Source organism: Eptatretus burgeri, chromosome 15 (genome assembly GCF_056783735.1).
Source record: "Eptatretus burgeri isolate ZD-2024b chromosome 15, Ebu_testis_v1, whole genome shotgun sequence".
NCBI lineage: Eukaryota > Metazoa > Chordata > Myxini > Myxiniformes > Myxinidae > Eptatretus > Eptatretus burgeri.
In genome coordinates, this window is record NC_140975.1 from 11,458,210 (window position 1) to 11,519,919 (window position 61,710).

At 43.4% G+C, this 61,710-nt stretch overlaps 1 protein-coding gene, 1 long non-coding RNA gene and 1 pseudogene across 2 annotated transcripts in view; all 3 read left to right on the forward strand.

Moving 5' to 3' along the window:
- Positions 1-23,491, forward strand: part of LOC147011505 (uncharacterized) — a 25,501-nt gene extending 2,010 nt beyond the window's left edge. Inside the window, exons 2-3 of the long non-coding RNA XR_015052037.1 lie at positions 12,079-12,215; positions 22,813-23,491. This is a non-coding gene — a long non-coding RNA (uncharacterized LOC147011505). The remainder of the gene's footprint in view (positions 1-12,078; positions 12,216-22,812) is intronic.
- On the forward strand, positions 12,226-13,172 carry LOC147011506 (uncharacterized; annotated as a pseudogene).
- A 3,651-nt stretch (positions 23,492-27,142) lies between the features above and the next one.
- LOC147011507 (troponin C, skeletal muscle-like) lies at positions 27,143-60,303 on the forward strand. The gene is made up of 7 exons (XM_085858386.1): positions 27,143-27,273; positions 32,578-32,604; positions 37,814-37,871; positions 39,653-39,796; positions 44,275-44,389; positions 59,296-59,432; positions 59,646-60,303. Exons 1-7 carry the CDS (start codon positions 27,271-27,273, stop codon positions 59,678-59,680), a joined length of 519 nt encoding a protein of 172 aa, XP_085714512.1. The 5' UTR covers positions 27,143-27,270; the 3' UTR covers positions 59,681-60,303.
- The last annotated feature ends 1,407 nt before the right edge of the window (positions 60,304-61,710 follow it).

Genomic DNA, 61,710 nt, shown 5'->3' on the forward strand with positions numbered 1-61,710 from the left:
AAGATGTTCTTCAAAGAATACAAACAATCAACTGGGATATCCTTATTGACTTGGAGGTGAAACAAAGCAAACCTTGCTGAGTTATTATCAGAACAGCTATTGATAAAGGCAGACTCACTTGATGGTGTTGGAGTAATGGTAGGAGGAGGGTTTGACGACGGGGAAGATGTACAGGTGGTATCGTCAGGACGACATGATCACTTTCTCCCATGAACTCATGAAGAAGGAGATACGAGATTAATTATTCATAGTTCCTCATGGAATCCTCATGGAATAATTGAATAGTTTCTTATGGAATTGATGTTTGTCTGTCGGGATTTGAGAGGCTGGTTGTGGTTTGCAGAAACACAAATGTCCAGGTGATACTTGTTCACTTTTTCAGCCAGCTCAACAAGGAAGTTTAGTTCGATCTGGGACATGGAAAAAGCGACATTTTGTCAAGGTTCGTAAGATTTATCTACCAATTACTATCCGCAGAAACCTCTCTGATTTTCATATCATGACAAGCTGCTGTGATACCGTTAGCATCATGCAAGGCATTGGAAACATACGAGCATGGAAAACATTTCTTTCCAATCCTAAACTCCTGAACAATTGTGGAATTGGTGATCTTACTGTGGACACAGCAGCTGAAATTGAAGCCTTCGTCTGTGACCTGTACTTGTCCAATTTTCAAGTAACAGATGTGAATGAGGCAAGGAGCAGGTTATTCCAGAAATGTATGACAGAACTGGACATGCTGCCACCTCCACATGATTCCCTTCAGAAACACATTATGAGAGCACACCACCAAGCACTGTTCTGGAGAACAACAAGTAATCCCATCTCCGCAGCTACCACTTGTTACAAACAGCGGATGGTGCATGAAGGACAATGAGTTGAAGCCAGTCTTTACAACCACACACCCTGTTTCAGCAGAGTATCCTCCCTTTCTCTTTTGCAAATGTAATAACTGTTCAACCTCATGGTGTAAGTGTCACTCACAGGGACTGAAATGTACAGGTGCTTGTTCTTGGTCAGACAAGGCTTATTATAACCCTTATAGCCCACGTGTACAAGATGATGAATGGAGAGATCGAGTAACGATTTGTTTTCAAACACGCTCGAATGAGCTAAGATCCTCGTCCTCTTAATGACGTCATAAAAACGTATATGACGTCATTGTGATGTATCAGGTTTGCGATAAATTATCTGTGCTAATTCCCGGCTTGATTCTCGCAAACAAATTCAAACAGCTTGCCTAGTTTCGGAGATAATGGTATAGGCGATTTCCATTAGCGGCTATATTATGACGTCAACTTTTTTTCTTGAAAGAATTTCCAAAATCGGAGATGGTTACTGCCTGCGCATGGGCTTTCTGCATATACACGGCAAGTTTCACGAAGACCGATGAAAACTCTGGGTTGTGAAACAAAAAATGTCAAAAAATAGGAATGACGTCATAAAAATTGATATGACATCATAGTGATGTATCATATGTGTGGTAATTCATCCCTGCTAATGCCCTGTTCAATTCCCACAAACAGAATTCAAAAACTTGCCTAGTTTTGGAGATAATTTTTTAGGCGATTTCCATTAGTGGAGATATTTTGAAGTCATAACTTTTTTTCTTGGAGGAATTTTCAAAATCGGAGATCGTTACTATCTGCACAGGGTATTTTTACATATATACGCCAAGTTTCAGGAAGTTTCGATGAAAACTGTAGGCTGTGAAACAAAAAAAGTCCACAAGAACAACAACGTGAGTAAGACTTGGAGATCCTCCACGAGGATCTAAAAACTATTTTTCACTAAATAATGACTGACATGTAAACACGAGCATTGTTGGGGTTAAAGTAAGATCCATAATGAACCACACTTTAGATATGGATGAGTGATGAGACTTCAGAAAGATTAATATTTTATTCAGGGGAATTCATATATATATATATATATGAATATATCTTCTTCTTCCTCTTTCGGCTGCTCCCGTTTGGAGTCACCACAGCGGATCATCCGTATGATCCGCATAGTGATTTGGCACATGTTTTACGCCGGATGCCCTTCCTGACGCAACCCTGGTCGCCTCTTATGACACAGGGATATGGTACACCTATTTTAACCGGGGTATACACCGGCCCAGTACACTGGTACTCATTTCGCCGACCTCGGAAGGATGACAGGCTGAGTCAACCCCCTGGTGTATTAATTCAGTGGCCCAACGGGGCTTGAACTCAGGACCTTTTGGATCCCAAGCCGCTGCCCTAACCACTGCACCAACACCAGGCTTTATATATATATATATATATATATATATATATATATATATATATATATATATATATATACATATACATATATATATATACATATATATATATATATATATATATATATATATATATATATATACATATATACATATATATATATATATATATATATATATACATATATATATATATATATATATATACATATATATATATATATATATATACATATATATATATATATACATATATATATATATATATACATATATATATATATATATATATATATATATACATATATATATATATATACATATATATATATATATATATATGTATCTATATATATATATATATATATATATATATATATATATATATATATATATATATATATATATCTACCTAGTTTGCTCACAGTTCTGTTACAATTTCTTCCAACAATGAAAACTATTTGATGAAAGGGTAAGAGAGATATTGTTATGGCTGCAGAAATTCGCAGAGCACCATAAAGGTCCATAGTTCAGTTAGATCGATAAGTCTGTGTTCAGTTTGATTTCCCCACCGTTGTTTAATGGGAATTATTCGTGTCACAGCGCTGTGATCCTTTGAGATAGCCGTTTTTCTTGACTATCGTTATTTTGGACCAACCACATTTCAACGACCACAACCACCTTCACAACGCCACCATCACAACAACCACGATTGCCTCAACCACCAACCACAACCACACCTGCCTCTCAACAAACCATGCCATCCTCACACCTCAACCACAATTACGCCAATCACCTAACCACCTTCCCTGCTACGCCAACTGCCGATCCCCTTTTCCACAAACCAAACCACAACCCTCTCTGCTCATAAAAAAACATCTCTACAAAGCGAAAAGGAACCAGGGATTTCGAGTATATCGGTGGCGCGTGGATTTTCCCGCCTGTTTTTCCCGTGCACCGCAAAGGGGAGATCGTTTGTCATTGGTCGGTTCATATGAGTGAGGCGCTGGAAATAAGGAACGCCCCCTTTCTCGAAGCTTCCGGGAGGAGCTCGAAGGAGGGCGGAGCAAGAAGCCAGGAGGCATATAAGGGCGTGCAGGACGCCAAGTGTAGCGTGTTGGTGGTTTCTTCTGGTGGTCTTCTTCGTCGGGATCTTCGGCTCGTGGTGGTCTGTCTGTGGAGAAGCGGTCCGTGGGACAACCCATTCGTCGGAGCTTACAGTCGGTGGGGAGTCTGGGCGTGGCACCAGGGATGCGGACGGGAGGCGCCACTTTGCCAGCTCTGTTGCGCAAGCCTGCGCATCCGTGTGGAGAGCGCCGCAGAGAGCTCACCGGCCCCGTGAAGGGCCGAGCTCAGCCGCGGCTGTCCTAGCTGCCATGGGGGACAGACGTCGCGACTCGCCCACCATCGCACCACGAGGGTGCAGGTAACCTGCAACGGTGTCGTGGGGCCCGTTCGGTCATCCAGGTTCCACGCCATAAAGGTCTACGGACCCTGTCTGGCGCCCTCGTCTTTGAGGGTGGCCTTTTCCTTTCTTTTGAATGAATGTTGGTCGCGCCGTGTCTTATAAGTAAAACTGGTTAAGTGCTTGTACATTAATAAATAATAGTCGGTCGTAGTGTTTTTGCCTTGCTCGTGTCTTTGTCCCCATCCCGTGCATGATTGCTTTGGCTGTACAAACGTGCATACGTGTTAATTGAAATAAATGTGCTTGGTTAAATGTACCCCATTTGTTGCGTCCTCCTTTCTCCCCATTGAAATGCCATCTTGCATTGTGGAATAATAGTTGGGTTGTTAAATACCGGTTAAATAGAATCGGATCCGGCGAGGTCGGGCGATAATACCCGCTCGGTTATCACTGCAGAACGGAACGGACCGCTTGAGCGGTTCGTGTCCAAGCCGACCTGCGCCGAGGTACGGTCTCCCGGTAGGCTACCCATGCAGGTACTTAGGTATATCGATATTCGGCGATTGACCCTATTTTGCGCGGATAGAAAATTGGCTAGGCCGTAGTGGGGTTGAAGACCCACCCGTGACAGGGTTCCGGCGTTGTTCCGGAAGGTCACGAATGAATTGTCCGTCCGGTGGGCGACGCGGCTGCTATAGGGAAACGCGGTCGATCGCACGCCGGTGGGCGCAAATTCGTAACAATATCAATCCTGGTTTGTTGGCTTCAGAACTGAACTTGTTGGTTCAGGTCAGGTATGGGAGCATGTGCCAGAACAGCGCGTCGCTGCGTCCACTTTCCGCCGGTACTCCAGGGGCCTCCGTCTGGCCATCCCCCAGGCAGATGCCAGGCCCATCCCCATCTCCTTGAGATGATGGTCAACCTGTTGCAACCATGAGGCACGTGGTCGGCCCACTGGCCTCCTCCACTCATGAGACTCCCTCGCTGAGAGAATCTGGTGAGCAGGATCAGCGTCAGGAAAACGAGCCACATGTCCATGCAGCCGCAACTGACGCTCACGGACTATGCAGGTAACAAATCTCATCCGAGTCTCTCTCAGCAACCGCTCGTTGGACACAAAATCCGACCAGCGATAGCCAAGGATTCTCCGAAGAGACCTGGTACCAAAGGAATTAAGTCTCCATCTCAGATCCTTGGTCAGAGTCCAAGTCTCGCACCCATAGAGCAAGACTGGAAGTACCAAGGACCTGAAGACTCGGACTTTCGTCCTCCCGCACAGGTACCGGCAGCGCCACACCCCATGATCCAGTGAATCCATGACTCCCCAGGCCCGACCCAGACGTCTATTGACCTCTGACTCGCAGCCAGCAGAGACATGAATATCACTGCCAAGGTAAGTGAATCTCTCCACGACCTCAACATCCTCACCACAAACACACAGACAGGACAGCAGCATCCAAGATGTCACCGAAAGCCTGGATCTTAGTTTTGACCCAAGAAACCCATAATCTCAACGGCTCCGACTCCTCATTCAGCACCTCGAGGGCCCCCAAGAGGATGTCTAAAGTCTCCGCAAAGATGACTGCATCATCTGCAAAATCAAGGTCCGAGATCTTGACATTCCCAAATGATGCACCACAACTTGATCTCTCCGACATCCTCCCTAAAATCCACTCCATACAAGTGCTGAAAAGTGTGGGGGCAAGTACACATCCCTGACGAACTCCAGTAACAACTGGAAATAAGTCAGAGATGGTACCACCACACTTCACAGCACTCTCAGTACCAGAGTAGAGTTCAGACATCAGATCGATCAGTTTTGGTGGCACCCCACGAAGACCAAGAATCCTCCAGAGGACATCCTGATTCACTGAATTGAATGCTTTACAGAGATCAACATAGGCTGCAAGCAGCCCCTGCCAAAACTCTCATCTGCGTTCCGTGAGGACACGAAGTGCAAGGATACGGTCAATCGTTGACCTCTTTGGTGTAAAGCCTGACTGCTCTGGACGCTGGTGCTCAAGCAGATGGTGGCGAACCCTATCAAGAATTATCCGAGCAAAGACCTTGCCCGGCACTGAGAGCAGCGTCACCCCTCGGTAGTTGTTGCAGTCTTGGCGATCACCCTTCCCTTTCCAGAGAGGGACAACAAGGCCCCTCTTCCAGTCAGTTGGGATGATGCCTGTGTTCCAGGCAGAGAACAAAACTGCATGCAACAACACGAGTGCAGCATTTCCACCAGCCTTGAGAAGTTCGGCATGGATGCCAAAGATCCCTGGAGCTTTCCCCCGTTTCAACTGGTTCACCGCAGCCCGTGTTTCCACAAGCGAAGGTGGACCACAGTTGATTCGAGGGTCAGCAACAGGGATTGTAACACCCTTGACATCCAACTCGACAGCTGGGGGATCAGCCTGGTACAACCGCTCAAAGTAACCGGCCCAGCGGGCCTTCACTTCAGACGCCTCAGTCAAGAGCCTACCACTCTCTGCTCGAACTGCAGTGCTCCGAGGGATGGGCTTGGATGAACGTAATGCGTGAATTCCCCTGTAAGCGGGACGAGAATCACCTGTCCACAGGTGATGCTCTACCCCCTCACAGATTCCTCGCACATAGGCCTCCTTGTCCACCCTCAGTGCACATACAGTTTTACGCCTCAGCTCCCTGAACAGCTCAGCTCTGCCATTCAGCCTGGCCCTGCGACTCTGGTCAATGGTATCCAGTGTCCCTTGAGAGACAAAATTCTTCTTTGCCCTGTGGTGAGTTCCAAGGCATCCACCGGCAACATCAAGGATGGTGGTCTTGAAGGCGCTCCACAACTCTTCAGGACCCCCCAAAGCACCCAGACCCCCCAAGTGTCCACTCAGCCTGTTCACAAACTCCTCAGCTACTCTCTCATCCCTGAGCTTGGCAACATCCAGCCTAGGCTGGGATGGTACCATTCTCCAGGATTTAAGGTGCAGCTTTAGAGTTGCTACAACAAGCCTGTGGTCAGTATTGAGGAACTGAGCACTCCGGTAGACCCTGCAGTTCTGGATCATCCTCCAATGACCGTCAATGAGGACATGGTCAATCTCCTTTGCCACACTGCCAGCATTGGAATACCAAGTCCAGCGATGAGCTTGTGGGCGCTGAAACCATGAACCAGCCACCCTAAGTCCATGACTTCTTGCAAAGTCAAGGAACTTAGTGCTATTCTGGTTCATAGTTCCTGACCCATGGGGACCAACACACACCTCATAACCATCCCTATCAGTTCCAGTCGATGCATTGAAATCCCCCAAGACTAGAAGTGTATCTCGTCTGGGGTACTGATCAACCAGACTCGAGTGTGGCGTAGAATGCATCCTTCACGGTGAGATCACTCGCCTCAGTTGGAGCATAAACAGAGACCAGGGAAATGACACCTAAGGAGTGACGAATCCTTAATCTCATAATACGCTCGTTGACCGGTGTTACCTCAATTATCATTGGGGTCAGCTTATTGGACACAGCTACAGCAACTCCTTGGGTATGGTAACCATCAGAGCGACCAGACCAATAGTAGGTGTAACCACCCACCATTATCTCGCCGCAATCCGGTCTCCGAACCTCAGAGAGAGCTGCAATCCCGATGTCCAAACGCTTGAGCTCAGATGATAACAGAGACAGGTGATCATCCTCTCTTAGGGATAGGACATTCCAGGCACCCACCCGAAGGGACCGCCTCAGGTTAACCCAAGGAGACCGCCGTCTGGTGGACGATTTGTGGCCGTCTAACCCTCACAAATCGTTTGTTGGTTAACTGTCTTCAATTGGCAGAGATTTACATCACTGAAGTTTCTGTAAAGACTGAATTTACATGTAAATACATATTAATTTACATGTAAATACATAATCCTCCTTCAGGGGTAATCAATCCTCCTTCAGGGTAATCAGGGGATTATGTCAAGAGGGTATTGGAGGTGAGGAGAGTGCCAGACCGAGTGATGAGTGTGAAGTTGGAAATTGAAGGGGTGATGATGAATGTCATCAGTGCATATGCCCCACATATGGGGTGTGAGATGGAGTATAAAGAAGATTTCTGGAGTGAGTTAGATGAAGTGGTGGAGAGTGTAGCCAAGGATGAAAGAGTGGTGATTGGAGCAGATTTCAATGGGCATGTTGGGGAAGGGAATAAAGAGGATGAGGAGGTGATGGGTAGGTACGGTCTCAACAAGAGAAATGTGGAAGGGCAAATGGTGGTCGAGTTTGCAAAAAGAATGGAAATGGCAGTGGTAAACACGTATTTCAAGAAGAAGGAGGAACACAGGGTGACATACAAGAGTGGAGGAAAGTGCACACAGGTGGATTACATCTTAAGCAGGAGATGCAATCTGAAAGAGATTAGAGACTGTGAGGTGGTGGCAGGGGAGGGTGTAGCTCGACAGCATCGATTGGTGGTCTGTAGGATGATTTTGGAGGTGAGGTTGAGGAAGAGAGTGAGGGCTGAACCAAGGACCAGATGGTGGAAGCTGAAGGAGGAAGACTATTGCGTGGAATTTAGGGGAGGCGAGGCAGGTGTTGGATGGTGGTAAAGATGGGTGGGATGATTGGGCAACTACAGCAGAAGTGGTGAGGGAGATAGCTAGGAAGGTACTTGGTGTGACATTTGGACAGAGGAAGGAAGATAAGGAGACTTAGTGGTGGAACGAGGAAGTACAGGAAAGTATAAGGAAGAAGGGGTTGGCGAAAAAGAAGTGGGATAGTCAGAGAGATGAAGAAAGTAGGCAGGAGTACAAGGAGTGGCGGCGAAAGGCAAAGAGAGAGGTGGCAAAGGCTAAGGAAAAGGCATATGGCGAGCTGTATGAGAAGTTGGATACAAAAGAAGGGGAAAAGGATTTATGCAGGTTTGTAAGACAGAGGGACCGAGCTGGGAGGGATGGGCTGCAGGTTAGGGTGATAAAGGATGCAAATGGGAATGTGCTGACAAGCGAGGAGAGTGTGTTGAGAAGGTGGATGGAGTACTTTGAGGAGCCGATGAATGAAGAAAATGAGAGAGAGAAGGTTGGAAGAGGTGGAGATATTGAATGAGGAAGTGGGGTGGATCAGTGAGGATGAAGTGAGGACTGCTATGAAGAAGATGAAGAGTGGAAAGGCGGTTGGCCCAGATGATATACCAGTGGAGGCATGGAAGTGTTTAGGAGAAAAGGCAGTAGGCTTTTTAACCAGATTGTTTAATAAAATCTTGGAAAGTGAGAGGATGCCGGAGGAGTGGAGATTAAGTGTACTGGTTCCGATTTTCAAGAACAAGGGTGATGTGCAGAGCTGTGGTAATTACAGAGGGATAAAGTTGTTAAGCCACACCATGAAGTTGTGGGAAAGAGTAGTGGAAGCTCGGTTGAGAGGAGAGGTGATGATTTGTGAGCAGCAATATGGGTTTATGCCAGGAAAGAGCACCACTGATGCAATGTTTGCTTTGAGAATGTTGATGGAGAAGTATAGGGAAGGCCAGAAAGAGTTACATTGTGTGTTTGTGGATTTAGAGAAAGCTTACGATAGGGTGCCAAGAGAGGAGTTGTGGTATTGTCTGAGGAAGTCGGGAGTAGTGGAGAAGTATGTGAGGATCGTGCAGGATATGTATGAGGACAGTGTGACAGCGGTGAGGTGTGCGGTAGGAATGACGGACTGGTTTAAGGTAAAAGTGGGATTGCACCAAGGATCGACTCTGAGCCCTTTCCTGTTTGCAATGGTGATGGTCTGTAGGGAGAGTAGGGAGCAGGCTGAGGTGAGCCTCGAGAGGTGGAGGTACGCACTGGAGAGAAGGGGAATGATAGTCAGTACGAGTAAGACGGAGTACGTGTGCGTAAACGAGAGGGAGGGTGGTGGTATGGTGCGTTTGCAAGGACTTGAAGCGGGGAAGGTGGATGGGTTTAAATACTTGGGATCAACTGTCCAAAGTAACGGAGAGTGTGGGAGAGAAGTGAAAAAGAGAGTGCAGGCAGGATGGAGTGGGTGGAGAAGAGTTGCAGGAGTGATTTCTGACAGAAAGGTAGCTGCAAGAGTGAAGGGGAAAGTATATAAGATGGTCGTGAGACCAGCTATGTTGTATGGTTTGGAGGCGATGGCGCTGACAAAAAGACAGGAAGCGGAGCTGGAGATGGCAGAGTTAAAGATGCTGCGATTCTCGTTGGGAGTGACGAGGATGGACAGGATAAGGAATGAGTATATTAGAGGGACAGCGGAGGTAGGACGGTTTGCAGACAAAGTGAGAGAGGCGAGATTGAGATGGTTTGGAAATGTGCACAGGAGGGAAGCGGAGTATATCGGGAGAAGGATGCTGAGGATGGAGCTGCCAGGTAGGAGGAGAAGAGGAAGGCCAAAGAAGAGGTTCATGGATGTGGTGAGGGTGGACATGCGGGTGGTTGGAGTGTCAATGGAAGATGTGGAGGATAGAGCGAAATGGAGATGGATGATCCGCTGTGGCGACCTCTTACGGGAGCAGCCGAAAGAAGAAGAAGAAGAAGAAGACATATTAAATTGAAGTGAAAACAACTACATATGCATGGTCAATGCATTTTCCACAGCAACCATTTGTACAAGGTGCATTGCTCTGCAAACGTTTCCATAACAATACCAAGTAAAGATTGTTTTATCATAAGAAGTATCATAACAATACTTAGTAAAGATTGTTTTATCATAAGATGTATCATAACAATACCAAGTAAAGATTGTTTTATCATAAGATGCATCATAACAATACCAAGTAAAGATTGTTTTATCATAAGATGTATCATAACAATATGAAGTAAAGATTGTTTGATCATAATGTCGTAGAAAATAACTCAATTTCCACATGTTGGATCAACACACCAAAGGGGAATCTTTAATTTCGTATATACGGAGGAAGAACATTGAATGCTTTACTGAAGCATTCAAATGGACTTCACTGAAACAAAAGCCCGAAGCAATTCTTCTTATACACAACCTGACATTCCAAAGAATGGGAGGGAGACATTTGGCAACTCAACTACAGGGTTAGCTGATTAGCATTAGGCAAAAGGACTCAAACTGCAATATGTGTCCACTGCGTGAAAGAGAGAATGATGGCAAAAGTTGCAGTGTTATCAACCAGGTCACCCTGTTTCATAGTCAGACATTCCTTTTATCAATATTTAGGTCAAAAGACTCTTGGGTAAAGGGAAACATAACTGAGAGTCAATTCAACTATAGCATAAAAATTGAATTTATAAAGCACCAGCAACAATTATAATTCAAAGTACATGAATATAATTATTTTTCTTCCACATTCCCCCCTTTTCTCTACATCAGGAAAATTTGAACAATTATATTACACATTATCACCATACCCCGTTCCTAGAGGAGAAAAGATATCTGTTACACAAGTTCAATCAACAATGGCAGCGAGTGCTCATAGGAGAAGAATTAGGCCATGGGTTAGATAGGGGCATAGGGCCACCGTGCACCCCCCCAACATCCCAACAAAACTATGTTTTTTTGAAGTGTGTGGATATGCTGAATACGAATTTGAATGTAAACATTGAAAATATTGGGATGCACTACCTGTTTTAACCTCATGAAAAGGGGTACCCTCAAAAATGAATTTTCGTCATACGTGCCAAAAGCGATTTCCGCACCCAATCAGAATGACTTCCAGACGACCCATTACACTGTCAGACTACACATATTATGGCTTATATGAAACATAATCTCATGCTGGTTCCATGTATGTGTCTAAAATTAATATATCCAAGAGCTTATATAATATGTTGAGTACATGTACTGTATCGTCTTATTAACTGCCCATTACTGTGTTGTAGAGTTTTCAATAAAGCTTATTTTATCCTGTTTCTTGTTATATATCCTGCTAATTAACCATGAGGTGACATGCCAATGCCAACTGCATTCGACTTGATGCCAAAATGGGTCCAATATCTTGGATAGCCGCAATGTTATCACATCCTAAATTGCATATGGTTAATCTCATTGTGTTTATTAACTATGACCAGAGCCTCCATCGAGGTCAATACCTAACACAGAAATGACGGTGCTGAAGAGAAAGCTTGATTTCTCATGAACAAAGATATCCATATTGAAATTGGTATTGTGTGAATTTTTTTCCTCCACATAATTATATTTTTAATGTGCAGAATATGGCCATTAGAGCAGACGTACAGACACCTCCCCCTCAAGGAACTTCAACAACAAATATTCATTTGCAGATTACTTAAGAATTATTCCCATCATTTACATTGAAGCCAACAGGTTAGTTAAGATACAATTCATTTATTTTGTTATTAACACCAAATATGTAGTTGTTTTCTCTTTTAGGTCAAAGACAATCACTTAAGTCAATTATGAATAGCAAAATAACTCTCAATTTTAAATTTAATCACAGATATGACATTTTAAATTTTTTTATGTTGGCTTTCTTATTTATTTGCAGGTTCACAGAGGCTGAGTGCAACCATGCAAAGTGATCTGACCCAATGCACTCATCAGAACGTCAAGAGAAAGAAGGCCCCCAACCAAACGCCCGAAGGATGGTGGCAGTGGAAGCCAAGGGACAAGACCAAAGTTCAGGTGCATCATACACATCCCTGGGTTTCAGTATGGACCTCTCGTGGCATTATCAATAAGTGTAGAATTCGATGAAAGACTTGCCAGGTTGAAGGACATACGTGACAGGAGACTGTCTCAGCCATTAGAATCTGTTCACCGAATGACTGCTACCTGTGACCTCATACCAGACACCATTACTGAAGGTGATGGATATCACAGAGAATGTTACCAAAGATTCACTATGAATCTCAATCGAATTTCCAGTGATTATGACCAATCTGAACCATCATGTTCCAAGTTAAGTCGGAGGGGCTCAGCTGGTGACAAGGTACTATTCTCACCCGATTGTATATTTTGCCACTCGATGGAACGGAAGAAAGTGAAAGTCAAAGGGACATGGACTACTGAAGGTTCAAGTCAGTTTGAGTTTGATGGATGGAGAACGGTGCTCAAAACTGCTGAGGACAAATTAGATGAGAAGTTGCTGATCAGAATTAGAGGCCATGATTTGTTTGCTACAGAAGCTAAATACCACAAATCCTGCAGAGTCCAATACAAACAAATGGAGAAGTACAAGCATAGAAGACAAGGAGCAACAAATCAAACTAGCAGAGGCACACAGTGAGGCATTTGGTGCTGTATGCCAAGTAATCGACAGGGATATCATCATCAGCAAGAATATGATGAAACTGTCAGAGCTAAGTGAAATTTATATCTCTCACCTGAAATGCACCAACTTCCCCAATCCCAAATTTCGTGGAGAAAACCTCAAAGCTAAGCTGGAGAAACATGACAACTACAAGGACAGACTGGCCTTCTGCACACTAAACAGAAGAGGCAACTTCCAGTCTTACAATGTCTACAGCTCTCACCGTGACATTAGTGACAGTTTGATGTGCATGTGAACTTGGTTCTTGGGACATGATCCAGGATGTTGGAAATTACCTACGTCAAGTGATTCTGGAGAGCTTCGCAAAAGCTGACGACTTGAAATGGCCTCCATCTGCCCAGGACCTTGGAAACATGACAGCTGTAATTCCATCACAATTGGAAAAAAAATTGAATGACCTGATATCAGGCAAACCAACTCCTCACACGTCAAAAGTGCACAGGCTCGTGAATTCAATTGGGCAAGATATTTGTCGTGCAGCATCGAATGGGGAATGGAAACTCCCGAAGCATATGCTCATATATATGACACTTCGTCACCTTTTCAGGAGCGAAAAATTGATAACCTTGCTGAACTGAATGGGACACTCAGAAAACTACTCATTCTCACTAGAGTTGGAAACTGCCCTTGCACAGGCTGTTGCTGAAACATCAAGTCTGCTGTCAATGCAAATCATTCGATCACCAGGGGCCCCTTCCATTTTCCACTCTGAATTTGATAATTTTGACCAGTTACTGAACAACCTCAATGGAATGGTCTCAATCCACACTGGTGACAGCTCAGAGTCTGACCAAGATTGTAGAACATAGCTGAACCATTAGCTGTTGACATTGATTGAAATGATGACAGTAAAATCTCATGATATTGGTACTTACCTGATGAATACAATGAAACTGTATTGATCATGATAATATATCAACAGAAATATCTTGAAATATGTATATGAAAGATATACTGTGTTATCGCTTGGTAAAAGGAACAATGTTACAGACTGTTATTACCTACTATATGTAAATATAATGTTGGTTTCAATCATTGTTTGTAATCAGAATTTGGGAAATAAGTATGAATGTAGCACATTTATATGTATTGTAAAATACATTACTATATTATTTAGAGTGGGAAAGAATATATCAGTGATATTAACATGAATAATGTTCTCAGCAATTTTATTTTTAAAACCCAACCCTACTTTTGATTTTGTGAATACCGTTCTGTTGTTTTTAGTGTGATAACATCATGTGTGTTCATGTTATCTGGATTAAATTGTATTTGGATACTATATATATGGATAACAAATTAAGTCAGATTCTTATTCTGGACTATTTAGCAGAAGAAAAAAAAATGTCTTAAAAATAAGATTTATTGAAACTTCCACAACACAGTAATGAACGGTTAATAAGACGATACAGTACATGCACTCAACATGTTATATAAGCTCTTGGATATATTAATTTTAGACACATACATGGAACCAGCATGAGATTATGTTTCATATAAGCCATATTATGTGTAGTCTGACAGTGTAATGGGTCATCTCGAAGCCATTCTGATTGGGTACGGAAATCGCTTTTGGCACAAATGATGAAAATTCATTTTTGAGGGTAACCCTTTTCATGAAGCTAAAACAGGTAGTGCATCCCAATATTTTAAATGTTAACATTCAAATTTGTATTCAGCATATCCAGACACTTCAAAAAAAACATAGTTTTGTTGGGAGGTGGGGGGTGGGGGGGTGCACGGTGGCCCTATCTCGCCAATGGCCTAAATGCTGGATGATGACCATTTCAATAGTGTCCCAGCCAGGTTAGTGAGTGCGTTTCCATTTAATTCATGGCCTGTTCATCAGCAGGTGTCACAAATTGAAAAGACATGCTACCTGAGGCCAGCAGATAAGCAGGTCAGGGTGTAGATAGAGCAGCACCCAACAGGAAATACAGTCGAGTCACTCCTTGAGCTGCAGAGAAGGTAGATCTTGGCAGGTACAAACTTGGGTTCGAAACTGGGTTGAAGGAGATGAAAAGGACTCGAGAGGTGACCCAGAGATCCAGCCCCAGCAGAGTTTGGGGCCTTGTAGCAGCAGTTTGTGCAATCAGGTTTGATTCACCAAGCGAGCTGTGCACGTTGGAGGTAGCCGCTATGGCTGCACGAGTCCCACCCGCACCATTGAACACATGTTGCAGAAGACTCGCCGTGTGGACCTTCAGGGCCTTCGTTGTGCATAGTGCAACCACGGCAATTTCACGATGTATCTGCAGAGCAACAATTTGCGAGAGTGGTTGAGGACATTCCTCCAGGCAGACACCATGCAACGGCAACGTCAAGTCTTTGCCTTGCTGTGGTTTGACTTGTCCCACCGTCTCTTCAGTGAGTTTTTCTTTTTTTTTGTTTCTTCTTTATTTAACATGCTCATCTTATCTCCTCAGGAAGGGGGTAGTGTCATGATCACGTGTTGAATGCCCAATCACCCAAATCTTGGTTCTCCCCATTGTTCAATCTTTCATTGGAAGTTCTTCCAAAGCTTCATTCAACTGCTCTTAACACTCCAAAACAAACAAAATCAAGGTTAAGCATCGATTAAACATGCCAATAAATAAATGTCATGGGCTCATGTATTTCAATAACACTGACAAACGTTCTTATAGAAGCATTTAACTTGAATTACATGTGATATCAACATTTTATCCCTTTCCTTTCCTTGTTTTTCGCACCTAAACGACATGCTATAATATACAGAAATCTCAGTTGTATGTACACTCAAAAACATTCATCTCATTTGCTATTTCCATGTAGAAAGGGCAGCGGTATTTATCAGGGTTCCAATTTGCAATCAATAATTATTTTCACCAATCCTTCAAAAATCCCTTCGAGTCAAGAAAAAGATTCCATCATCTGTACAATAATTATGAAAGTCAGCTACTTCTTTCTTCTAGAATGTATTTTGATTTGGCTGAGCGATAAGTACAACACTTAAACCCAACAAGAGGACAGGTTCCCGTTTTTTTTTTTGGAGCAAGTACCGAATCCAAAGCGATTAGGGCAGCAATTTGGAAATATTTAATGATGCTGGTGATAGCTCACCGACTTTTCATGAAGGACACCATCGGATATTTAACGTCCACCAGCTAATGCCGTCAGATGGGCCGACCACGTTGACTTCCATCCGAGGGACATCACACATAGTGATGGATCACCCGACTTGTTGTTTCGAATGCAGCATGTGGCTGCTGGTTGCATCATTTTTTGGGTAACAGTGCCTCTGTTACCAGTAAGCTGGTACTCACTTTTCCGACCTCGGAATGGTGGCAGGCTGTGTAAACCCACCTGCTGTTTTTTTCATCGGCAGGAGAGTGCTCACACTTAACAGTTAAAGCCCGAAGATCTTAACCTAGCCACCTTAACCATTAAGTCACTACCATGCTTATCCCACCTGTGAAAAACCGGGATGACAGCCGAAAGCTGGGTTGGGATTCACACCCAGGGTAGTCTGGTTCGATGCGAATGTGCATACCTCTCAGTCATCCTGCCAGCCCCCAACTTTCTCGAACAGTATATGTGGAAACATCCTCTAACAGTATATATATATATATATATATATATATATATATATATATATATATATATATGAGTAAATACCACCTGATGCTTCGCTGACAGGAATACGAAGAGGGGTGGGGGAGGGGGGGCATGAATGGGGAGGGAGACAGGGGTGGGAGAGAGAGAGAGAGGGGAAGGGGGAAACAGAAAGGAGGATGGGAGAGCGAGGAGAGGTGGGGTAATGAGGAAGGAGAGGGGAATAAGGAGGTATGGGGGAAGGGAAGGCAACGTGAGGGGAGGGGAGGGGAAAGGAAGGCAATGCCAGGGGAGGTGAAGTGAAAACAACATGGGGGGAGCGGAAAGGGAAGGCATCATGAAGGGAGGGGAAGGGAAGGCAATGTGAGGGGAGGGAGAGGCAGCACGAGGCAAAGGGAAGGCAACATATGAAGGGAGCGGGAGGGCAGCGTGAATGGAGGAGAGGGAAGGGAGTGTGAGAGGAAGGTAAGGCAGTGTAATGGGGCATTACTGGGGCGAAAATGCTTTCATTCGTCAATTGGGAAAGTAAACTTGTTGCTGTTGCAGGCCTTGGTTTCTTTGAATGCGCATTCTCAACCGTCACGAATAGATCCTCTCTCTGTTGTTTCTTTTTCAAATGTTTTCATATGTTGGATGTATTGTTACGAATTTGGAAGCCTTGTGCACACAGACATTCCGGTCCCCATAGCTCAGTTATTTCGATAAGTAAATGTGGATAGATAGCTCCCTTTCCCTTGTTTAATGGGTAATTAAATGTACATGCACTGTGAGTTATTTTTATAGATAGGATTTTTACACTTATAACAACAACAACACCATCTTCACTTTCACACGACAACGCTATGCTCGCGGGTATCCTTCATGTGCTCACCAGCAAGCACGCGTGTGGGCGGCGCCTAACATAGGCATGGCGTCCCTCCTTAGCCAATCGGCAAGGAGCAGGCATGTCACCCTCCCCGTTTCCGACTCAACACGATTGCCATTAAGCACGCGGCCAGAGGTGAGGAGGTGGGCAGAGCCACAAATGCTTCCGCTCGGGACTCTGCCCAGAAGGGTGGGAGTTGCCCCGCCTACCGTGCGTCTGTCCAATGGAGGGTGGCCAGGGAATCGCGTGATGGTTCTGGCCAATCTAGAGGCGAGTGGTCAGGAGAAGAGGCCCCTCCCTCCGAGAGGAAAAGGTTGGTGATTTTGGATGAACGGGGGAGATTAATCTCGTCCTGTCACCGGCGTCTGCTGTAATCTCATCCTGTCACTGGCGTCTGCTCTAATCTCGTCCTGTCGTTGGAGTCTGGTTCTCCGTCAGCTCGAGCGCGTGGTCTGCTTCAGCACGGAACGCATTGCTCGACGCTTCTGATCTCATCGCTGGTGTGCTCTGCTTCTCGGCTCATCTCATCACCGGCATGGTCTGCGTCTGGCTGCCCTGTTCTGTATTCTGGCGACCGGAGCTCCGGGAGAGGATGGACGCCTAGCCGAGCGCTCGCGGCCAGGTAGGCTGCCACATTCTCGTCCCTCAACTCGACTTCCCTCCGAGCCGAAGGGATAATAAAGACCATTTGAGTCCGTTTCTTTTGGGTGTGCGTCTATCTGTGGGCCCATCTTTAAGTAGGAATTGGATAAGTGCTTTCGCTGTACATTATTTACCTTGCTTTATAGTCCGTTCAACTCTGCTCTTATGTGTTCCTTCCCCACCTATTGTAAATACATATCCATGTGTTAAATGTATCAGCTCGTTTTTGTGTTTATTTCATTGGTTTAACATGTTGTGTTAGCGTGTTGGGTGATTAGAAAGGCCGTTGCTGCTGTAAATGTACGTTTGGACCGACGGGACATCGGTAACCATCCGCTCGGGTTACGCATGGAAACGACTCGTCCCGTTCGAGTCCCGTTGAGGGTGTGAATACTCGGTAGCTCGCCACGTGGGTCTCTAGGTATTTTGAAGTTTGGCAAATAACCCTGTCCCACGTGGTGGAATTATTGACGATTCACGGTCCTGTAAGGGACCCGTACCTGTCGGAGTTTTCCGAAAGGTACGATCTAGATTCCGGGTGTTCGGTAGAGTCGACCCTACTGCTCCACCTAGCGGTCGTGCTCGCAGCCGATATCCGGCCCGCAACAGTATTACAGTGATGAGCAATCAGCAATGTCTGTTGAACAAAGTGAGCATGCAACTTTCGGACTGTCCTCTTTCACCTTCCTGAAATAGTTCCAAACTATACTTCTGGACCTTTTTGAATGGCATGTTGTCAAAACTTTATCAATCAATGTATTGCCTGCCCGTCCATCAGCAAAACAAACACACTTTACCGGCCAACTCCAAATGCCTTGCGATTCATTTAAAAGGAACATGTCCTTGGGGCATGTTTAGTTTTCAAGTGACTTGCTTTTTCTGCTACATTGCAAATGACATTTCCCAGGGGCATGTTTATTTTCAATGAGAGATTACCAGGCCATGTGTAACTGGAACATGCCCAACAGGGATGAGAAAAAAATTCCCAGAAAAAAAGGCTTATTTTTACGAAGTAGGAATTACTCGGAATCATCGATTCTGGTTCACTACCTGATTCTTTTCGATTTCATGGTTGTAATGAGAACTTTGGAATCGATTCCCCCCACCACGATTAAGCACTCAATCAGGCACTCCAAAAAAACTGTTGATAAGGAACTGTTGGCTTGGTCATACCAAACACCATCCGGGGACGTCCTGAGACAACCGGCGTATCAAATTTGTCTGAATTGGACAAATGAAGACTATTTTTCAGCAGTCAGACATGTCCAGGCAGTGGCTGTCTCCCAATCTATTCCGGTTAACATCAAATGTCCCACATGTCAGCATGTTCTTTGGTACAACTCTCATGTGCATGAAAATGTATTTAATGCTGCTAAGGTCAATTCCACAGTTTAAATTTTGAAATTCGGTTCACGTTAAGAGATTCTAGAGATTATTAGATTTCAGCTGTAATGCTGACAAACATCCAGAGAATTGTATTGGAATGGAGGGCAGAGGGGGTTTGTGAAGTGAGTGGAATCGTGAGGTGAGTGGAAGCGGGAGGTGAGTGGAAGGGAAGGCAAGCTTGCAGTGGAGCATTAATTACGATTCATACTCTCATCAAAATTATTCTCCATTGAATAACGGTGAAGATGTGACGTGGATTTCTACCCTCGAACCGCGTCGTGATCGAAAGGATTCTTTAGATTGTTGAGGGATCTTGACCTCCTCGAGGATTCAACGTCTAGCCGACACAGTGTTGCATGTATCGGGATAAAATAAACCACAGAAGTCCAGTAATAATCAATGTCCACAAGGAGTTCTTTCTTCTGTACCATTTATTTGCTGTCCCTCAGATCATCCTCCCCCTCCCCATATATCCATTCCATTTTATAAGCAGAGAGGGCTTTTGATCGCAAGAACAGAATGCACAGCTTATCAGCCCGGTCACCTTGTACTTTCAGAAAACCCAAGCAATGTCCAAAGTGTCAAAGAAAGACAAGATTATAAGTAGGTGGTAGGCCTTAACAACTAAATAGTAGAACAGTAGAGGAAAAACACAAACACTTTGACCTACTCAGACTGAGGCAAAGGTTTCTTGTCTCGAGAGTAATAATTTCCCCAACAGATGGAAACAAAATAATATCTGAAATCCATTTTCTACCAGTCATACTATAAACACTGTCCAGACACATCTGGAGATAACCACCACCCAAACACATCCGGAGATAACCACCACCCAGATATGTCCAGAAACAACCACAGCCCGGACACGTACAGAGACAACCACCGCTCGGACATTTCCGGATACAAAAACCACCCGAACAAGTCCGGATACAAACACTGCCCGACACGTCCAGAGACAAACACCATCCGGACATGTCTGGATTCAAACACTGCCAAGACAAGTCCGGAGACAAACACTGCCCGACACGTCCAGAGACAAACACCATCCAGACACATCCGGAGACAACCACCATCCGGACATGTCTGGATTCAAACACTGCCAAGACAAGTCCGGAGACAAACATTGCCTGGACACGTACAGAGACAAACACCGTCCAGATATGTCCGGAGACAATCACCGTCTGGAGACAACCACCATCCACACACAACCACCTTCCAGACACCTGTGATAATGTGTGAATACAACTCTCTGGATGTTTATAAGCATGACAGCGGCAATGCGATAAGCTGCAGAATATCTTCACCGAAGGCAAATTTAAAATTTCAAACTGTAGAATCGAACTTAGCAGCATTTCTGTCTGCTAAAAAAAATGGTCATTTGTCCAAATCACACATTGTTTGACATTCCAGAGACAAGGTTTTAATATGACCGCGCTGGCTTGGCAAGCGATTTGTGATCGGTTATAACAAACATGACCCGGAGATGCCCTGAATGTCAAACAATGTCTGAATTAGACAAATGAACACTTTTTTGTAGCAGTTGGAACTGCTGTGAAGGTCAATTTCTCAGTTCAAATTTTGAAATTTGGTTCAGGTAATGAAATTTTGGAGCTTACGTCATGTGCAGAAATGAAATAAAGCCACGGACACTGGGAGATTCCCGGAATGTCAAATAATGCCCGAATTGGACAAATGAACACTTTGTTTTAGCAGTCAGAACTGCTGCTGAGGTCAATTCCACAGTTTAGATTTTGAAATTAGTTTCAGGATAAGATATTCTAGAGGTTAATGCATATGCAGAAATTAAATAAAACCACAAACACTGGCGTCTCTGGCCGTTCATAAGCATTGTGATGGACACAGTGGTTCATAGGTATGAGGATCAGGCATTCGATGATATGAGTGAGGAAAGTGAAAGAAAAAAAATTTTTGAGCACGTTATCATTAAGAAACCATTGTGGCCTGTTCCAAGTCAAGGCATTATTGAGCAGGCCCCCAAAACTGGCGAATTAAGACCCGATCGATGGAGAGCAGGGTGACAAAGGGGCTGACCAAAGGTGATGCCTTGATGAAGGATATAATTAAATAAGGCTGTAATTTATCTTCAAAAGGGGTGTTTTAATTAACCCAAACATCCAATTTTCACTCTTGCACTTCCTTGGAGTTCCATAAGTATGCATGCAAAGTTTCAGGCTGCTTGGTTTCATGGTTTTGGAGTTATTGAGGAGACACACACTGACACACACACACACTGATACACACACACACACACACACACACACACACACACACACACACACACACACACACACACACTTATTATTATGGATGGATCATCATAACGAATTGTAATTTCATAAATATTGAATACAACCAACATTCTACTTTGTGGAGATTGTCATGTGACTGCATGGTGATTTCATTTCGTCACCTGTACAGTAACCATTGATTACCTTCGCATTCTGCGAAAGGTTATGTTTTGGTCGCTGTGTATTTATTTATTTGTGAATATGTGTGTTTGTTTGTTATTCGCATAACTCAGTAAGTATTAAACTGAATTGTATGAAAATTGGTGGGATGATTCGTGATTATCCAAGGACGATTTGATTAGATTTTGGGAGCGATCGGGTCAAAGGTCAAGGTCATGAAAAGGTCAAAAACAAACTTTTGAGCATAACTTCCGACAGCTATCGACATGCAACCAACGCCATATTGTTCCATGACGAAATACCTTTCGGGTTCGTGGTGTCAGATTTGACGTGACGTCATTGGAAGTGCGTCAAAATGACGTCACAAGATGACGTAAATTTTCAATTTTCGAGCTCATCAGTTTTGATCATACCGTTTTGTAGGACTTACCTTAAGGACGTCACACACCAAATTTGACGTCGTTCGGACTGACCGTTATGACGTCATTGACGTTTGAACATCACGCTTTTCAATTGTGGCTAAAATGTCCTAATATTTTATATTCAAATATCTATGTAATTTGTAAATGAAATTGTCCCAAATCCAGGCATTATGATCAGTACCAAAATATCTGCTTACTTATGAACAGGTTTTGCAAATTAACTCTATGGTCAAGGTCAAGGTCACACTCAAGGTCAAAATATACTTGTAGGCATAACTTCAGATCAAATAGAGCTATTGACATGAAACCAACGTTAAAATGTTCCGTGAAATAAGCGCTTTCAGGATGGTAGTCCGCGATTGGTAGTGACGTCATTGGAAGTGCGTCAAAATGACGTCACAAGATGACGTCATTTTTAAACTTTCGATTTTTTTCAGTGTTTATCATTCCATTTTGTTGGACTGCCCTCAATGACATCTAACACCAAATTTGACGTCAATCGGACTGATGGTTGTGATGTCATGGACGTTTTTAAATGACGTTTTTCAAATGTGCCTGGAAAAAAGTAGCGGCGGCGAAGGTATGCGCTCTACCGAGTGCCCGTTCTAGTTATTTATGTTTTCTCCAACAGGGACAGAGAGAGGAGTCCTCGTACATGGATTTGAAGAAGAAGCATCGTGATGAGTCCCCATCTCAGTTGTACGAGACCTTGTGATGTTGATGGAACAGAAACACCTGTTCCCTTTCAATGAATACGTTTGTGTATTGATGACGTGATGATTTTTATATTTTGTTTCTCAATCAGTTAACATTTCTTTAAGAATAATTGGTTTGAATTTCTATCATTATTTGGAGACTAACAGTGGCCTGCAGAACATCCACATAATCTAAAATGTGACATCAAGTCGTCAACTCGTTTCCCCCTCACAAACACCAAGTCATCAACCCCACTCTGAAACCCCGAGTCCTCAACCACCGCCTCCCAACCCCAAGTCTTCAACCTCCCCATCAACCCTAAGGCTTCAATCCCCTTCCCACGAGAAGCCTTTAAACCCCCTCCAAACACCCACCCACCACAACTCAACCCCCTTTCCACAACCTAAATGTCTCAAACCCCCGTCCCCAAAGCCTCAACCTCCCCATCCAACTCTGTCTGATCTTTGATCTCCCCCCTCCCCCCCACAACCCCAACTTTCTGTCCTCCCCACCCTCCTCTTCCCTTCTCCTTACCCCTCCCTCTCGCTCATAAAAGCAAAAGGGCATTCCCACATGTAAGCACGTTCTTTGGTACACCTCACATGTGCATGAAAATAAAGTGGAAATATTAGTAAGGAGTCTCAGGTTCTATTTGTTCGGGAATTCGTTCCCAAAGAGTGTGGAATATTCTGGACTTTGCTGGAAACATCCTTTGACAGCATCATAGTAACCCTCCCTCCCCCCACACCTCCAACAACAAAAACAGCATCCTTTAAAAGCCGTTTACAACAACTCGCCGTTTATACAAAACGAATGTTGGTGCTCGACACACTCACCCATATCCCAGATCACTGGATTCAAGATTGCTGAGATTTTGTTGTTTTTTTTCTTTGTCCTCCAAACAGATATTTCAATTCATGGTAAGTGCTCACCATGACACACACTGCCTATTTGCTTTCAAAACACCACATAGTCCAGAAAAGAAGCGTTTAAGCCTGTTATCCTGTATGCAGTCAAGAACGTTCACCATTTTTCATCACCTTTGAGACAGGTGTAACATTTTATAAAGGAGAACAACCCGTGTGTGCTGGGCTGTCATTGCTCGGGTACATTCCAATTGCTCGCTTTGTACAGCAAGTTTATCACCAAGAATGATGTCTCAAGTATCGTATAAAACCGTTGTTGTTGAATTTAGTTCAAATTATATCCCTTATAGTGCACACAGTAACGACGAAAGATAACTAACAATGATTACGTGGTGTGATGTCCTCTAATTAATGAGGTTTATGGTGCCGGCATCTTGTCCACCTGCTTCTTATCACGTCACTGTCAGTATGTAAAGGAAACATTCAGGGAACTCCAACATGAGGCTCAACGTATCTATAAGAGGACAAATGTCACTCATACCACTCCCCTCTACCCACTACATCCCCTGACACTCTCTCCCTCCCTTCCCTCATTCCTTCACTTCCATTCCGAGCTGCAGTGTTAGAGCCAGAGGATGCAATCCCATGAAAGCTTTCATCCAATGGAATCGCAAGATCCAAGATATATAATTGGAGGAAAACCTTCTCCATTGCTGGGAAACACCGTGATATGTCTTCGGAATACTACAGGGAATACTACACCAGCTTCGTTACACTACAGGAACGGATCTATATGATACGTTCCACAACGTCTTGTCACACCTCGTAAAAATTGTCGCATTGCCTTTGTGTGCAGAGTGTTAATCGGTTTCCTTTTCCTTTTTTTTCAGATTGAGTGAATATCACTGATGACCTTAAACAAGCAGTGAGACTTCCTTTTAATCTGATCACTCCATAAATAAATTAACAGGAAAATGTCCCCCAGAACAAGACGCAAAATGATTCTCTGTAAGGACAATGATGGAGCAAAACGGATCCACTGGACACTTGAGGCTTGCGTCATCTGATGTAAATTGTGTAACAAAGTAAAAGAGTACTGTAAATGTATCTGGTATAACTTGTAGAACCCTTCAGTGTTGTCTGCTATTATGATAAAGGGCAATGTCACCATTTTTACAAGGGGTGACAAGACTTTGTGTCCGCCCTGCACATAGCAGAGACAGTGTGCTAGCTGCCAGGCTTGCTGTAATATTTCACATCATATAGCACTGACAAATGCTGAACGACTCCATCACAATACCAGGCGAAGAGGGAAAACCCACGTTTTCGAGTACATCATATATTTTTGGATATGACCTTGGACCAGGATGGTGCAGCAAGGGCCCAGGAACCATTCACATATCATTGGTGCAGCAAGGAAGAGGAGCACGGGGTTCGCAGAAGCACCTGGGTGAGATATCCAAGAAAATAATTATCACTCTGAACTCAGTTTAGAGCACATCGAGCCCGTATTATAATATCAATAAATCACAACAGTTACATCGTTTCACCATAAGTTGTTGTCGTTGGTGGTGCTCCCTACATCCAGCACCGCACACCATGTTCTGCCACATATCTGCAGATTTAAAGGCCTCCCCACACTCAAAAAGAGGGAACAAAATTCATCTTCTCAAATGATCGGGTCCATAACTAGAAGGGCACTCGGTAGAGCGCATACCTCCGCCACGTAATGCCTGATCCACCAGAACATATCGGGACCAATACATTTTTGAAATATCATATTATACATCATTTTGGCCCTATCTCTCAATGGTGAAGAATCACTTAAAAAATAAAATAATTCTCGTATCCATATGTAGATTTTCACCAAAATCGAATCAATGCGTCCCTGCGACACATCCAACCTGTCCACCAAGTTTCGTCCGAATCCATCCACAACTTTTTTAGATATCGTGTTATGTATCGCTTTTGGCCCGATCTCTCAATTGTGAAGAATCACTGAGAGAATTATCCGATCCGGATCCAGATCTTCAGAAAAATTGAATCAATTTTTCCTTATCAAACACCCAACGTCTCCACCAAGTTTCGTCGGAATCCATCCACAACTTTTTTCGATATCGTGCTATATATCATTTTTGGCCCTATCTCTCAATGGTGAAGAATCACTTTAACAATTCTTGTCGTCGGATCCGGATCCGGATCTTCACCAAAATCTACTCAGTTCGTCCTTGTCACACACCAAACCTGTCCACAACTTTTTGAGATATCTTGTGCACAAACAGATAGCCAGAAAGGGGTGAAAACGCAACCGCCTTCACCTTTGTTGGGAGAGGTAACTAAAGGGTGAGCATTCAAAGGATGACCCAAATGGTGGCACCACAGGGCACTCAACCCCCTCCCCCCCTCTCCCCACATCTCCTTGTTTCCACATCTCCTGAAATCAGTTTAGCAAACCATAAACTTTTACAATGCACAAAGCGGGTAAACTGAGATAAAGAGATTGGGAGAAGGTAGAAAAGACGGGGTTCGAAGGGAGAAAAGGGAGGGTGGAGGAACTGGGGAGGACTGAGGAAGGGCGAGAAAAGGGAAAGGAATTTGTGATGAGAAGAGAGGAATAATAAAGTTCCCCCATCCAAAACCATGACCTTTTCTACCCCCAATAACGCACTCCCCAAGTTTCCAGTTTTTTTCCTTCCTGAGATTTCGCGGCTGTATCCATCTTGTCCACTCCGTGTGTCCTCCCCTACCCCTCATTGTTCCCCACATCCCTTATATCTCCAAGTGTCCCCCTATTTTGTCCCTCATCCTTACTGTTGGTCGTTTTCCGCACTCTCTTTCTCCTGTTCCTTTTGTCCTGTTAAGTCCTGATCCGTTCTGTGCTCCAGCTCCTCCATGAACCTCGACATTGTATCCAAAATAATAATAATAAGTATTTACATGAGCCACGCACTTTGGGTGGGGGAGGAAGGTGAAAAATGTCATCATTTTTGCATATGCAATATGTATACACCTGGTCGATTACAGTGCAATCCATGAAACATTCGTACAAAACAGAGGATTTCAACTTTAAATGATCCAAGAAGAGATTTTAGATTTTTAATGCTTGGAAGATCCCTCGATGCCAACAGTGGTGATCACTACTTTGGACAGCTGGCTGTCGACCTCTTTTCATCACTACATGGGTCAGTGATTTATTTCGAGGGAGCTTCACTTCTCACGTACGAACACCAAGAACCCTCTGCCACAGTCAATCATTTCGTTGCCAACTTCCTTGGCATGGAGACGACATTACAGAGATACTCGAAACCTCACCCGCTCTCGGCACACAATCTTCCAGGAGGTGCTGTTATACATAGCCGACTTCGGCGCGTCTGAGGATGGCCTGGGCCAAGGGATGAGGGACATAAAAGGACTAAGGTTCCTGGGCGACATGATAAAAGGAGCAGGACAGAGGAATCTTCGCTCTTGTCGAGGTGACATCGTTAACGTAATACCAAAAGTATTCCGACCCCACAACAGCCATCAGCATGGTAAGGATGAAGTGACCTGCATGGTGGTTGCACTCATTTGTTTTCCATGGAATCTACATACTGTATATTGTGTGTGTGTGTGTGTGTGTGTGTGTGTGTGTGTGTGTGTGTGTGTGTGTGTGTGTGTGTGTGTGTGTGTCATAATGCAATTATTCATTAGTTTTGATATTATCCCCTTTAAATCCCCCTTATTTACCCACTGAGAGCAAAGTGATGGTCTGGCCCAACTAACTGATGGAGTTTTGATTGAACTTGCCCAGGGTTTCATCATTCATTTATTTATTTTAAGTCGGTGGCTACAGCTTAATCTCTGAGATCTGGAGGACTACTGAAGGGGCCACCTGAAGGCCCCAGGTCTATCTGATGGTATCTAGAAGCTTGGTCAGGCAATGTCACCATATTATTTCTCTCACCAGTCCAGTTTTTAAGTGGTCCATCAAGTTGATATGTTTATTGTTAATTTAATGTGAAATGATTCCTGTCGGCTAATTCCTGACGATGGGTACTTTTTCAAGATGATTGCTCGATCCAAATTGTGGAATCTAAACAATGATTAAAAGAAGTACAAAGCAATGTGTATTCTGGATGTTCATGAGCAGGTAAGTCGAACGAGTAAAACAAAATATATATTTAATTACTTCCCGAATAGAGTGAAAGATGTGCATTGCTTGTCTGTACAATGATTCCAGAGTACGATGTGATCAACAAAGAGAACGTGGATGAAAATATTGATCTTAATACATCACGAGTGTATCCACAAGGTGCTAGTTGTAACTCTGAACTGTTTTTGTATCAACCATATATCGTTGTTTGTGCACAACAAGGTGCAGGTATCCATCCTTTCTCACTGTCGTCAGTGTCTGTGAACGTTGAATGCGATCAGGTGTTTCAAGGTAATGAGGCTTCATCCATAACGAGGTGATGTCGTTTCTTGCTCATTCTGTTTCACCGGAGTCTGAACCTGCACATTCGAGCTCCACAGGTGCAAGACATCCATTGTCTGTCTGACGTAGCCTTCTCACCTGTCCAAATATTGACTTTTATCACAGATTTTGACTCATCAACATCAACCTGACTGCTTCCTGGCATGACTGCACGATTTTCAGCATTTTCCAAATCGTGTTGAAAGACTTGTTTAAGCCAACTTACGTGTGGATTTCTCGCAGACGCTCTTTACACTCACGAGAGCGGATCTTCGGACCATTTGGTGTGATTTGCAGCAAAGACTGGAGGAGATAATTTTTCATTCGGCGAGAGATGTCACGGTACAGGGTTCTCAAGGTACAGGGTTCAGTTCCAACAATCGGATGCAGCTAGTTATGGTGAAAGGGTTTTCACATATATATCTTCATCGAAATTCTAATCATTTGCAAGAGTAAACAAGATGGCGTCGAGGCGGCTTTCATCCCGGTGGTATCGGTGGGCCATTGCCGAACACCAAGCACCAAATAATGTTTTCAGTGTAGGTACAAGTCCCGTCAGTATGGTTTGTAATCCGGGAAATTAGTTGAACCGCTTGATGGTTTGTGGAACTGTAAGTTCGTCCCTGGAATTGTGTTTGTGGTTCGTTTTTGAAATCGATCTAGTTTTGTGAGGATCAGTAAAGCGAAGAGATACCCATGAAGAACCCAGGCCAGAGTACAAATAGATTTTTTTTCCATCTGTTGACCTGTGATTATTCACCCAGCTGTAAGCTGCCGTTTGGTGCTGGCAGTAAAATTAAAAAGTGACATTGAACTAGACCCAGTTTTGGCAATATTCGACATCACGTGGTATGTCTACGCAGGGCGAACGTGTAACTCAAATAAATCAGACTAATTGTTTTAGTCTGTGGCTCGTGGAGGAGCTGCAGACACGAATCACACAGACATGCAAACAACACCGGACTTAACTTCAGACAAACAAAACCACTTATGTTGGGGGAAGTGACGTCATTATAACAGTGACACCATCTTTTATGACGACGTTGCTCTCGCAGCAACAGTTCTTCATTGTGCTCCTTACCTCGGATGTGGGTCTTCTTCACGACCTGAGACAGTGATACATCGCAAGAAGGCAGACAATTTAAAAGAGCGCTGTACCATATCATACCTGCAGTGTGGCATCTCTGTCAAAATTAACATTAAAATTTTTAATTGTTCAGAGCAGGTAGCTGTTAGAGCATAAGTAAATGCCGAAAATCCCCGCATGCTGCCTTCTACTGAACCCACCAACAAAAGCTTGTTGAAGTGCTGTTTTAATCTGCTTTGCTAATGGCTGTTTGTTCTAAGGTGTTCACGGTTGAATTCTGTATAATCAAATCTGAAACGACAGGAACTTGTGTTCTCAGGCTGCACGTCCTCTTCCATAGTGTGTGCCAAATGTCACTGGGACTCAAATTTGAACCCCATCGGTTGGAGGGTCGAGGCTCTCGGATTGAGCTCAATGTGCTTCTGTCGTGTTCCACAGTGTGTGCCAAATGCCACTGGGAAAATAGGTGTCGAGGTTAGAAGAGGAATCTTGGAAGAAGATTAATGTAAAGATATTAGATGGAGAAAATAAGATGAAGTTTATATATATTTTTTGTATACCTTGTCGAGGCTCGTATGAGAGCTAACACGCAACGCACAGCAAGGGGGTGGGGGGGCATGAAACAAGAGGGGCAGGAGTGGGAAAGACAAAACAGTGGGGAACAGAGACATTAGGAGATCTGTGGAAGTGAGAGGGATGGGGTGGGGAACATGGGGAATACAAGATGGACTTAACAGGGACTTTCAGGAAGGAAAGTAGGGAATTTGAAGGAGGTGGGTTTCGGGTGGATTAACGGGGGTAGAAAAGATCAAGGATTTGGATGGAAGGAGATAAGAGTTGGTGGTGAACAGCTGTTTTGAAGGCCTGGAGGGAAGAATGGGATTGAAGAGAGTAAGGGGGTTTACCCCAAAGGCGGAAAAGAGGAATGAAAGAGTGAAGGGTGAGCAGTGATTCGTGATTTTGGTAGTTTTACGAGAAGGGGGTTGCTGGCGGACGTTGAGCACCCTGCGGAAATATGGTGGGGACATATCACAGACAAAGCAGGGGGGCAGCGGGGGTGAGACCGGAGAGGAGACGGTAGAAGACAGAAAGACCAACGACCTGCCTGAGGTGAGAGAGTGAGGCCCAAAAACTCAGCCTCATTGTGGGAGATGCCAATGATCCTATTGGTCGGCCCATTGGCACGTGGTCGGCCCATTGGCCTCCTCCACTCACGAGACTCCCAAAAAATCAATGAAAATTTATTAAAAGCAGTACAAATTGGAATCGGTGAATAATTCAGATAGAATTTTGAAGTCTACCTCCTAAAGACTCTGAAAGACTCCCACAGACAAAATTATTGGCAGTCAAAGGATATAATCCATCCTGCACTCTGTTAGTTCAGCAATGTCATCAGACCTCAAGTCTTAAGTCTCAAATCTCAAGCAATGTTGTCAAGTACAAGCAAAAGATGGCCGGTTGACGATTGTCACAATGCAATCCCATCTCCGCTTACCTTGCCTTGCCTGATGTCAAACATGGAGGAACACTTACATCAGATCTTTAACCTAAATTTGCTGTTACAATTCACAATACCATCTCACAGCGGCACACAAAAACAGGACAATGTATACCTGTACATTTAAATCATAATAAAGGGATACAAGTCCTATATTCAACACAAACACAAATGGGAGTCTATACCTCAAATCTAATAACTCTCCCCAAAAAAGAAAAAAAAATCAAGAGCAAAGGTTTTGGACCATTTCCCCTTTTCATGGGGTTGATCGAATGATGGCATTACTGCATGAGGATCTATCCAAAGCATCAGTATCGTGGCAATCCCAAACTTCCATATTTTTCTTGACAGTTTCAATTCCTCTCTTTTTTGGATGTCTGCTCGGCTTTCTTCCTTCTACCACGAGCTTTATTCCATTATTTTTGGGCTTCATCTTCTGACCTTCATTGGACATGACCATACCATACTGACCAAGTCTTCTCTTCCCAAGTTCTTCTTCACTCACTAATATTCATTTTAATCTCGTCCTGATCTCGAAGCTTGCAATTCTTTCTTTCAGAGACAATCCATTCATTCATTGCATCATTCCCATCTGTGTTCTTTCCATTCTTTCTACGTATTCGATCCACATTGCCCATGCAAGTTTCACTTCTATACATCAATGCCGGTCCGATACAGGTTTCTTCGACTCGAATTTTTACAGGTAATGGAATGTTTCTGTGCTTTATGATTACCATCTCGTTGTCTCCACGTATTCGAGGTTCACTTTATTCTTGATCTAATGGATAATTCTGTTCCTTTCGATGCCTCCAACATGCCTCCAAGGTAACAGAAACCTTTGACCTCTTCTAAATTAAATTCTGAGCTCAGAAGAATATATTTTTGTTCTTCATTTTCTTCATGAAATGATTGATTGTGAAGAGAAAGTTGAAGAACATAAAGAAATGCTCAACCGAGTACATTTTCATAATTTATGGAAGAGGGTGTCTATGCTCGCTCTACTCTGTATGGGATTTTTGTGGGATAACGAGTGGGTATAAACCAGTATGCCTCATGTTGGCTTAATGGTTCAGGTGGCAGGCTTGGTATCTGAGGGTCCTGAGTTCAAATCCCGCTCGTCTATTGAATTAATACCATGGTGGGGTTGACTCAGCCTGTCATCCTTCTGAGGTCGGCAAAATGAGTACCAGCTTGCTGGGATGATTGAGCCATTTGAGTATCCAGTGTCGGAGTGTCGACCCCTTCAGCATTGTGCCCAATAGCCCATTAGACTGCTTCGGCAGCACCAATGCTCTGTACAGAGTATGGTCCTGATGGATGGATGGATGGATGGATGGAATGATTAATATGAAATGAACAATAATAAATGTATTGAGTAAAGGTCAATTGTAAAAAAAACTTTGTAATAACTGAATAGCTGAAATCTGTGTAAACAAGGTATTCTTGATACATAATTAGTATTAAATATGTACTTGTGGGATGAATAATTAAACTGAAAATACTAAATAAAATTTCGCAAAGTATACAAAATATCGATTGTTTATTTCCTCTCCACTTCTTCATTGTCTTTCCTTTTCCTAAACCCTTCCCCTTTCTTCATTCCCCATTATCCTCATCATCACTCCCTGTAACTCCTTCCTAAGCTCACATCATTTTCTCACCTCATCTTGTGTTTCAGTTCTAAAGTATTATGATATTAACAATGTATTCATTCACAAAGTGCTGTGTTGTGTGTGCTCTGAAAGATGATGTAACACCATTTGAAGTAAAACTTTCATGCTAATATGTAATTGCAGACTACGGCAGATGAAGCCGCTGCAGAGGTAAGACTACATTTACGTATTTTTTGGAATGCCATCATTGCCTTGTCCGAGAAGTATGGGACATCACGATTAACTCACATCACTTGCTTGTAGTTGAGAGGAGACATGTTCAAAAATAAAACCACCATCGACTAAAACAGGTACCCATCAATGACTTGAACCTTAAATGCTTTGTTGCTTTGTTGGGCAGCTTTTCTATTTGGTGGAGGTTTCATTTTTAAACGATGATTAACTGTTCAGTCGACCAGTCAAAGTCTATGAAGGGAAGGCTAATGTGGCAGGGTGCTTTCATTCGCTTGATACTATGTGCAATGGTGGCAGCTTAAACAAATGATTGATTATTTGTTAATTCAGAAATCTCGATGTTGTGAGAGCATAAAACTATTCATATTAATAAAATGTATTGATTCATGCAAGGTTCAATAATCAAACAAGAAAAAAGACAACATGCAGAGCAAGATACTTGCAAACCCCACCCCCCTTCTCCAACGGTTTCCATGGATACATCAAATTGTCTATTTCATTAAGATTAAAATTCACAATATTAATCAAAGTTCAGGTCAATCAGATGAAAATTGATGATTTTTCATATTGAAATTGATGATTTTAGAAGTTTGACCTTGAGATGACCTTTGACCTTTTGATCTCAAAAATTGTTGGTTTCCCATTTCAGTGACGCAATATGCAAATCTTGATCAAATCTCAAGTCAATCGGATGAAAAATGACGATTTCAGAAATTTGACCTCAAGATGACCTTTGATCTTTGATCTCAAAATCAATAGGCTTCTCAGTTGAGACTACCTCTACAACTTGGTAAAGTTTCATGACGATCGGTTTGGAATTGTGATCTCTTGGTGACAAACAGACAAACAGAATAACACGACTGACCAATATACTTGAAAAATCTTCGATTTTGCAACTAACAAGAAGAAGACGTTGTGCAGAGCACGATACTTGCAAAATCCATAAAACAAATTGAAACTCAAAAATAATTGGTGGTTTAATTTTATGACCGAATATGCAACTCCTCTTCAAATTTCAAGTGAATTGGATGAAAATTGACAATTTTAGATATTGGTTCTTTGTTGACCTTTTGGCTGATGTGGACCTCCAAAATAATTGGTGGTTTAATTCAGTAAACTGATATGAAAATGCTCTTCAAATTTCAAGTCAATCGGATGAAAATTGAGGAATTTAGAAATCTCACCAAAGTTGTTGACCTTTTGACCTCAAAACAATAGGCTTCTTCCTTATGACAAACTCTACCATGTGGTGAAGTTTCGTGAAGATCGGTTTAAAATTGTGACCACTAGGTGAGAAACACACAGACAGACAGACAGACAGACAGACAGACAGACGAACAAAATCGACTAACCGATATACTTGAAAAATCTTCGATTTTGCAAGTAATAAGTTGTACTCGTCTGCTGGAGATGCAACTATGATGTTTTGATAGCTCAGTGTTTTCCATGTGAAGCAAATAAAAATTTGGTTTCACATGCCAAAACGACAAATTAAAAGGAAAATGTTAAAAAAAATCTTTTTACGTCAATTGTACATCGGGTTCAAATACTCTGTATTGATAAAAGAACGGTGTTTGACTGTCTGTCTGTTTTCGTTTCATATCTCCTCTCTCAAGGCTTCACGCATCATTCGAAACTTTGTAGGCAAAATTGACAATCTTACAATTCTGCTTGTGGCATCAAAGGTACATCCAAGTCCATTCATTCGGTTCGGCCCAGTCAATAGTACACTTCTCTCAAAGCGTTCACCATATTTGATGATGTCATCGCGTTCTGGTGGGCGGGGCTTCTGGCACCATCATCAAAGAGCATGCGTCGTGTTGGCTTAATGGTTAGGGTGGTGGGCTTGGGATCTTTGGATCCTGAGTTCAAATCCCACTGGGATGTTGAATTAATACCAGGTGGGGTTGACTCTGCCCGTCATCCTTTTGAGGTCGGTAAAATGAGTGCCAGCTTGCTGCAAAACTGTGTCGGAGTGGCGACCTATCCAGGATTGTGCCCAATAGCCAAGGAGACTGCTTTGGCAGCACCAACGCTCTGCACATAGTATGGTCCCCATGGATGGATGGACCATAGAGTGTTGTTATTGTTGTTGTTGTTGTTGTTGTTACTCCCATGGTTAATGTTGCAGCTACTGCTGCCACTGCTGCTTGACTCTCCCATCTTATCAAATCCCGTACATCCAGTCACCCATCCTTAACGGGTGTATCAGCTCAGTATGCAGTGCATCTGGCATCAGTACCCAGCACACGTGAAGTGAAAAGCGGGGTTACGGAAATTGGATCATGTCCGTTTGTCCGTCTGTCTGTCTAACTGACTGACTGTCCACCAACGTCAGTTTATGATTGAGGAACAACTTAATTTCAATTGAACGTTATATTTTGAACACAAATCTGAACATTAATTGGAAAACGAACCCTCCGTTTAGCATATACTTCGTCTCTGAATTTGTCCCGATCGCACATGCACAGAGAGGAGTGAGATAAATATTTTGCTCTGACTGCCTGTCTGGCAGTAAAACAAAATTGAAAATCATTCCAAAGAGAAAACTTACTGTTTTTAATAACGTCATAAAGGACACAACAGGCATGAAGAGCTGATGGAATGTATTAGATAGAGTGGTGTAAGAGACACTGTGTCAATGGTGGTAAATTTCAAACTTAATGTTTTATACGACTTTTACAATCTTTATGTTATTTAATTTGAATTATATAATTGAACACTGCAGAACACAAATGGCCTTCTTTGCACTTCCATGAACCTCCAGTTTTTCATTACTTGGACATGTTAAATAAGTTGTTGTTTAAGGGTGGCGTACAAGACTGCTTCAATCATACTAAACTTTCGGAATTTTTTTAAAATGATCTTTAAAATCATTATTTTATTTTAAATAAAGAATATACACAAACACTGCATGGGGTAACGTGTTCTATGACCTCTCTAGTTCTGTCATGAGAATGTTGCTGTTATTATCCCCACGCTTTCTGAAAAAAACGGGGGATATTGAATTTGGCTCCGTATGTCAATGTGTCTGTCTGTCCGTCCGCAACGCTATCTCCTTATAAACGGTTGGGCAGAAATTAATCAAACTTGGTAGATATGATCACCACATGGCAATAACGTGCAAGAGCAGTGTCATTTTTGTGCCCGTCTTGTGTGGTGGGGTCAAAAGGTCAAACACTGACAAATGCGATTTTTAAAAAGCATTTTAAAGACTCCGGATTTCACCGTCTGTCCCTCTACCTGCATGGTGTGCTCTTTTTGCTGGGATATCATTAAGGCGTTATGTCTGTCGCTAGGTTTGGCCTCTCTGGACATGCACGTCATCCCGACGTCCAGCATTCAACCCATCCTGTGTTAATTTATTTCTTAGAAGTTATTCTTTGTTTGCGATGGGTGCTTGGGGGGATGAAATGAGCATCAACCGCGATAATTGGGGGGTGGGATGAGTGTTATGTTTGACTATGGTGTTTGTCGCTCCGAGGGCAGAACGCTCCTGAGTTGCCCTGGGGGCCGCGTGTTTTGTATGTTCACTTTGCTGTCTTGATAAAAGTTCTCCTGCATGGGGGTTGAGTCAGAGTTCAGTGTGGTGATTATATTGGTGTATACAGTCTCCTCCGCCTCAGGCACAGTCTCAGGATCCTCAATGGAAGACCCTGATGATAAGGCAGGAGAACTGGCAACCGAGATGGGATGAAATTTTTTTCACCATTTGCATGCTAGGCGAGAAGTGAATGGTGTTGCACATATTGTCTTTTTTCCTGGGACTATCGCGTTGTGATAAAATGAGTCCTTCATCTCGATGTTCTTATGAAATAAATGAAAATACATCACAAAATCTTCGGTAAATGATACCGCACAACTTTTTCCATTCTCGAATGTGCCAATATATCGACAGTTTGAAAAACGTAGTATCGTGTTGACGATATTTTTTCAATACCTTCAAAAAAAGAAAACTGGGGAAGAAGCAGAAATTGAACAAAAACAATAATTTATCGTTAAATAAATGGGGAAGAGGGTGAGGGAGTGGGGGGGACTGATAACCTGGAAACTTGGAAAGAGGTGGGCTTGGGGAAGACTTGGGGGACTGGTGGGCCTGGGCTTGGGGAGGACTTGGGGGACTGGTGGGCCTTGGCTTGGGGAGGACTTGGGGGACTGGTGTGCCTGAGCTTGGGGAGGACTTGGGGGACAGGTGGGCCTAGGCTTGGGGAGGACTCGCTGAACCCCGGACTTGGGGGACTTTGGGCAGTTACAGTGGAGTCTTCTCTGACTTAGACTGCTCTCATCTTCTGCTTCTCTCTGCTCAACCAAGCATCATTTCCTCTCAATCTCTCAATGTCTTTCTGTTCTCTGTCCATGCTTTGGCCATCTCAAATAAGTGAATTCACCCTCTCAATAAGAGTTGATCTCTCAAGAAGGCTTTTCCAGTTCAAAACAATCCAGGGTCCAAACTGGCATCAAAGATGTAGTCCTTCTCTCCCTATTTCTAGATTGTTGCCCAGGCTATCACCACATAATGCGTATACCGTTGGAAACCTAGTTGCATGAGCCCCGAGGAGAGTGGGTTGAAAGGGGGTCAGATACACTCATGTGTCAGTGAGTTGGAACAATAGGAGTAATATAACAGAACCTCAATTAAACTTTGAAAACCGTATTGGGGAATATAACAACAACCGAACTACAATTAGAGGCTGTGTGTCTCTCCTTCATCTTCCTTTGAGTTACAGGCCTAAAAAGATCTCTTAGAACAAAGACACGAGAACAAAACAACACAACATAGTCCTCGAAGTGTGATCCTATAAAGAAAAAATAATGTCACGGAAACTTTGAGTCCTGGGAGGATTCTGTTCCAGCTTCTGAAACCCACAAATAGCGATGACAACAAACAATACATTATTTAAAAGACAAATAAATGAATAACAACACAAACTAGGGTGATTAAATAATGCACAACTGCAGCAACGATTACAAGTTTCATCACGTGGAAAATAAGTTACAAAAAGTATTAAAAAGGTAAGGGAATCAGTACAAGGCAAGACAACTCTGTTCATAATTTAAATTAGAGTTGTTCGTCATTCACACACTATTGACATCGCATGAAATGAGACATCAAATATGTTTGTTTCATCCCATAAACATGAAATAGAACTAACATACCTCAGTCATGAATATCATTTGCTTTCAGCAAGGAACAGAGGCTCAGGCAGATGCTCGTTCACACCTGTCAGAAGAACAGATTGCAGGTAAGGTTGAGTTGCGTGTGTGCACACACAAACACACAAAAACACCTTTAATCTGGATTAGACATATGTCCAAGAATCCAGTCGAAATTTACTGGTTTCATTTTCCAGCTCACTCATTATTTTTCAATGCTTCTTGGAAGCAATCTATAATAATAAATGTCAGGGTATATCAGTGTGTGTGTGTGTGTGTGTGTGTGTGTGTGTGTGTGTGTGTGTGTGTGTGTGTGTGTGTGTGTGTGTGTGTGTGTGTGTGTCCTCCATAACTCCAAAACCATGAAACCTAGCAGCCTGAAACTGCATGCATACTAAGGGAACTCCAAGGGAGTGCATGAGTGAAAATTGGGTGTTTGAGTTAATTAAAACACCCCTTTTGAAGATAATTAACAGCCTTATATAGTTATCCTTTATCAAGGCATTATCCTTGGGCACCTCGATGTTCCTTGCTGGGGTCTAAATTCACCATTTTTTTGGCCTGCACAACAATGCCTTGACTTGGCGCAGGCCACAACGGTTTCTTCATGATAAAGTTATTTTTTCACTTTCCTCATTCATATCATTGAATACCTGAGCATCATACCTACAAATTGCTGGATATGTAACAATGCATATAAACGCCCAGAGATGCCAATGTTTGTGGCTTTATTTCATTTACGCAAACGCGATAACCTCGAGAATCTCTTAATCTGAACTGAATTTCAAAATTTAAACTTTTTAATTGTCAGTAGCAGTTCCGACTGCTAAAAAAAATAAGAATAATAAAAAAACTATTCGGAGGACATTCTTCCAGGCATCTCTGGGAGGTGTTTAATATGACCGTCTGGCGATCGCTAATCGCTTGCCAAGCCAGCCATTCCTTAGCAACCATTTTGGCTGAGTGCTTGCTTGAGTGCTTAAGCCACTTGGCAAGTGCTCTGTTGGGTGTGTTTTATTGCCCTTCCCTTACCCTCACACTGCCTTCCCTTCCCCGCCCCTCACGCTGCTTTCCCTTCCCTTCCCCTCAGGCCCTCACGCTGCCTTCCCTTTGCATCATGGTGCCTTCCATCATCCTCCCCTCATGCTTTCCTCCTCTCAAACCCCCTCTCCTCTCCACCCCCTCCTCTCTCTCCCCCCTCTCTCGCCCCTCTCTCTCCCTCTTCCTCTCTCTTTCTCCTCCGCCCCCCCTTAATATTCCCATCAGCGACGCAACAGGTTGTACTTGCTCATATTATAATAATGGAAAGCACAGTGTCCTTTTCTCTGTAAATTTAGCAATGATCATAAATGTATCAATCAAACTATTGATAGTGGAATAACCCATGGTTTCATAAAATGTATGCCAGTTATTCAATAATTTTAAGGTCTGAGACTCAGTCAGGATTTGAACAAGCAGTGCAGGATTTGACTGGGTCTGCTTCTACTCATTCATGGCAACCTCTTTTGACGTTCACCCATGGAAGGCAAACTCTCCGTGAAAGCAGGTGTGACCGATTGGATTTGAGAGCTTTGCCTTCAGGTACGTCAGCAGAAGAAGCCTTGGAAATAACTACACAAAAAACAGACCTGAGTCTCTGAGGCCTCAATCTGTCCTACACATTTTAAATTATCATTCTGGTGCTGCATGATGATGTTCAAAAGCTGCCAGATGTGGAAAAACCATTAAGTTGGGTGTTGTATGCTTTTGCACCACTTTCTTTCTCTTTAGGTATGAAATAATTATATTTCCCTTCATTTCGAATTTTTTGAGATAAACGATGAGGACCCAGCAAAGGAAAACTGCTGATTGTTTTACCAATTTGTTTCAGAGTTCAAGGCAGCCTTTGACCTCTTTGATGAAGATGGAGGAGGGGACATCAGCACCAAAGAACTGGGGAAGGTCATGAGGTTGCTGGGCCAGGAGCCCACAAAAGAAGAGTTGGATGCTATCATTGAAGAGGTCGATGAGGATGGTGGGTTGCAAAGATTGTTATGATGTCTAATATGTGTCATCAACTTCCATGTTGATGACATATATTGAAAAAGTGTTCAGAAGGTTGAGATCAGTGGACTTAAAAAAACAAAAACATAATATACAAAGTCTGAGAAAAGTTTCCCCCCAAAGCATTGTGGATACAAAATCCAGGCTCATGGAAGAGCAACCGGCGATGTGATCACACTTTGGGCAGTGGAACAACAGTTGGGTACAAATAAGGGAAAGAACGAACAGGAAAAGAGGAGGGGAGAAAACAGCAGCCTGCAGGAAAGAGGTTTGGGCTAAGTAGTGTTAATTAATGGGGGTGTATAACATTGTGAGTAAGATGGGAAAGTTTAAAATAAGTGAAAGAGATGTTTCAAAAATTAAAAACTGCAATAAATAAGAAAGGTTTACACACTGACGTAAATAAAACGAAGGTTACGGCGAGTGAAGAAGAAAGAGAAAGGAAAGAAAGTTGACAATGGCCTTGTTCAACATGCGGAAAGGGAGTTGCGTGGAATTCAATTCAACGTCGGCCATGTTATAGAGAGGACTACAACAGGTGCGGTGGTAACACTGGAAACTTGGTAACAAATGCAGGGATTTTCCCATGTCAAAGATGTGAAGATCAATCATTTAAAGAAAAAGATAAAGAACAAAAATAAATTCTCCTGAGCTTAGAATTTAATTTAGAACATGTCAAAGGTTTCTGTTACATTGGAGGAATGTTCGAGGCATTAGGAAGAACAGATTTAGCCATAGGATCAAGAATAAAGTGAACATGGAGACAGCGAGATGGTATCATGAAGCACAGAAACATTCCATTACCTGTGAAAGTTCAAGTTGATAAAACCTGTACCAGACCGGTATTGATGTGTGGAAGTCAAATGTGGGTAATGCGGATCGAATATGTTGAAAGAATGGAAAGAACAGTCAGAGATGGGAATGTTATGATGGACGAATGGATCGTCTCTGAAATAAATAATTCCAAGTTCAGAAATCAGGAGGAGATTAAAATCAATACTAGTGAAAAAGGACTTAGGAAGAGAGAGGACTTTGTTGGTATGGTCATGTACAATGAAGGTCAGAATATGAAGCTATAAGGAAAGCAATAAAACTCATGGGAGAAGGAAGGAAACAAAGAGGGCATTCTTATAAGAGATGGATTGAAACTGTCAAGAAAGATCTTGAAGTGTTTGGATTGGCACAACACTGATGCTTTGGACAGATCATTACAGAGTAATGCCATCATTCGACCAACCCCCTGAAAAGGTGGAAAATTGTCAAAAACGTTTGCTGTTGTTGATGGGGGTGCACTGTTTGCTGGAGGACCTGACTGGATGAATATGATTGAACAGTCTCTGGAAGGCAGTTGCACAAACTGCAGAAAAGAGTGGTGTCTGAAAATCTTGGATTTTGAGGATTAACCAGGAATAGCTTAGGGCCCTATCACACCTTGACGTTTTAGCCAGCGTATGGCAACGTATCAAAATGTATGTAAAACACTAGCGTACGCTGAACTATTGATGTTTTTTTTCAGTTTTGGGCGTATTCATAACGAGTTGGACGTATGCATAACATATTAGTGACGTACACAGAACGTTTCGATAAGTTATACCAACGAATGCTTAGCGTGTTGTCGGCGTTCACAACGTATGCCCAATGATAGTCTAAGGTATGCATAGCGCGGCAGCGTATTGCCGACGTGGCGTAGCCTATTAATAGGCTGCCGCTCAACGATTTAAATTGCTGCCGCTCGACGATTTAAATGGATGCTGCCGCTCGACGATTTTAATCATAACCAAGTCGTCGAACGTCGAATTCGAAGTCGAAGTGTCAACATCATCATCATGCTGAAGAAAACTTCGAAGAATGCTGCCAAGAAGTCTCCCGGCCGTGGCCGTGGACGCAAGGAGGATCCATCATCATCCACACCCTCCCCATCACGCTTACCTACTACTACTGACATGGACCGACTACTACTACTACGGCTTCTACTGCTACTACTACTACTACTACTACTGACACGCTCACCTACTACTACTACTACTACTACTACTACTACTACTACTGATACTACTGACATGGACATCTACTCACCATGGAGTCTGAAACACTGACGGGTTCCTCTTGTGAAACCCATTTTTACATACCAATTCCCCTAAACGCTGCCAATACACCATTATACGGTAGCTGTAAGTTAGAAACATGTTCAGTAAGTTCCGTGGTCGTCCGGAAGACGTCAATCAAATACGTCTACATACGTCAATATGCGTTGGAGATACGTTACACATAGGTTCAAAGCACGTTACTCATAGGTTAGAAATAAGTTTCGGGTATGCTAAACATTACCTCGATGTGTTTCGACTTATGAGTAACTTACAAGTAACGTGTTTTGACGTGTGTCAACGATCGCATAGCGTGCCTACAACTTATAGCCAGCGTATGCGGAATGTGTGAGTCACACGCTGGCATACATCGAAAAATTTTGAGCATGCTTAAAATTTGTCGACGAGCTCGGCGTACTACGATGTATGCCAGTGTGCTTCAGCGTGCTCTTAACGTATACCAAACTTACCCATAACGTATTCGACGTATGCCAGCGTTTTAGACAAATTTTTCATACGTCGGCATACGCTGGCTAAAACGTCAAGGTGTGACAGGGCCTTTACAAGAAGAATATGAGGTGGGGGGTCAGTGGGTTGAGATAGCAGAGGGAGCTAGACCAGAGAAGAGGTGGAAATAAAGTCAGTCAGAAACCTGTCTGCAATTTGGGAGCAACATATCAGACAAAGGAGAAGAAAGAACAGCTGAGCAGGCTTTGAAAACATGGGACATTGATGCTTCTTAGGTGTGAATGACAGATTTGAGAAGGCAATGGGGATGTAAGGCTTTCATTTGCAGTTTGGAGTATTGCTCTCCCCTTTGGTGTGGTGCCCCTGCCTCACAGCTTTCTCTTCTTGATGCCGTGGAAAGTAAGGCCCTTCAAAATCATTGGGATCGCCTGCTCATGATTCTGAGTGTCTAGATCTGTTATGTTCACATCGCAGACAGATTGGTGTCCTCTGTATTCCCCCACCTCCTTTTTGGTCTTGCACCCTCTACCCTCTCTTGTTTCAATCCTCCCAGGTTTCTGTAGTATGTACATGGTCTGCCCGCAGTTACCCTCCTCTTGTTAAACTTCCAAAATCCAGGCCGCTCACCTGCACTCATTTGTTCCACTTTTCTCTTGCCAATGGAACCAAATTCCTCAGTCTGTTCAGTCCCATTCTTCCCTGCAGAGTTTCAACTCAGCTGTTTACCATTAACTCAGGCCATCCCCCATCCATACTCATGCTCTCTTCTACTCTAAATTACCCCATTCCCAAGTACTTCCCTTTTACCAGGGTATTGTGATTTTTTTTTTCTCTCTCTCCCTCACCTTTTTCGTTTGTTAGTTGCTGGTTGGTTTGTTCCTTTTCTGTTTCAACCCTGCTTTCCCCTCACTTTTCTTATTGTGTTTCATTCAGCTTATGGGCAGCTTGTTCACCCCTCCAAACCCCCCACCCCAACCTCCTTGAACTCACTCACTTCTACTCTGCTGTTAGTAATTCCCCCTTTCCATTATGCTCTTGCTCTGCCTTGATCATGTAATACAAAAGAAAGAAAAAATAGGTGTGGATGAGAAGGATGTGAGGTGGAGACAGGGGATAGGTTAGGTACACGTCATTTGGAAACAAACAGTTGAGACATTCTGCCTTGTCTTGAGTGGAGTCTGAGTTGAGTTCCCTTGTGGTGAGCGAGGAGATGGAGGGGAAGGATACACCAGCGATGCACTTTACAAGTCACCTCCAAGGTTTTGGGGAAGGAGGCTGGTTGGAGAGTTGAGAATAGCAAGATGGCATTTTCTGGCTTGGCTATGGATAAACACACACTTGTTGAAAACGTTATGAAGTGACAAAGTTCCCCTCAACTTCCATGTTGAGAAAGCAAGTTGTTTGACTACAAGCACTTCACCACCAGAATTGGTGCACCAGGGCCTAGAGGAGGGATACATCAATCATAAATGGAACGTCGTGAATCAGGGCATGAGAGAGAGAGTACGCTTTCGTGAAAGTATTCCCAGGCCAAATCAATATGAGATGCTGTGGGGATGGCAACCTAATCCTTTTTTGTGAGAGTGCAGATTTGTCCTTCTCAGTGTGTCTGTGCGAACAACCAGATTTTGAGGCACTAAGATGGTTCTCTAACAATAGGCAGAGGGATATGGACATTGACAAGAAAATTATGATAGCAGCCAAGAGGTGCAAAAGAGCAACAGGAGAGACTGGAATGAAAGTTGGTCATTGACAGGTCTATAGGAGGGAGGATGGGATGATGGTTCAGTTGCGTAAATCCGGGTTGGAAAAATGACAGATTGGATCAAACCCACAGAGTCCTAGAAGGTCTTGGCTGGTAGAGAAGCAGGTTCATGCTTGTGCTTATTTTGTTCAGCCAGTGGCACCATTGACTTCGAGGAGTTCCTGGTCATGATGGTGAGACAGATGAAAGAGGACACCAAGGGGGCATCTGAAGCAGAACTAGCAGAGGCTTTCCGTATCCTTGACAGGTCAGTGAATATATAAGACCATGCACTGGACATTTTTATCAAGCACCTCATGCTTGAACTCCATTTATAATGTTCATGTGTTTACTGCATACCAATGTGCTTGTTCTTTTGTGTATCGTTTGTAGAAGCCTTTTCATAAGTTGTCTCTGCAGAATAAAACTTGTACGATCACTGTCTTCGTAAATCTTAATATGTTTCATCTCTGAGGACGAATGGTCATCATAGGCAAATGTAGGACTCGTGGCCAAATCATTTGACTTCAACTCGTGAGCCTGTTGGTCCATTGGAACAAATTTTCATTGGTCTTCATGGCCTCGTTGCACATCTACCTGCTGTCCTGCTTGGGCATGAGCTTGCCTTTCACCAAGCCCAGATGTGCTTGGGCCATGGCAGGGATTGTACGTTTGTTATTATTATTCTTGCCAAATTATACTAATATAATTGTTAATATTTGTATTTATTAATATGTTTGTTACAATGTTATCATTCTTTTTGTTATTAGCCCGTCCCCCACGCAGCCAAAGACGGCGTTTTTCAATCGTGTGTTTGTGTGTGTGTGTGGTGTGTGGTGTGTGGTGTGTGGTGTGTGGTGTGTGGTGTGTGGTGTGTGGTGTGTGGTGTGTGGTGTGTGGTGTGTGGTGTGTGGTGTGTGTGTGTGTCTGGGCCATAAAGTTTTTTTATCATTTGAGATTTTATCATCAAATTTTCAACAAAGCTTCATTTTGATAATATGAAGACAACTTGAATATTTTGGTCAAAAGGTCAAAGGTACGGTTTTTCACAAGAAAAAGAAGTCCGAAAACAAAGTGGACGGGCTTTGCAGTTTGAGATGTTTTCGAAGTTTCTTTTGTAATTAGAATTCCATGCCGTGGAATGATGTATTAAGCTACTTTACACACCTTATCATGACGGGCGTTTAAGACATGGGACTTCTTCCAGGTTATTTGTTGTTAATTAGCGTAATCAACTCAAGAGATCATGACGATAATTTGTGTGTATCACATTCCACATCAGAAAGTTCCAGTAGAACTCAATAAAAAACATTCCACACACACACACACACACACACACACACACACACACACACACACACACACACACACACCTCGTCCATTCATAATAGATCAAAGGGTGCTCCAAGATACAGGTATATGGAGGGTTTGCTCAGATTTAACTGCATTATTGCTGAACAAGAGAAAATTATTGTTCAGCAAATAATACACGAGCACTCCAGCTCAAACATTTTTTTTTTTAATGTAACATATGTTTTGGGCTCACTGGAGGTACACACACTCATCTTGAACCTGTCAAGCCTGGCTTTGAATCTCAACCCAGCTATAAATTGCCATCATGTTTCGCAGGCAGGGTGATTCATCAATGTGTGTCCCATCCCTCGGATGGATATGAAACTGGGCATCTCGTCTGCCGGTATTTGTTGGTGGACATTAAAGATCCATCAACATCTTTTGCGAAAAGTAAGCATGCTATTACCAGCACCCTGGCCAAATTCCTGCTCTCTGACTTCCTGTGTTGGAGAAGCGACATGACCAGGATTGTAACCTGAGCCATACACTTCAGCCAAATCGACCCTCTGTGTAGTGCATGGTTATATATATATATATATATATATATATATATATATATATATATATATATATATATATATATATATATATATATATATATATATATATATATATATATATATATATATATATATATATATTGTTGTAGATTCTCGCCCGCCGGCATGCGGACAGCCGCTTTTAGCCGAATCGCGGCCGTATGCGCCCACCAAACGGACAATCCAGTCGCGGATTTCCGGATCAACGCCAAAAATCAGCCACGGGTGTGTTTTTAAGCACACCACAACCTTGTCCGCACTCTACCCGCGCTACAGGGTCAATCGCCGAATTGTCGATATACCTCATTAATCGCGCGGGTATATTACCAAGAGATTGTACCTCAACGGGACCGCTTGGAAACGAGCCGCTTAAGCAGCTCGCTTCCTTTTGGGATAACCGAGCGGGGTATTATCGCGCAGTCCCGTTGGACCCGATCACTTTACCGGCTATTTAAAAACCAACTATATTCCGAGTGCAAGATGGCAGGCAGCCCAATTAAGGAAAAGACGCAATGAACCGGGTACATTTAAACAAGCACATTTATTTACAATGGCACGTATGCAGGCATGCACGTATGCAAAACACGCATGCAGTCATGTATCAGTCAAGCAAAAGTAATGCAAAAGAAAGAGCTAATACCGTCTATCTATTATGTACAGTCACTTATTATATAGTTCTACTTGCGGACATGGCACCACAACATTCATTCAAAAGCAAGGAAAAACCCCAGGAAAGATGAGGGGTAGACTGGACCTCTTTGGGTCTTTATTGCATGGAGCCGTGTAGACCGCAGAGGCTCAGCGAGGCCGTGCTGGTTACCTTCACCTCGCTGGGGAAACCCGCAACGTCCCGTCCCTACGGCCACAGTCGTGACCACGGTCCGGCCCAGGCCTCGTCTGACGGCCCGGTGATTCGGGCCCAGCCGGCAACGCCTCAGAGGAACGAATGGGTCTTATGCTCTGTCCGAGTTGATGCTCTCTTTAAGAACCCGTCCGTCCCTCAGCGATGCTCGGACTGTCCCGAAGCCCGATCACCTCTGACCGTTCGGTGCTGGCTGGTGAGCTCCCTCCTGCTCTCCCCACGTCCCATACACGAACGCGCAGCTCTGCGCAGCACAGCAAGCTGGGCTTCGCCAACAGCTCCCGTCTCCTCCACTGTCCTCAGCTTCCCCACCGACTGCAAGCTCCGGACTTCTGCGCAGCTCCTTGACCCCTCCAGATTGACTGAACTGGCGCTCTGTGCGCCGTTTATAGGGTTCGTGAGGTGAGATCTGATCTCCACACTCTCACCTCTGACCCCCACTGGCTCCGCCCCTCTCGCTCTCCTGATCCGAAATCCGAGGCAAAGCTTGGAGCGAGCGGACGTGGTAGAAATCATCGACGCTGAGAACAAGGAAACCACTGCGTTTGTTTGCAGCGATCTCACCGTTGCCGGCGCAAAGATGGCGGCGCCCGCGGAGTTGAAGGTGAAGCGATGTTGTTCTGTTGTTGGGTATTGGGGGAGATGCAGTTTGGGAGATGGTGGCTGTGGTTGGCGTTGTGCAGAAGGTGGTTGTGTGAGGGCGGTTGTGGAGGAGGTGGTTGTGTGAAGGCGGTTGTGAGAGCACTGTTGGTGGTGGAGAAGGTGGTTGTGGTTGGCGTTGTGGAGAAGGTGGTGGTTGTGGTTGAAATGCGGTTGGTCAGAGCGATGTTGGAAGTGGAGGTGGTTGTTGTGAAGCGGTTGGTCCAAAATAACGATAGTAAAAGAAAAACGGCTAACTCAAAGAGCACAGCCCTGATCACACGAATAAATCCCATTAGACAACAGTGGGGAAATCTATCTGAACACAGACTTATCGGCATAACTGAACTAAGGACCTATATGGTGCTCTACTAATTTCCACAGCCGTACCAATATATACATAAAAAATATATATATTTATATATTACATGATGTGTCAATAAAAAATTAACCACTTCAAAACTTTATTAACCATAACATTGAGTAATAAAACCAAAAATTAACTTGGAAAATGAAAACCAAATCATGGAGAAATGAAACTCATTATGCGTTAATGCGCTCATAGTTAAGGTGTTCAATGTGAGCATCCCCATGCACACAGCATGCATTCACACAGATTGCGAAGTTCTCAATGACGTTTCTGCAAATTTTAATGGTTACAGTCTGCACATAAGCCTCAACTGCTAGCTTGTAGATGTTAGCCTTGCAAGTTCCCCAGAGGAAACAAAAAAAACAAATCCAGCGGATTGAGGTCGGGGCTATGTGGAGACCATTCATTTTCTACACGCAAACTGAGAACTCATCCGAATTTTTGACGCAGAAAGGCAATTGTTTCATTGGCTGTATGCGGGGTAGCACCATCTTACATGAACCACTGTTGCTGGCGGGCTGCAGTGCCCATTGATTGCTTCAAGTCTTCATAAAACGCATTGACAATCGACCGGTATCGTTCTTGATTGATGGTAACCGTTCTTCCGTTTTTGTCTTCAAACCAATACAGCCCAAACACACCTCTGTAGCTGACAGCCACAAAAGCAGTGACTTTCCGACCCTCAAGCGACCTCATCTGGGCGTTGACTTCCCCAGAAAATGTTGTTGTGTGAATTGACAGCACCATTGATGTGAAAGTGTGCCTTGTCACCAAACCACACATCGTGAATCCAGTTTGGGTTTGCCTCCATCTTCTGCTGTCGCATCTCACACATAGCGACTCGTGCTGCTTCATCCCCATCGGTCAATTTATGGGCTATTGTGATGTGGTAAGGAAAGAGGTTTAAATCTTGTTTCATTATTCTTCTGATACTGCTGGGAGTGAGATCCTTAGCCAATCGTTGTCGATGCAATTTCTTCGGACTTTGCATCACTGACTCATGAATTTGTTCCACGTTTCCTTCACACCGTACACTTGTTAGACGACTGGACCTTCCCTTGTTAATGTTGAGAATCGTCCCTTCACTTTTGTACTTTTTCACGAGTTTCCAAATGGCTGGCTTGCTTGGCTTGTTTCTCGGATGCACTCCATATTCAGTACAGAACCTTGTCTGGACGGAAGCAATTGATTTGGTCTCAAAATAACACTTGACAATGTTTACTCTTTACTCCATAGAGAACTTCATTTTTTCCGTATAATACTTTGGTCATGCTTGAATGACTTCTCCAAAGATCATTGATCACTCCTGTAAAACAAAACAAATTAAGGTAATGACTAAAAGTGGTCATTTGAAGCGGTTAACCTTTTATTGACACACCCTGTGTATGTATGTATGTATGTATGTATGTATGTATGTATGTATGTATGTATATATATATATATATATATATATATATATATATATATATATATATATATATATATATATATATATATATATATATATATATATATATGTGTGTGTGTGTCCTGTCCAGATTTCAGGATTATTTGCCTCTTTTGAAGGTGCCTTGTTGTTGTTTTTTATACAACAAAAGGTTAAAAAAAAAACCATTTATACAGCTTGGGACGTGCACCTTGACCCATGGCCAAAGCACACAGTCCAACAAGACTATCCCATTGGCATACATATGCCCCTGAGCCCAAAGGCTGAAGCACATGGCCAAACAAACACATGCGTCCTAACCCCGAAGGGCCAGAATGCATGGTCATACAATTGGACCACTCCACAGGAGTGAGTCCCATGACTTCAACAGCATGCCGTCCTGAATTCAGGCTTATTTGCTCTCATCAGGACGGCATACTGATAAATATCTAACCAATGATGACCACATTCGTCATTTCATGATCAATCGCACCTCCTGACTGTCATGGTGAGCATCGCCGCAGATTATGTCTCACACGGTAAAACCATACAGTATAATCCGCAAAGGACAACCATCCATCTGCCACCCAGATGATTGTTCCTGCGAATGCAAACCATTCAACCAGAAGGCATCTGGTGCGATCGGTAGGTAAATCGTAAGAGTCGAATGTGACGAGCACTCCCCCAATCTCCAATGGACATAAAAGTCCGACACCACAGACGGTTTTATCGTGTGAGACATAATCCGCGGCATGCTCACAAAAGCAGCCAGGAGGTGTGATTGATGTTGAAATGACGAATGTGGCCATTATTGGTTAGATATTTATCGGTATGCCACCGAAATGATTTGCCCTGATGAGGGAAAATAAACCCGAAATCCGGATAGGCGGCTCCGTTTGATGTTTAACTGATGTTGACCGTGTAATCTTTGTCTGTTTGACAGAGTCGCCGGGTTGAGGCCTCCGGATTGGAGGTGACGCTTTGGTGAAGGATTTTATGTTCATTGGAGATCGGGAGAGTGCTCGTTACACTCCGCGTATTTTGATATATATATATATATATATATATATATATATATATATATATATATATATATATATATATATATATATATATATATATATATATATATATATATATATATATATATATATATATCTTGGGCTGCTCCCGTTATGGGTCGCCACAGCGGATCATCCGTATGATCCGCATAGTGATTTGGCACATGTTTTACGCCGGATGCCCTTCCTGACGCAACCCTGGTCGCCTCTTACGACACAGGGATATGGTACACCTATTTTAACCGGGGTATACACCGGCCCAGTAAACTGGTACTTATTTCGCCGACGTTGGAAGGATGACAGGCTGAGTCCACCCCCTGGTGTATTAATTCAGTGGCCCAACGGGGCTTGAACTCAGGACCTTTTGGATCCCAAGCCGCTGCCCTAACCACTGCGCCAACACCAGGCGATAGATATATATATATATATATATATATATATATATATATATATATATATATATATATATATATATATATATATATATATATATATATATATATATATATATATATATATATATATATATATATATATATATATATATATATATATATATATATATATCGTCAAAAACGAAAATCCGACGGCGCTCACTTACACTTCCTCACTCATCGGCGGTCTGTCGGCAACTGACAGCTTCTGCAGGTGGGAAAATATTCACGCATACGGATTAGGATCGCCTACATACGTACACCAAACCACGCCTCCTTAGCTTCCTTTGTTTACACACGAAATATTAAGGTTGGATACTTTTTGAACACACCTCGTATATACACATCTGAATCGAACCCCCTAACTTGATGAGGCAGCATGGCACAGATCGAGTCCCATTACAGTGCTTGCTGCACGACCTATCAGCAACAAGTGTCGCCTGCCACGCAAACACATTGTCTCTGCCCTGCTGATCACCAGTCAGGAAGTTTGCAGCCAGGAACATGAAATTCAACTGAAGAAGCATGCCGACTCCATGACACGACAATGACTTCATGTGCATAAATTACACCAGCTCATCACCTCTAAACTAGGAGTCATCCGTATGGTCCTCAGGCCTTTGCAGGCTGAGACTAAAGCCTATGGTCACAAACAGACAAAAGCAGAGATGTCGATCAAGATTTCGCCCTTGTTGTGGGCTCATTGGGACAACATACTGCTCGTCGTTTATGACGTAGGCCATAAGCGCCACTTGACGGTAGGCAGCATTACATGTTATCTTTTTATTATGGAGTATGTCTGTAAAGTACGTACTATTAAAACGCGAGCACATCTATAAAGTATTACTCCTATAATACGAAGTATTATAGTATTACATGTTATCTTTTCAAAAAAAAAAAATTGAGCACATCTACAGGGTATGTACAATTAAAATGTGAGTGTGTCTATAACATACGTGTCGTTAGTAATGTGTGGTTTTTTTCCACAAAGTACATACTATTAGACCATGTGTACGTCTACAAATTACGTACTATTGGACTGCGAGTACGTCGATAAAATACATACGATTGGAACGTGAATCCACACAATAAAACCGAAAAGGTTTGTTTGTCCACTGTATGAACATATCAATATATAGCATGAGAGGGCATGGCATGTGAGAGGATCGGGGTGAAGAAGATGCCGATTGAGAATTTTTAGCACTGATCTCTATATCAACAGGATAGTGTGTTGGTCGGGCGGTTCTGAAGCCACCGGAAGTGCATTGGCAGCCATATTGTTTCCCCCAAAGGATTGGCTTTCTCCACTGATCTCGACAACAGATCAGTGGCTTTCTCGGAAATCATTAATCCAGTGCATTGCTCTCGACAATTTCATCAATATTTCAGTTTATTTTATTAAGTAGATTTTAACTCGCCCTTCGCCAAGTCACCCCAAAAATTGGTTCACTCACCCCATAATTGAAAACACATTTTCTTCATAAATTACACAGGTTTTTATATTTTTTACCTCAGCCTTCTGTAATCACACATTGATAATTCATATCCTTACCAGGTACAGCCATCAGGATGTAAAAATAGGGGCAATACTCCTGGGTGCTCAGCTGGTAGAATAAAGCAGTATACGACACCAACCAAAAGTATTTTAAACCAATTTCAATGGTTGCTCGGAGACAGGGCAGCATGTCGAATCATACTAACAATCATAAGACTTGATACAAAACAAAAAAAAACTATTTTGGAGACCCCCCCCCACCCCCCGGTAAACCCTTACAGGGCCTGACTTCTTTATTTTTAATGCCGTGGACAATCTTTGGTACATCATGGGTGATGAAGGTTGTGGTCAAGTTTCAACAAAATAGTTTGTGGTTCTATTGTTGTGTAGCCAGGTCTCGGTGGCGAGCACGACCGCTAGGGGGAGCAGTAGAGTTGGCTCCACCGAACACACTGGAATTTAGGTCGTGACCCTCGGATAAGTTCGAAAGGCACGGGTCCCTTATAGGACCATGAATCGCCAATAATTCGACCGTGTGGGGTAGGGTTAATTGCCAAACTTCAATATATCTAAGTACCCATGCGGCAAAGCTTACCAGGGAATTCACACCCTCGACAGGCCTCGAGCGGAATGAGCCGTTACCGTGCTCGAACCGTGTGTAACCCGAGCGGATGGTTACTGAGGCCTGTCGGTACAAATGAACAATTTACTGCTTTGCTATTTCCCAACACGCACCATGCTAAGCCAATGAAAGACCAAAGTAACGGGCTGGTACATTCAACAAAAGGGATATTTATTTTTAACAATAATCAGGGAGGGGAACACAGAGCAGAGTTATCACGAATAAACAAAGGTATTATGAAAAGAAAACACTTAAACAACACTACTTAACAGATGGGGCCCACGGACACAGACACACATCCAAAAGAACTGAACCCCGTGGGTCTATCTCGATCAGGCCGGGCCGGGGTACCGGGGGATCAGGCCGGGCCAGACTCAAACCCACGACCCGAAGTCCACGGCTTAGGATCCTGGCTACTCGACTACCAGACCTGCCCTCCAAAGGACCACAGATCACTCCGACCATGACCACGACCGTCTGCAGAACCCTCTGCAGTTGCCACGATCACACGGTCTCCAGAAAAACTGGTCCAGACCAAGCCAATCTCCGACCATCTGCCGCAATCGCCATGATTCTCCGAACTGCCATCCTCTCTGCTTTCTTGAGGAGGGAGCGGCTTCTTCTCCCCGCCACTCGCCTCCTGATTGGACCGTGGGTTGTCAGGCGACTCGTGGCGGCCTCCAGATTGGCTGGGGCGCGCGTATGGCGCTCGCCCTCCGCTCATTGGCTGGAGGAAACGCTCTCTGCCCCTCCTTGGAGCAGAGCTTCGACCCAAGGCAACAAAGGCTCCGCCCACGTCCTCATCCAAAAACACGTGTGTAATGGCGACCGGTCGAGTGCGGGAAGGTGGCGTTGTTGTAGTGGATGTAGTAGTAGTAGCTGTAGTTGTTGGTGGTGAAGAAGCGAAGATGGGCGTTGTTGTTGTTGTTGGTGGTGTAAAATCCTAACTATAAAATAATTCACAGCGCACGTACAATAAATCACCCATTAAACATAGGACGGGACCCTACCTAGAAACACATACTTACCGATATTGTTGCGGGCCGGGTATTGGCTGTGAGCTCGATCGCTAGATGGAGCAGTAGGGTCGACTCTACCGAACACCCAGAATTTAGATCGTACCTTTCCGGAGAACTCCGAAAGATACGGGTCCCTCACAGGACCGTGAATCATCAAGAAATCCACCACGTGGTACAGGGTTATTTGCCCATCTTCAAAATACCTAGAAGACCACGTGGCGATCTAACGAGGATTCGCACCCTCAACGGCGTTCGTACGGAATGAGCCGCTAGCGTGCTTGAACCATGTGCGACCCGAGCGGATGATCACCGAGATCCGTCGGTACAAATGTCCCCTTACGGCGGCAACAACGGCCTTGCTAATTCTCCAACACGCATCATGCAAAGCCAATGTAAGAAACACAGCAACGAACTGATATATTTAACAAATGTATTTATTTATAAAGGGGCAGGGGAGCACGCAAGAAGGCAGAGTTATCCGACTAGAGAGGGAAAAGCAATTTCTGTACAAGCACTTATGGAGTTTTACTTAATAGACTGGCACCACACACACACACACGCACGCACGCACGCACGCACGCACACACACACACACACGTACACCCAAGAACCGGTGGCCACAGCCTTTATTGAGGCCTCCAGCTCGGGGGGAAAGGCGAGCTGAATACCAGAGCCTGCCTCGGACCTGTCCACCTCGTGTGATCTTTGAGCTGGCGGGGTGGCGGGACTCAGACCTTTTGCATGTGAGGCGAACACGACAACCACTCATGGCAGGGGAACGCGATCTCCACTCGTGTCACCAGTTCCTCTCTCCTGGTTCACCAACAGAGACACGGTGCGCAACCCTTGCGGTTCTGGTCGAGAAAGGATCTCTTGAGCTCGTCTTCACCGACAGAGACTGGCGCGCAACCGACGTGCGGTTCTTGTCGAGGAGGATCTCTCAAGCTCTCGTTCACCAACAGAGACGCGTGTGCAACCGATGTGCGGTTATTGTGGAGGAAGGATCTCTCGTGGAGGAAGAGGAGGAGGAGAAGGCTCTCAGTCCGAACGCGCCACGCCCTTATTCACCCTGTCCGGGGGGGGGCGCCTTCACCCTACCCGCCCTCCCTCACTGGACGGTTTTGGCAGGCAGAATTGCTCGTCGCCCTGTCATTGGCCAAAACGAGCGGCAAGTCCGTCGATTGGCCCGGGGGCATGGTGACGTCACGCGGACCGCCTTGCTCACCGTCGCGGGGTCTGATTGGCTGAGCGGCGGCCACCTCACTCGTAGCTCGTGGATTGGTCGAGGGCCGCCGCGAGGCCCTTCCTTGAACTCCACCCACTACGGGCGTCATGGCATCGGCCAGAGCAAGGTGAAGGTGAAGGTGATGGTGATGGTGACGTTGTCGTAGTTGATGTTGGTGGTGTAAAAACAAAAGAAAACCCTGACTACTAAAATAACTTCACAGCGCATGAACATTTAATTACCCATTAGGCACGGGACGGGGACCCTAACTAAAAAACACATACTTACCGATATAACTGTTCTATAGGACCTGTATGTTGAGTGCGATGGGTTCCAGATTCGTAACACGATAATGTGTGGGTCAAACCAGGACCCACTTTGACCCCCAGTAGACCCCCTTAGACCACGTTTTTGTTAATGCCATGAACAAACTTGAGTTCCAACATACCAAATATCATTTTCGCCAAGTTTGGTCACAATCCATTCAGTAGTTTTGGAGGAGTTGCAAATGTTTATGGACGGACGGACTGACGACGCGCCATCCCATAAGTTCCCCAGAACTACGTTCCAGTTCAGAAAAAAAACAAACAAGATATGTGAAAAAAAGGAGTGCATAAAGCGAGATACTTTTTCACGGTTGTTGTGGGTCTGCCTATCTGGTGCACGGTGTGTGCAAGAAGGGATTTCGAACCAGCTCGCCCCATCCTCTTTTTCCCCTTTACTTTGCCTTTTCAATCATTATAACAAAATGTTTACATCACTAAACCAACATAACCACCCGTTTAATTCACCAAATCGACATAAGTATCATCAAAAGAGCCAAAGGTGCAAGGGAGGTATCGGGATACATTAGATACCATTTCCAAGGCGAGCTATTTTGATGAACCGTGGTTTATCAGGAAAAAGGTCCATATGAATATGAACTTCCGAGGAAAGAGTGGAGCAGTGATGTGAATCCCAATCAGTGGCCCGTCATAACATATACGGACATCGTCAATTATCTCGTTTACAACCAGAATGTATATACGTTACAGGACTTGAAAGCTTACAAGTCTCTGGAGTCTGACAACCATTTTGTGAGTGGTTGGGTGAGGTGTTAATATGACATGGTTGGAAGAGATGCTTATGACGTGGATTGGTGAGGTGCTAATATGACATGGTTGGATGAGGTGTTTATCTGACATGGTTGGGTGAGATGCTAATATGACATGGTTGAATGAGGTGCTTATGACGTGGTTTGGTGAGGTGGTAATATGACATGGTTGGGTGAGGTGCTAATATGCCATGGTTGCGTGAGGTTTTTATCTGACATGGTTGGGTGAGGTGCTAATATGACATGGCTTGGTGAGGTGTTTATTTGACGTTTGGATGAGGTGCTTATGATGTGGTTTGGTGAGGTGCTAATATGACATGGATGGGTGAGGTGCTAATATGACATGGTTGGATGAGGTGCTAATATGACATGGTTAGGTGAGGTGCTAACATGACATGGTTGGATGAGGTGTTTATGATGTGGTTTGGTGAGGTGCTAATATGACATGGTTGGATGAGGTGTTTATGACGTGGTTTGGTGAAGTGCTAATATGACATGGTTGGATGAGGTGTTTATGACGTGGTTTGGTGAGGTGCTAATCTGACATGGTTGGGTGAGGTGCTAATATGATATGGTTGGGTGGTGTTTATCTGACATGGTTGGGTGAGGTGCTAACATGACATGGTTGGATGAGGAGCTGATGATGTGGTTTGGTGAGGTGCTAATACGACATGGTTGTGTGAGGTGCTAATATGACATGGTTGGATGAGGTGCTAATATGACATGGTTTTGTGAGATGCTGTTAAATGTGCTTATTCATGTACAAAAGCCAATGATATTTAATATGCATGTTATGGACTGAATAGAATCAAATCTACAAGTGATCGTTCAGCAAAACCATAAATTATTTTGACAACAGTAAAAAAAAAAAATTATTCATTTTGAGAATTCATCTCCAATCGGTGTGCTGTCTCTGGCAGTCCCTCCTTGGTATATGCCCAAGATCTGCTTGAACCATTCTCTCACTCCCCTCCATTCTCTTCCCACACTACCTTACCGTCCTCTCTCCTATCATCCTGACCATTCTCAAAAAAGCAGTCCCAAATCCAGGTTCGATTCCCAACCCAAATGTAAACAGTCATATTCGTGTTTTTTATAGAGGGGATTGCAATAAAAAACAAAATTCATCCTCCCCCAGATGGAGATTAACCTAGTTGTCCTGTCTGCGAGGATTACTTGATGGATGCTAAAGATCCCATGTTGCCTTCAGTGAAAAGTGGGTGAGTTATTGCCGGTACCCTGAACAAGCCAAATACAAAAATGAAAGTGGGCTCAAAGGAAAGCCTCGAGGTACAAGAATTTGCTTTTGAGCCGTCAAACCTTCTTGAAGCCATATAACCCATCTCCCAGCACTGATCGTTGGTGGATGTTAAAGATCCCACAGTGTCTTTCCTGCAAAGGAGGTGAGTTACTGTCGGCACCCTGAACAGATTACAAATTGCTGTCACCTTCAGTCAACTATTCCACATCAAAGTGGTGACCCATCCAGGATTGGTTTGAGCCCTGAAACGTTTCTCGACTAGTCGTGATAAGACCCGTACTTGCTCTGCAAAGAGTATGGGCCTCAGTTTATAATCAATTGTTATGAAAGTCCCAAGTTACTGGGGATATGTGATTAAGCCACCTAACAATCTGTCTCATGAAATGGATATCATGAATACAGAAGGTTGCTTTTTGTTCCGAGAAGATGACAAGTCAAGTTTTGATGCGAGTGATTGACAAACTCCTGTATTCTTGCCTGTTTCAAAGGAATGAAGTTAGCCCTATTCAATAGAGACAGCCAAAACATTCGCCATTTCTCCAACAGCTTCTCAGTCACTTTTCCATGATGGCTGATCATGGCAGGACTTGAATAATACGATTTATTGTCCCAATTAGACCTATGACAGACAACAACACTGCATGTATTCACCACTGTTATCAATCTTCAGCTGCTATAAAGATTAGCATGCTATCGATCAATCGGTTTGTGTTATTGATCGCTTTGTTTGCCCATAAAGATGCCAGCACATGTTTAGTACCGGACGTGACATCATGTGAAATCTATCAATAAATCATCCATCTCCTAAACTGCGCATCAACGTCATCATATTACAGTGTAGAAGGCCATAAGGATGATGTACGCGACTAATCTTTAAAATCATTATTTTATTAAAATTGAAGTACTGTCAGACCCCTCAATTTGCAGGGGATATGTTCCTGGAAAATTCCGTGAATAGCAAATCCGCGAATAGCAGGGCATTGTTTCAATGGAAAAACGGGGGATAGGTTCCCGGTGGTTAGTGATTCATGAGGGAAAATCAAAAATTTCATGAAAGACTGTGAATACGCCTGCGAAACAAGGAAAAAACCCCACAAAGACACAAAAATAAACCGCAAATACATGAAGCACAGGGCCGCGAATGTCGAAGCAGGTCACATTTTATAAACTGCAAATGCGCGGGGTCCGCGAATAATGAATCTGCGAATAGCGAGGTCCGACAGTATAAACCTGAACACTGAGTGGGGTATCGTGTTCTATGAACTCTCTAGTTTGCTTGATGTATTTTGTATTACTTGTGTTTATCACTATCTTTCATTTAGATTCTCTTCAAAGGTATTGTCAATTAAAATTAAAATAAATCACGTGCTTGCTTGACGCCTGAAGACTTTCCTTTGACATGGGTCAAAATCACAGTGAAATTGGTTTTATTAATGTTAAAATGAATCTTTTTTTTGCACACGAGTTGCATGGAAAAATCCAGAACAATTGCCCAAAATGAGGATCAACTGCTCATTGAGAAGTAGGACATTACCTGCAACGATTTCATCCGAGGAACAGAAGAGACATTTGTTATCTCAAACCCCAAAATATGATAGTGATTCTATCATCTTTTGGGATAGCAAAACCCAAAAGATGATTTTGATATATCATCACATGAAATAATACATCATATGATATACCGTCGCATGTTCAAAGACATGACAAGAAATGACGTCATATGAAATCGCATCACCTGACTTTGACGGCACGAATCGGCATCCCACGGTGTGCAGGAACCAAGATGGGTACCTGGATCGTGAAGAGCTTGAAGCCATTTTGGGAATGACTGAAGAAACGGTGTCCACGATTGAAATCGATGAACTGATGCGTGATGGAGACAAGAACAACGACGGTCGTATTGACTTTGATGGTAATTATGGCCTAAAAATTGTTTCAAATCTTATTTTTCAAAGTTGACATTGACTTGTAATTTCAGCAATTTCCATGAACAATTGACCGATTGTTGATGAAATCGGGAAGCAGTTTGAAACATCTTTGCTAAGAATTACAGTTGAAGTTAAGTGACTCGCCCCTGTGGATTCCATTACAGTTTCTCATTGCAGTGAGTCGGCTGTCTTTGCAGAATTCTTGAAAATGATGGAGAATGTACCCGTTTGAGGGATCCTTCCATGTGACGGCAAGAACAGCAAATAGGTTTAGTTTTAACAGAGTCTCTCGTATCCGTTAATCATGTGCGAGCAACAGCGCCTTGAGCTTGTTATGAAAAAGATGTAAAATGATTCAGCTACTTCAGTAAGGAGTATTTATACTCTGCCTGACAATACGGAGTAAGGTAAGGCTGAATGACGGACCTCATTTCAGGGTATCTTAAAAGTGCCTTGATCATAATGACAAACAAAGCATGCAGTACATCAAAACTCTTTTGAAAAGTTGATGAATTTCCTTCGTTTTTGTTTTCTAACACATTTAATGTGATGGCTCAGCTTTGTAAAAGTCACCATTTGTAGTTCATATGACTGGATTTGTACACACGATCTGCACTTGTATCATTGTTGGTACCTTTGTGACAGATGGTGGAATATTTTGAATTGTAACACCAAGTGTTTCAGGTTTAAATAAGAGTGTATGTGCAGACTGTGGTGTGCTTGTACAGCTTGTGTTGAAGCCCAAATCTTATGAATACCCTGTCTTAAACTCTGAGTATCTTGCTGTGAACAATACAATGAAAAAATCAATGCTTTGTGAAATCAATGTAATTAAAGTTGGAAGAGAGCCTCTGAGACGATCGTGAGTTGTACTTGAAACGGAACACTCCATGAGGATGCACAGCTCACATTTACAACTAGAACGGCACTCGATAGAGCTCATACGTACACCAGGCTGAACAGTTGAAGTTTTGTATCCCACTGATTGGTCGGATCTGAATCCGGACCTAAACCAAAATTTAATTGGCTTGTTCTCGTCACCTACCCGACTCATCCACCAAGTTTTGTCCAAATCCATCCCTAACTTTTTGTGATATCATACTATGTATCGTTTATGGCTCTATCTCTCAAAGGTGAAGAATCACTTAGAAGTATAAAAAATAATCGCATCCAGATCCAGATCTTCATCAAAATCGAATCAATTGGTTATTGTCACACACCCAACCTATCCACAGAGTTTTGTCCAAATTCATCAACAACGTTTTGAGATATCATGCTCACAAACAGGTGAAAACTTAACCACCTTTGATGGTGGAGGTAACAAGCACATTGTCCCTCTGTCTCACTCGTGTACAACACCGGAACTGCACCGTGCAGATTCCTCCATCTTGTGATGTGTTTGCTATATAATGTCTTGGGCAAAGTCTATACAGTTGCTATTTTTTTTTTTTTTGCTACTTAATTGAGGGAATTGCAGTGTATTCTACACATGAGGGCGAAAGCACAACCAAGAGATCAATGAAGAGCGACGGCCATTTTAAGATGGGAAGGGAAGAAATATGAGAATTAAGCTACAAACAATCTTACTGCTTTCAGCAGAGGAGTTGGAAGAGACACTCCAATTATATATATATATATATATATATATATATATATATATATATATATATATATATATATATATATATATATATATATATATCTTCTTCTTTCGGCTTGCTCCCATGAGGGGTCGCCACAGCGGATCAACCGTCTCCATTTCGCAAACCCGGGCCTCGACCGATCTGGTGTGGAAATTCGTTTTGTTGTCCGCATAATGATTTGGCATAGGTTTTTATGCCGGATGCCCTTCCTGACGCAACCCTGGTCGCCTCTTACGACACACAGGGATATGGTACACCTATTCTAACCGGGGCATACACCGGGCCCAGTACAACTGGTACTCATTTCGCCGACCTCGGAAGGATGGCAGGCTGAATCAACCCCTGGTGTTTTCGACTTGGTTTTATATTATATATATATATATATATGTATGTATGTATGTATGTATGTATGTATGTATGTATGTATATATATACACACATACATATATTAATTCAGTGTCCCAACGGGGCTTGAACTCAGGACCTTTTGGGTCCCAAGCCACTGCCCTAACCACTGCGCCAACACCAGGCCTACATATATATATATATATATATATATATATATATATATATATATATATATACATACCCCAGTTATACCCCAGTTATACCCCAGTTA

What these genes read in the sequence shown, in the direction of transcription:
- LOC147011507 (XM_085858386.1), top strand. An exon ending in CAGATGAAGCCGCTGCAGAG is followed by an intron (nt 32,605 to 37,813) that starts GTAAGACTACAT and finishes ATTTGCTTTCAG; the next exon opens with CAAGGAACAGAGGCTCAGGC. An exon ending in TGAAGAGGTCGATGAGGATG is followed by an intron (nt 39,797 to 44,274) that starts GTGGGTTGCAAA and finishes TATTTTGTTCAG; the next exon opens with CCAGTGGCACCATTGACTTC.